The following is a 72,089-nucleotide window of genomic DNA, read 5'->3' as shown; positions in this document are numbered from 1 at the left end:
ATCACACCTTACCTCTAAAAACTTCACTGGCTCTCAATTCAGAAACGCTGCCAGTTCAAGATACTCACTCATGCCCACATGGCACTTAGCAACCAGGGTCCCACCTTCCTCAATCACCATCTACACTTCCACCAACCAACTGGGTACCTCTGCTGTGCATCAGCCTTGGTCACCCACACCCCCGTATTCACAGAAGCAAGGCCTTCTCTTACCTCGCAACCAAATCGTGAAACGACCTGCCCCAGCACATCCGGTCAGCCACGTCACTTATGGATTTCCTCAAGAAACTGAAAACCTGTCTCTTCTCTTGATCCTTCTAGCCTAAGCCGCACCTAATTTGCACCAGGGTACCATAACAGGTAACAAGTTTTGCGCTCTACAAATCCACATTACCTTACCATCTACTGCATGGAATACAAGGGCGCAAAGTTGTTCATCACGTCAACTGAAAAGATGTGTAGGTGCTTTTCAGAGCTTTTTTGGCAAAAACACCACCTCTTTCCCTTCTCTCCTCACTTTCTTTTTCTTTTTTTTCCCCTTTCTTTTCTTTTTTTCCCCTTTTTTCCTTTTTTTAGACACCCTCTGTGAAAATTCCACTATCCCATTTCCCCTACTTATTTTTAATTTTTTTTATTTTTCCATTCCTTTTTTTTTCCTTTTCTTTCTCCCATCTTTTATTTATTCTTATATATATTTTTTTTAACTCCATGTCGTTAAATGTGTTTCTACCATGCTAGACACACGAATGGATACATAGAAGAAAAGTGCCTCCAATAGAGGAGGTAAGACCTAGAATATCTTTTATCTCTGTATCTCCCTAATATTTTATCTGAAGGGTTCCAATATCTAGATGGCTCCCTGTTGATGATCGCTGATAGATGTCAGGAGTTCATCTGCCTCCAGCGAGGAATGAATGTTGTGCATTTTGTTATTATACATAACCCTCAGGAAGGCAGGAAAACTCATCTGGACAGTAGCTCCCAGAGCCCTGAACTTCTCCATTTTCTGACCTAACTCCCATTGTCTATCAAGGGTTGTTTTCGACAAGTCAGACCTAACACCATAGGAGAAATCAGGGGCTTTTAGAGCTGTAGATTTAAGTGCTAAATTCAATATCTTCTCCTTAACGGAATAAGTTAGAAAGTTGACTAGGATCTTTCTCGGTTTTGATCTCCCCTGTTTTAAACGGAACGGGTCTCTATGGGCTCGTTGAATGTCTTTTTCCAGGTCTTCAACAGATTCCTCCAGGTTTAGGGACTCTTTAAGCAAGGAAGCAACACATTTTTTCATTTCTCCCCCCTCTTTTCCTTCTGGAACCTTCAGGATTCTGATATTATTCCTCCGTGAGTAATTCTACAAAGATTCCACTCTTTCTTTTGTTGCATTTCCCTCACGCCTTAAGTAGTATATCTTCTCATGTGCAGAGTCTAATTTGGCTTTTAATTCACCTACTGTGTTTTCGAGGGTTTCTGTCCTTTCCCAGAGAAGGTCTAGTCTCTTATCAAGGGCATCAAACGCCGCTTTTATCTCTTGCTGGTTACGCTTAGATTCAGCGAACCCGCTTTTGATCTCATGTAGTAAATCTTCCATTGAGAGCCTCTCCTGCGTCTCTGGAGTTTCACCCACTAAGGGAGTAGCTTCATTAATGTTTCCTTTGGCATGAAGATCTGAAAGCCCAATCTCCTCCAAGATGTTATGAACAGGAACCCCTGAGTCCGTGTCCGGTACTCCTGAAGAGGCAACCCCGTGGGTATTGTCTATACCGCTCATCTTTCAAATTTCTTCTTGAGGTCTACAGGTAACTTCTAGGACCTGAGGCAGTACCTTAAAGTATGATCTAAGTGAGGGCGTAAGCCTCACAGTGCTACTTTTAGTATTTCTGGATTTTGGTAAAGAGCCTTGCTTTAAATCTTTTGAACCTTTTAAAACGGAGAGCCGAGGAATTGTAGCTGTAGTGGCAGTATTGGCAGAAATGGCAGTGTAATCCCGGTAAAAACAAAAATAGAAGAGCCCTGGGTAGTCTCACTAGGACCGCACTCTAGATCGTTTACTCCCTCCTTTGCTTTGCTAGGACCAAAACCCACTTCGATGGTAGTATCGATAAGGGTATTATCATCATCATCAATAGCTATAGCTGCAGCCCTTATCTCATCACTCCCAGTCACTGATATATTGGTACCCTTAACACCCCCACGCCCCTGCCCGGACACCTTACTTGAGGGTATTGCTTGAACTGTTGTTTTTCCTGCTCCTTCCTCCTCTGCTGCTGCCTTAATCCTGGATTTAGCTTTAAGGCGACAAATCCTCTGATTTTTTTTATCCATGTTGGGAAGGGGTGTACCACCTGATTGCGTTCCTGTGGTAGTGGCTGGGCACTTTTGGGATGATTGAAGGCTGCTGGTATCTCCAAAAACTCAGCGAGCCGCCGCTCTGCGGCTCCTTCGCAGCTCCACGGCTGCCTCTGTCCACCGGGAAAGAGAGGCGGAAGGCGGGACCCTGAAACCACACATCCACCAGGTAGGCGTTCTCTCTCCCTTCGACGCTGAGCTCCCTCGTAGGAACAGGGGCTAGAGCCGCTGGTCCGCTTTCCCCCCCCCCCCAAGCGGGAGTCTGCGAAGACCTCCGCAGCAATCCGAAGACTCTCTGGAGACACCCGGCAATCAGACCAACGGCACGACGGCACGACTGGTACGAGCGGACAGAGCCGCTCGCATCTCACCTCACAACCCCGCGTCCGCTCGTTCAGAACGGCTCCTACCACGCCAGAACAAAGGCAGAATAAGCGCCCAGTAGGGCAGCAACAACCACGGACAAGTCCAGTACAACCGACAAATCACTGCATTTCCAAACGGGTGAGAACGGGTGAGAACCTGCCGTCTATGTTACGCCGTTTGCTGGGCTTACAGGGAGCTCCGTAAGAGAGACGCGACCTGCCCTAGCCGGCGGCCGCCATGTTTCCCCCCCCCGGGAAAAAAAGGGAAAAAAAGGAGGGAAAAGAGGGGAAAAAAAAAAAAAGAATAAAAAAAATATATATTATTATTTTGAGCAATAACTCGGACTGGAAATTTTTGTGATAATTAACCACCTCTAGTATCACTACTCTATACCTTTTTTTCATTCATGACGGTTTCCCCTTAAAAGTATCTATCTTGGTAATGCCGGACTATATTCCATACTAAAAATGCGTAACAGGACTGGGCAAGGGGGGACTCCTTAGAGAGACAAATCTGGCACTAACGGCCAGGTTAACTAAGGGGGGGTTTTCCAGGGAGGGGAGGGGGGAGGGGTAAAACTGTAAAATATCCTTATCGATCAGTCACTGTTCCAAACTCACAAATCCTACCAAACACATCTTTGTTTTGTTTAATCCGCCTTGGGAGATGTCATTTTTATACTTACCTAATGAGTTGGGGTAGGAGTAAGGACATCAGATGATGGGAATAAAATTCTTGTTTTGGAATGTCAATGGCCTGCGTGTTAAGAGTAGGAGGTATAGAATACTACAATATTTGAGGGACTCTCCAGCGCAGGTCATTGTCATTCAGGAAACACATCTGCTTCAACAAGAAGTGAGGGAAATGTTGAGTAAAATTAGATGGGTAGACTGTTTTATTTGTACCAACCATAATGCGAATATTCGGGGTATCCTTATTATTTTCAAAAAGCAAATAAGAGCACAGATTCTTGCCCATGAGGAAGACTTCAGTGGTAGGTGGCTATACGCTAAAGTTAGTCTAGAGGGTAGACCATATAATTTGGTTAGCTATTATGGACCCAATCAGGATGATCCCTCATATTTGAATAAAATCCAGAGCCACCTCCTAACAACTCAAGGTCCAATAATCTGGATGGGAGATTTTAATTTGGTACTCAATCCAAAATTGGACAAATCCCCCAACTCAAGGGCATTAACTTATAAGAAATCCAGGCAGGCGTTGGGGGTTGTTATGTCAACGCTCGGATTGGCGGATCCATGGAGGGAGAGAGCAGGCGATGCACTTGGCGTATCATACCACAATCACAAATATAACCACAAGTCGAGAATTGATTACGCTCTTTTTAGTTACTCATTAAGAGACCCCCTAAAGGATTTAACATACTTGCCCTCGCACTTATCAGATCACTCTGCTATATTTTTCTCTTTACAAATGGCTCAGCAATCCTCTCAGACTCTATGGTCATTTGACCGTACGATTCTCTTAGAGGATGAAGAAACTGACCTTCTCACCCAAGAAACAAAATTTTTCATGGATACCAATACAAACTCTACTCAACTAAATATAGTATGGGAGGCCCATAAAGCATACTTACGAGGCCATATAACTAATAGGGCCTCTTATCGAGGGAAAATACAAAGGGCAAAGATCGCCAATATCGAAAAGGATATTGCATCCCTGGACCAACGTATCGGTTCCAGAAATGGGACTATTATGGAGCAGGAGCAACGTAAAGACTTAAAAGAGAAGCTAGATAATATTCTTCAAGAGAGGGTTGCATTGAGATGGGAAGCAAGTAAGCTCTCCAACTTTGAGTATGGTGAATCCGCGGGTAAGGTCCTCGCATGGAAAATTAAATCTGATCAGACCAAAAAACATATAAAGCACATCATTGTTGAGGGGGAGACACATGAAAGATCTTCCATTAGAGATATTGGAGACGCATTTCTGGAGTTTTTCCAGCAAATCTATAAGGAGGAGACCTCGGAGGACCCGATATCAAAATCTAGATGGTTGGAGAAGATTACTCTTCCCACTCTTACCTCAGAACAAAGTGACCATCTTGATAGGCCTATTTCAGAGGAAGAAGTGAGTGAAACTATTAAAAAGGTGAAGCGGGGTAAGGCAGCAGGCCCCGATGGTCTTACCGGCGAACTATTGAGAGTACTGGCACCCGAAATAGTTTCGGTGCTCACAAGACTCTTTAATGACATCTTAGTAAATGGTGCGACCCCACCTAAATCATGGGGCGAGGCAATTATCACCTTGATCCCGAAACCCGGGAAAGATCCAGCTAAGTGTGGCTCCTATAGGCCAATCTCGCTTTTAAATAGCGACTATAAGCTCTTTGCAGCTGTGTTGGCGAACCGGTTGGGACGTGAGGTTGGCTCAATAATTCACACAGACCAGAAGGGCTTCATAAAGGATAGACAGCTCTCGGACCTTACTTATGACCTAATTGGGGCAGTGGACATAGCCTCAATGTTCTCTCTTCCTATGGCCATTATGACCCTCGACGCTACAAAAGCGTTCGATCGAGTAAATTGGGCATACTTAGCTGAGACCATGAAGAAATTTGCATTCGGTCCAAATTTTCGGAGATCAATTGGACTCCTATATGCAAACCCCAGTGCAAGCATTATGGTCAATGGTTCATGTACCCAGCCCTTTCAGATTACTAGGGGAACAAGACAGGGGTGTCCCCTGTCCCCTTTACTTTTTAACATATACATAGAGCCACTTGCACAATCCTTCAGGAACAACCCAAGAATTTCTTCATTTAAATTCGGCGGATGGGAAAGGAAGGTAGGGCTTTATGCTGATGATATTGTAATTTACACCAGTGATCCAGCAAACGCTTTTCCCATCGTGGTCGAAAAGGCCAAGGAATTCGGAAGCATTTCGGGCTATGACATCAATGCCGAGAAGACTGAGTTTATGACGTTGAATATTGCTAATCCGGGCGTTGGGGTGGCACCCTCAATCCGCTACCTTGGAGTTAAAATAACGCAAGACATTGATGTCTTAGCAAAAGTTAATCTAGATCTGGTCGCCAGAAAATGTAGGGCCCTATTGAGATCCTGGGCGGGCCTTCGATTATCAATTTTCGGGAAAGTCAACATTGTAAAAATGTCTATCCTTCCGAAACTGATTTTTATTTTTAACACAATTCCCCTAGCATTTGACTCTAAGCTACTTCTTAAGTGCCAACAAGAAATAAATTCCTTCATTTGGGGCAATAAAGCCACGAGGTTGGCCTGGAAAAAATTGAGGAGGAGGAGGGAAAAAGGTGGATTGGCCCTCCCAGACTTGCAGTACTACTCTTGGGCATTCCAGCTTTCCCACTCAAGAATGCTCTTGAAGTCACCAGATCTCTCTTCAAATGGGAAATTATTTAAAGCGATGCTGGTAGGGGCAAACCTCCCGTTAGACGGGTTTCTATTTAAGTTTGGAGATCGAAAGTTTGTCAAGAAGGTGAGGCTGAAGACTCTGTTAACACAACTGAAGTCATGGGTACAAATTAAACGTAGAGTGGGGTTGGCATACTATTCTAATTATGCTCGAATTTGGGACTCCCCTGGGCTCCCATTGTGCCTGCAAGATTCTCTGGCAACTCTCCTAATTACAGCTGGGTTCTCAAGATGGGGTGAATTGTTATCTGGAGGCATCTTGATAGGGTGGGAGGAGCTTAGGGAGAAAGTAGGGCCGACACTGTCAAGATTTAAATACACACAAATCAGCAGCTGGGCCAGAGAATTAATCAGGAAAGACCCTAATACCGGGAGACTTAGTCCTCTAGAACAACAGCTAGTCGAAAAACAGATAGGAGGTAAGGAGGTGGCTCTTTGGTATTGGTCCATATTGGATGAGATAGATGGGGATTTTAATCTCCCAACGGAGCTATGGGGTAGAGAAATTGTGGCACTAGATGAGGACTGGTAGATAGAATCCTTTTCCCTTTTGTATAAATTAGTTAAACCCGCCTGGCTCAGACGAAACCATTTGTTTACCTTACACCGGGCATATCTCTCCCCTCTACGTTTATCCAAATATCAAGAGGGGAAATGCTGTAATAAATGCCAACTGTTAGCAGCCTCAGGTACACATATGTTTTGGGATTGCCCCCACATATCCACTTATGGGATGGAGATCAAAGCCACTTTAGATTCAATTATCAAGACCAACATTTCCTTAACTTTACCACTTGTTATTTTCGGCTTTGACCAGAATATCACTGGGGTAGCGTGGTCCTTTTTATTCTATGCTATCGTGTTGGCAAAACGGCAGATATGTATGCATTAGGTGGATACCACCCCCCCCCCCCACTCACTCCGCATGGCTAACCTCACTCTATGAAACTTCCAAGGTTGACTTGAAAAGGACTTGTAGAGTCCAGAACCTCACATTTTGGAAATTTTTGACAGAGTGGAAGTGAAGCTTTCTTTGCCTCCTTGGGTTTTTTTTTTCCCCAAAAAAATCAGATGATTAAGCCCACCTACTCTATGGTTCAGTATTGTGGTCTGCCCCGATTTCGATATTCACATACTGGCTTTACAGGCACGAAGTTGCTTAGAGGATCGTCAACAAGGTGCATTATATCTTCCACCAACTCGTAATAAGTTCTGCCTAGGTGTGTAGCGGCTCAATTTCCAGGGCCTTGCTCCCAATGGCAGTGAGCTGGTTGGGTTGTCTTTTTTGCATCTAAGGGACGTGTGTCGGGCAGATGAGGATTAAAAAATAAATAAATAATAAAAAAAAACACCACCTCAAAAAGAATGTAGATGAATGTTGTAAGCCTTGTTGTATGTCTTGCCTACTAAGCACCTACCTTGTACCAGTTTTTATGGTTTCTCCTTTCTTCCATTATTCTCTCTGTTCAGTCACTGGTACTTTCCTTCCTCCCCTCCGTTCATTTTGTTTTCTCCTTCTTTAACAGTTTGAAATGTTGACGTTCTTTTCCACAGATAATGAGAGCTTGAAGAGCTGAAAAAATCTATTTTTTTGTCTTTTTCGTGTGCCTCGTGTCAAGATAAAGGACTGGTGTGAAGGGGACAGTGCATATCTTCCTTATCTGCTTAGCTCTCTACCTTTCATTAGCAAATTATTTTTGCCTTGCACTGGTAAAACTTATATATGGCTCACATTATATGCACACTAACTCATCACTAGTGTGGATGAGGAATTAGCTGCATTACCATGTAAGCGGTGATTTCTAACCCATTCTTCGTCTGAACAGTCACAGTGCCTCGAACAACTTCCTGTCATTACAAGAACATCCTATTGTGTCATCGTGCGAGAGTGACAGTATGGATCTCAACACCACCTTCTGACAACACCTCTATGGGGCAGATTTACAAGACCCATGCGCTGCCGGTGCATCACGTTGCGTCACGTGCTAAGGGATATTAGCACGTAAAGTCACCCTGCATAACTTAACATGTGCTTGTAAATAACGCCCCTGTTCACGCAGCACTTTGCATGTTAGGGGCGGGACATGGGTGTTGCTGTGGGTGTTCCCACGCAACACCCATGTCCACTGATGCATTTCCAGGTTTACGAGAGATCGTAAACCTGGAAATGTGTCAGTTTGATACGCCACCATAGGAGTGGCGTAGCCAAGCGAAACAAGGGGAAATGTTTTCATTTCTCTTCGTTTTTTCCTCTTTCAATGCGTGTTGCATTCTACAGCAGGCATTGAAAGAGGAAAATGCCTGCAGTGATTGCTTTTGTGCAGGAAGGGTCCCCTTCACAAAAGCAATCTCCCCATGGAGCAGGCATCTTTGCACCATGGTGCAAGGGTGCCTGCGCCGGCGCTTGGCAGCTGTTTCTGCGCCAGCACTGGGGACAGCACAGGAATGTGACATATCATTGTAGATATGACACCTGCTGGCTCCCATAAGGGTACTTCACCGCAAAACACGGGTACTCAAGATATGAAATCCATGTCCTGAGGATGGTCTCTCACACGAAAGAATAGAGACCGAAACGTCGACTGTGGCTTTATCTACCATTGAATATTTAATTAATTTTGTGATAGGTAGAAAAGCTTGAGCAATTGATGTAGCAAGGGCTGTGTTGAATAATGTATTTTCCCTTCTGCGTCATTGTTTTTCATCTTGTACCCAACATTTTAACTTGATTTGCCAAAAGATTAAATACTTTTTTTAAATATACACCTGTCTTTCAATCCCTTTTTGCTCTCTTCTTTTTCTGATCACTCATAAGTGACAGTTTTGAATATATGTAAATCTCTGTTGTTGCATAACCAGCACCAGTGGGTTCAAATCACTAAGCCCACACGATTTCATTCCTTAAGTGATTCTAAAATTCTTGTTTTACTAAAATCCCTTGAAGGTATCTTCACCCTATCACACATTCTGCAGCAGGCATTGAAAGAGGAAAATGCCTGCAGTGATTGCTTTTGTGCAGGAAGGGGCCCCTTCACAAAAGCAATCTCCCCATGGAGCAGGCATCTTTGCACCATGGTGCAAGGGTGCCTGCACCGGCGCATGGTAGCTGTTTCTGCGCCAGCACTGGGGACAGCACAGGAATGTGACATATCATTGTAGATATGTGGCATTCCTGTGCTCTGAAAGTGCCGCAGCGTGGCGCAGCCAAAAGGCTTGCGGTGCCGCCCTGCGGCACTTTGTTGTAGATCTGCCCCTGTGTGTGCTTCTTCTGTGCTCCTCCCACTTCATTAGCTCTCTGCCCTTTCCAAGATAAAGGTGTCTGAAGGAAGAGAGGGCTTTCACCGTCAAGCCATCTGAAAACTGTAAACCTGAAGTTCCCCTTAGTTACGTTCCTTTCTGCTGGTGATCACAAATTTCGTGCTAACGCCATCATGTGCTGATACGCCTTCCAGCCTGAAATGACCATCGAGGAAATCCAAATAGCAGTGTTCGGCAGGATTTCTGATCAGCTTTTAAAGTGATACCATACCCTATTGGGGAACAAGTAATATATTAACCGTACAGCATACAGTGACACGCACACCACAATCTTTCAAACAGTGTGGGAGACCATATATTAATTAATTAATTAATTAATTGCAGGTTTATATAGCGCTAGGATCAACTCCCGGAGGAGTATCTCCGCGCTTCGACCGCTGCGAAACCCTTCCTGGCTTCCCTGAGAGATGGTCCCTTAGTGGGTATCTCCAGGGTGAGACCAGGCATCCCCGGCGGTCTGGTGGGGCCGTTAGTGAAGATGAGGCAAGCTAATGCCCAGAGTTGCCGAGTGTGATCGCTGATCAGAGTGGGCACCGAGGCGAGAGAATTATCGAGTCCGCTGACCCTGGTCCAGAAACCTGCCGCGTCGGGGATCGAACCCTGGTCCCGGGCCGTCCTCTGCTCTCGGGTCTGCCGCCTCTAACCAGTGAGCCACACTACTTCACTGTGGGAGACCATCCTTAAGTGTGCAAAGAATATACCTGACACTGACTTGCACACCCAAAATTGCTCTTTCGATGGTGTGTCACAGTAATTCACCCACCCTATTTCGAAACCTTGCAGCTGTTTGACAATTTCTTTTGATTCAATAGTAAAAATTATTTCTGCATAACAATTTACTATTTACACTACATGCCCCATACATTTAAACAGTATTACATGACACAGTGAGAACCCTACTCTATTTTCTATACTTTCAAGATAGTATTTCTAAACCAATCAATCAAACCTTTTTTTCGACAACTCATGTCATAAAAACAAGGGACACGCAAGAATGTACTAAATAGAAAATGTAAAAAAAGATACATAAAAGCACTTAAAAACACATACAATCAATCAATCATGGAAAACATAAGCATTACAACTTAGGGACTTTTGGTCTTATTTAAATTTCAGTTCCCTCTTGCAGTCATTCAAGAGAGATGCATTTATAGGGCAAGTACAGCAGCAGTTCATGAAGCATGCCATGTGATGCACACAGGATCACTCCAAAGAGTACAACATGGGAGATCATAAGTGTTTGCCAAAAATATGTCCCTCATGCTAAGGCAGCAAAGGTCTCCCAATATTGATGATGGAAGAAACAAAAATAACGTTGGATTTGGACCTACAATTGTACCTTGAAAGAAAGCCCAATTATCTAGATCATTAAAAATAAGAATTCATCATAAAAGACATTATGAATACAATTTATAAAAGTTCAAAATTAATTAAGTGAGCAAGATAAATGAAAAAAACTACGATCAAGATACTACCGTGAGTTGGAGGGGAAATATCGCCAAGTTAAGCTACCCCAATGCTAATTATCAATTAATGACCCTGTGGGCCCCTACAATATAAGGCCACAAGAGTGGTCAGGTCGGCTGATAAAGACAGAAAAGTGCTTATGCGTCACTTCAGCATAAAAGATATTACAATTGGGAGTGAAGCTTATTGCTCATGGACTGTTATGTACTTGGAACCGGCCTACTACAGTCGACAATACTTCTTTTTTTAGCCTTTCTCCTTGTTGCCTACTTAAGGCCTAGTACCTTCGCTACTGCACAAACAAAGGGAGGTCTAGCATCTGATTTGAGGATTCGTAAGGCATCCTGGAAATCCCGTTTACCCAGTTGCTGGCAGATGGATCTTATCCATTTGGATCTATAGTGCGTATAAGCTGGACAAGCAAATAGCACATGGGCAACAGACTCCACTGCTGCTATACATCCTGGGCAGTTGCCGAAGTATGAACCATCACTATGCCCCTTAGCTAATGTCCTGTTAATAGGTAGGTTTCCAAGTCTGAATTGGTTGTAGAGTTTCCTCTCCTGTGGAATCTGTATTAAGTCCAGATAGGGTCCCAATGATTTAATATGTTTATGTGTTCGGAACTCTGCCATATGGTTCTCCCAGTCAGGCCTGGTGGAGTCTCGATGTGCAACCCAATCATGATAGTCATTTTACTGCATCCTTTTGTAGCAGGGGTGAAGCAGGGTAATCCACGCTTCTCGAAGCTCCTATTTCTGAACCTCTTTAGTCGTGTATTATTGGCTAGTAGGCTGGAATTATTGTCTAAGGTATAGATAGTCCACTTTAAAATTTGCAACATTCTCTCAGTATAAGTGACCAATTACACTGCTATTCTAAGAAATGCATCTAAACTTTGTTTGTGACTTTGGTAGTCTCATGGACAGGAGAGGTTACTCTTCAAAATTCCTACCCTCAATTAAGCTATCGAATTATAGAAATTTGTTGAACACACACTCCATTGTATAAAAGAAATGAAATCTATCTCTGAAACGGTGTCAGACAGCAAATTAGAAAAACCTGAACACGAAATTTGTAGAGTAAAAAATGGTACGCCCAATAAGATCTATTTCAACCAGGAAGCAAAAAAAATTCAATTAGTTCAATTATGGAAGCAGTGAGCACCTTGCAAATACTCCTAAATGTCAGTCAGGTAATGCTTAGTGCAGGAAATGCAATAAAAGGGTCCAAAATACAAGAGTATGTAAGGGAAAAGAGATAAAAAAAAGAATTCTAGTGATGTTGATTGTTCAGATGGAAAGCCATTTATTTCTCTTACTCAATAAGGATGAATGTCACACTATCTACCCACAAAGCCTCAATTATCTAGATGGTAGTGTAGTATCTATGGATTCAGATTCACATACCCCATATACACATATCAATAATTGAGATTTAAAAAAATGAATGGTTATGAAAACATAAAGTTAGATACTCACCCAGTGGGTATAAGCAGGGCTACTGGAATTATGCATCTGGGTTAACTATGAGGCATGAAAAAGCAAATTATGCAGCAAATGTTTGAAAGCATTACTACATTATTATGTACTTTTTGCACATTGTAATACTGTCTGGGCAAAGATTTCACCTCTTTAGTACCAGTTTAAGAACCAACTCAAGAAATAAGCAAATAAAAGATGAACAGTTCACTTTTGTGTATAGCCTTCCAATGTGTGTAAATCTATTTTGCCATGTTTGTGGTAACTTATGATCAGTTTGAGCTAGAAACGAATGTTTTTTGCTAAAATCTGAACATTACGCAGCAGATGATGGACTAGGTGGCAAATGCTGCAAATACATAAGTACACAAAGAAAGCAGCATAACTGAATGTTTCTGATGGCCATGTGTATAACAGAGATAATATTCTCTCAGAGGGAGTTGCCAACGTTTGTATTAATTTCAAAGACTGTTCCACCATTGGTAAAGTATATATAGCGACTGTATGGTCGAACTTGTTGACCCAAATGACCCCAATAACAAGGAACATGTCGTTTTAATTGATAGATTGATGGAATAAAAAATATTTGCATGAAAATCCCAGACCTTTTTTCAGATGAACCAGGTATGTTGCATCATTTTCAACATTAAATTATGCTAAAGTATAGAGAAAAACCACATCCTGTTCTGCATCTCATGATGGAACTGTTAGGACAATGCATTTCTAGGTTGACAGAGATGAGAATAATACAATTCATTGAATGCTCTGAGTGGTTGGCACCAATAGACCTAGCCACGAAAGCCAGAGGTAAGGGTCAACGCCTGTGTGTAGATATATGCAGCTCTAATAAGAATAAATGGGTTGAGAGGTAACCCCAACCCCATATAAACAAAATGCTGAGTTCAAGAGGGGTGGCAAGTTGCTTCAGTGTCAATGACCTCTCAATGGCTTTTCACCAAGTGGAACTTCATCCTTAATCTAGAGCTCTCACAGCTTTCATAACACCGATGGGAACCTTCATGTTTCACAGGATACCTTTTGGATTTGGAGTCCCTAGCACCTAATGCTTCAAAGACGACATGTTCACATATAGAAAGGATGATCAAGAAGACAATCAGATATTGAGAGAAGTTTTCAAAAGAGTAACTGATGCAGGTTGTTAAGTTTGTTGGTATACAAAACACAAACACTTCAGGTGTCTTCTCAAGTTGCTTTAATGCAGGAACAAAATAATGACCACCAGCCAGTTCAAGCATCGAGGTCCAACTGACAAGGTTTGAACCTCTGCTTGATGTTGATGAACTGAGCTTTGTGTTGTCACCACTGATCTAGGCATGGTACTAGTTGCCTTGGCTAATACAATTCCAAATTAAATGGCATTGGCATCACTAAGCCAAAACTTGAATAGTAAAACAAAAATAAATTAAGGTTAATAATTAATTACACACAATTGAAATAAGAAAATGTTTTACAAAAAGCAGGTACAATCAATATTTAATCAGTCACCTAATCATTAAGGCAAGCGTGTTTGACCCTTGCTTTCCGACCACCATTGGCATTAGTAGATTTTCCATTCACATTTCCTTATTCCTATCTACAAGCAGATTACCAGAAGTTCTAGATTTGTCATCAGAAAACGTAGTCAACCGCAACATATTCCACACATCACCTGAACCCAACACAATCACATTTTTTCTTCACCTCAGAGATAGAGAAAGGTCCCATGAACTTTGAACACCCTTTCTTCAATAACCCAGGCGTCCTGAGAAACACTTTGTCACTAACCTTCCATATCTTCTCACATGCAGAATTTTTTTAATCAAATTGAGCCTTATACTTTTCCTGGTGTTTCATTCTGTGAAAACTCAGACCTTGCTCAGAATAGAACACTTCTATTCTGGATTGAGTTTACTGTGAGGCTTCCTGCCTCTCTATGCAGCAAATGATGACATCAAAGTAAGACCATGTGGTGTGTTACTATGAGCCCATCATGTTTCTCTTAAAACACTATTCAACTCCTTTCTAGTTCGAATAGCTCTTTGTGCACAACTCTACACAATTGTATTCATAATCTCCTCCATTGGCCTGTGGTGAGTACAAAGCTATCTTGTAGTGTTCCTTTCACAACTCTTTGAGAAACACACTCATTTCCGGTGAAAGTAATTGCACATCATTGTCAGTTATAAAACACTTTAGTAAACCTTCTAGAGAGAATTCCTTAGTAAAGAACTCAGTCACTGTTGTTGTGTTTATGGATGCTACACATTTTGTGACAACCCACTTGAAGTATAATCCACTAACAATAAAACATATTGTTCACTTCCAGTGAAAGGTTCAAAAGGCCTAGTTATTACTAATCTGAGCTTGGTCCAAGACTCTACCAGAATTTCAACAAGAGCTAATGGAACTGTTCTTGTGTTTCTACATTTTTCATTTTCTAGAACACTGCCAACAGTCTTCCACCAACTCCCCCACCTGGCGATCCATCCCGACCACCAATACCCCTTGCATAACCTAGCCTTGGTCAAATTCTTCCCAAGTGTCCTTCATGTGCCAGATGTAATAACTTGTTTTTTTAAGTCACAAGGTGGAACTACTCTGTTGCCCTCAAGATCTTCCCCTCAACCATGAGCAACTCATCTGTCACATTCCATTCCAACAAACGTTATTTCGGTCAATGTAGACCATACAACGTAAATAATACAAACAGTAGCAAAAAGAACACATGACAAAACCAATACATGAAAAATAAAATGCAAACAAAACTTAATTCTAAACAGCTTTAGAATTCATTACAGGGTAGGGTGTTAAAAAAATTCAAAGCTTCTTCTCATCATCTGACATTTACTACATATATCATATTGATTTAGTCAAGCTTCAGTTCATCAATAATATTAGTTTTTGGAATGTAAAAAAAGATAAAGAGTAAGTTAAAAATGGGTTAAAAAAAATTAAAATGATTAAAATAGTTGGACTGTGACAGGATGTACACTGGGAGAGTTTTTTACTTGCAGTGGTGAGTTTAACAACACCCTACGATTATGCCACAAGGAGTTCAAAAAACGGCAGACGGCAAGGACAATGAGTGGGTGAATATCCGTTCTCAATATTCTAAATGCCTCCATGAACTGCCTACACCGCAGATTTCTGCAAAGTGGGACTAGCCATCGCCGTCTGGATGTTTTATAGCCAGGACAAAAGAAAAAGACATGAATAACAGTCTTATCTACACAGTTGCAACCGGGGCATCCAAGGGGGGAGGCTTTTAGCCATTTGTTAGTGAAGGCACGAAACGGCAAGGTCCCTATTCTAAATTGGATTTATAGCTTCCTAGCCAAGGTAGGTTGAATTCTATCCAGAAAGGGTTCGATGTGATACGCAGCTTTAAGATTTAGAAAATCCGCTGTTAGGTGACCATGTTGGGTTTTCCCCTGGATATCAGCTATTTGAGCGATCTATAGACTCTTACTAGTTCTAGGCGTGAAATTGCTGGGCAAACTACCTCTGGGTTACTCCATACGTTTGGAAGACCTATCCTATAGCACACATCCCTTATATGTAAAAACCATGGTAATTTATCCACACCTGGGAGACCAAAAATCTCCTTTAGTTCTGACTGGTAGACTGCTAGTTCCGGGGGGGGGGGGGGGGCAACATCGTTTACAACGCAACCATTACATCGCACTACACTCGCAACGCAGTCATTACATCGCAACATCCTATGCAACCCATGTCACTACATCGCAGGCATTACAACGCACGATACTACATCGCATGACACTACATGGCATGTCACTACGACGCAGGCATTACAACGCATAACATTCCAATGCATATCATTGCAACGCATAGTACCCCTACACTATCCAAAACTTACCCTACTGTTGCACCCCCTGGAGTTAGAATAGTAATTTTTACCCCTACACTATCCAACACTTACCCTACTGTTGCACCCCCTGGAGTTAGAATAGTAATTTTTACCCCTGCACTATCCAACACTTATCCTACTGTTGCACCGCCTGGAGTTAGAATAGTAATTTTTACCCCTATACTATCTAATACTTACCTTAAATGTAATGGTATGCATTGTAACGGTATGCGTTGTAAAGGTATAATGCAATGTAATGGAATGCATTGTAAAGATAGTTCCTAGAAATGCGATGTAGTGTCATGCGATGTAATGAAGTGCGTTGTAAAGGATGTTGCGATGTAAAAACTGCGTTGTAAAGGCATGCGTTGTAAATGTATGCGTTGTAACGTATACATTCATTCCGGGGTCACCCAGAGTCTATGTCAGAAGATCAATGGTCTAAGTCCAGTCTCCTCAGAAATAAGTCTGATTCCTAGGTCCAGGTACCTGGTGTCTCATAAAGTTGATCTCCGTTTTAGACAGTCTGCCAGGGGGACAATAACCTCATACTTCAGCCCCACATTGCTGCGCTCCTGGCTTGCACTTTGCAAATCTCAGCCACCGGGCCAACAATTTCTAGGAGGAATTCCTATATATTTTGATGACTCCCCCTACCGTCTGAGCTAGCTTCAGGCTTGCTTTGGCTCAAACATTTCGGACAGTGTGACACCAAGATGGTCAAAGACAGTCACCCTCTCTAGCAAGGTACCATTTAAAAAAGGGTTTGGGCGGGAATTTGTGGCTGGGTTAAAGATCATAACTGTGGTCTTTAATGTATTAATCTCCAGCCCCCTGTTTTTGCAGAATGTTACAAAACTGTCAAGAACCCTCTGGAGGCCCATGGGCGACACAGATAACAGCAAAGTGTTGTCCGCAAACATCAATGCTGGCACTTTGCTATGCACCAGCTTTGAGGCGTCGTTGTTCTCTACCTCATTTAGTTGGGCAACCAGAGCGTTGATGAAAAGACAAAACAGGGTGAGGCCTGCCCTGCACACACCCCTGCCTTCCTCCTTTGTTAACTGGAAAGCAAGGAGCTAATTCTCCAAATTTCCCATACGTTACTTGGGCAAAGTTGCCCTCATGCAGTCTCATGATCAATGTCAAGAGATAGGGAGTGATTCCCAGTTGTTTAAAAAACTCCCACAATTTTTCTATGGGGACCAAATCAAAGGCCGTTTTCAGGTCGACGAATATCAAAGAGAGGCTGCCACCCTCTATTGACACCGTCTTCCAGTATAGTAATTGGAGCCAAAAAAATTGGTCGATGGTGGAGATGTTTTTCCTGAAACCAGCTTGATAAGGACTCAGGAATTCACACTCCTCCATCCACACATGAATGTGATCAAGGAGGATCCTTGCAAACAGTTTCTGGGTGACATCTATCAAACTGATTGGCCTATAGTTGGTCAGCAAGAAAGGTGAGCCCCTTTTGAAGAGTGGGAAGATTTCAGCCCTTAACCAGGTATCTGGGATCGCCATACCTCTCAAGATAGCATTTTATATTACCCAAAGTTAGGGTCCCCATATTTTTGGTTCTGCCTGAACTAGGTCCAATGGAATCTTGTCTGATCCCAATGCTTTATCAAGAGGAAGCTTCCTGATTGTGTTTAGGACCTCTATTAAGGTAATCCCTTGGGCCTCTTCAAAAACAATCCCTGTGATTGTTAGGGATCTTTCATCTTTTGAGTCTATCTCTTCCTCAGTAGAATATAGAACTTGGAAGTGAGACTTCTATGTAGCTTCAGCGATGTTGGGCTCTAGGGCTGGCTTCCCTGTGTTACTATATGTGCACACTAGTGACCAGAACACCTTCATATCCCTGTTAGATAGAGCTGTTCTAATGGCATCCCATCTATCTATCTCTCAGTTCTTTTTTGCTTGTTTGGTACAGTCTCGATAGAGGGCCCTCATTTGTTTTGTTAAGAGTCCGTCCTTACTTTTGATAGCATCTAAGAGGGCTCTCTTGGCCTTACGACAGGTATCATTGATCCAAGTTTGATTGGCACCCTTTTTCGCCTCAGAGTGTGTCAAAGGATAGAAAATATTAGTCAAGCTAGTTGTTAGTTCTACATGCAGTGCCTCTATTCTAACGATAGTTTGAGGAGAGTCCATTACCCTGACAGCTTCCCTCATTTCCACTAAGAGCAAAATAGAGAAAATAATGCGGCTACCTTGTCTGGTGACTGCTTGACTGCCCCCCATCGAATTGTCCTTCTATTGTTGGCGAGTATTAGGTTACTATCTACAGGGGTACCACTGGCCATGGGATCATGATGATCTGGGAGCTCCAGCTCCAAAGTCAAGGCATTTTGATCGCTGTCCTGTCTTGGCAGCACAGCGAAGTCAGCAACCCACTGCCATAGTCTTGTTTCTACTAAAATATAATCTAGCAGGGAGGATTGTCCAGTTGTATTAAAGTTTAGCTTTCCTGGTCGATCTGACATGGTGCGACCATTGCACGCTGTCAGTGAATGAGTTAGTTTTTGTACATTGATCTGGAGTGCCAATGGGGTCCAGGCCTTTATCGGTTGGATTTGGGGGTCAGGATTTAGCCAATGTCGACCCTCGTCATTAGAGAGGGCATCAGTAGGGGCAGCAAGGGGCTCAAATTAACAATTAAAATCTCACCCATGACTAGCCTTGTGTTGGGGGTGACAGTATTGATACAAGTGTTCAGTTGGTCAAAGGTCTGTGAGTCGTGGGAATTGCTTACAGGGCGGGAGTAGATGTTAATGAAGGCAATTTTAAGGCTAGATGAAAAAATGAGTACAGTACTCTGAATATCTTTGGACAAGGTGTTCAACTGGTCCACTGTACAGTCCAGGTGCGTGTCAAACCCAGTACATAAGCCCCCTGAGTGTCTACCTCTCCCCCGTCATGGCCAACACATTCAAGGTTGCATATCCCATCCTCACAATGTTGTCCCTTGCCCATGTTTCCTGAAACATACACACATCTTATTGACCTACGAATAGCCCCCATTCTGAACAAGGCAGTTTGCTTTTTATTCGGGCTATGTTCCAGGCGAAGACCCTCAGCTTGTGATCAGGGTTAGAGTATCACCAGGGGCATTAAGGCTGTTAAAGTCGGGGATTTTGGTGTCCTCCAGCTGAGCCTTGGGGGCTACTTCCACACCTTCCAAGGGGGGACCACACTTGGATGGACTAGAGATTAAGAGGTCATGAGATGTGGGGACTGGGTTGCAAGACATGTCTGTACAAATCCAGTGAGAATCAAAAGGCTCCCTGCCGGTTTTCGGTTTTGGAGCCCCTGGTTCATCCCCATGGCCACAGTTAGTGTTCTGGCTCAGATGACCACTGTTGGTTTCCCCTAGATCCCTACCAAACCCCTAGGAGCCATATCTAGGGGTTGCAAATCAGTTCACCTCCTCTAAGACCACAAACCTATAAAGAGAGGTCTGGGGTCGTCCCTCTATTGGTTGTTCTGAACACCAGTGGGCTAGGGCACAGATGTTAGGAGTCCTAATTTTGCTACGACTATGAAAGTAAAAATAGTCCAGTGTTTGGGTCCTGACCCCTGTATATGGTACATCGGGACAGGAAATATGGCCTGCTAGAGTGTGAACAGTCTGGGATTGCTAACATGAATAACTATACAGTCCCCTTGCCCACCCAGCCATATGGCAGTGAGGCTGGGGGTAGATTTATGGTCTGTAGAGACACTACTCCATGGCCTCTCTCAATAGCCTCCACAGGGTCTACACCTTCCCTACCTGCCCTAGGCTCAATTCGGGTAGACCTACTTTTGTTTGGATCCTCCATATAGGAGACAGAGTTATGAAACCCCTTCACATTAATAAGGCTCCTGGGGCCAGTAACGGTCCTTAGATCTTGAGCCTGCTGGGTGCCTAGCCTTTCTATGTGGGTCAAAGTGGTTCCCACTGTCTCGGTACTATAAACATCTGCTCTACTAACTCCCATTGGCATGTTTTGGAGTTCTGCCCTGGAGGGCCCATGCTTGCCTGGGGAGGTTCGGACAACACTGTCTGTCTGAGAACTACAGTCTTTCTTCTTCCCTGGAGCTTGTGAAGTAATAATGTGCCTATTACGTCCCTTTAAGTGTCCTGTATCTAGGTGGTTAAGTAGATAAGCAAGCTCTTCCTTTACAATAGCTCTCAACTGGATCTCCAGATCCGCTATCAGGTTCCTCGCTCAAGGTGGACAGTCAGAATCTGTCAGGGGGTTAGGGGAGTTTTCTATCGCTCCCCCTATGCTAGCTAATTAATCTCCACTAGATGTTGTCTCAATATTTTTCTTTCTCTTAGCTCCTACCCCATTTCTAGTTTTGCGCTTCCCGTTCTTAGCTAGACTAGTGGAGGAACCACCTTTGCGAGTAGCTGGCTTCACTGGTAGGTCTTGGGGTAAGGGTGGAAGGGACTCTGTTGGCCTGTGTATGTACTCTACAAGCCTGGATTCAGATACAGGCGTTACGACTTGGGAGGTAGATGGCTCGGGCACACGAAAGAAGATATCTGGAGTTATAGACAGGTGCCTCTCAGTCAACTCTATTTCGGAGGTTACCACCCTAATAGCCCTCTGGAGCATCCTATCAATTAAGGTTGGGGGCATAGGAGAGGAAATGGGCACTTAGGGATGTTTTGCTACCCATTTCTTGATTAACAAAGCTATAATATAGCCTCGCCCCCAGAGTAAGCCGAGTGGGGCTGAGTAGGACTTAGACAAAATACTATAATTGTAACTAGGGAACAAGACACAATCAAATGGGTCAGTTAGGAGGGACACAATAAATTATGAAAAAGGGAAATTAAAAAGTCAATGATCACAGTGGAAATGTCTCAGGTACTGCCCAAGCTATTATAATACAGAAGTAGCTTGGATTCCACCACCAGTTCCTGCTGGTAAGTATGGGAGGATTATTGACTACTGTACAACACAGTAGGGAAATACTGGATGATGAAAAGTCTATTTAATAGTCCAAAAGAGTCTTACCGAGTGGCAGTGCTGGAAGATCAATGCCAAGAGGGTGGACCTGCCCTGCCTCTTCCTGACAATGACAGGCAAGGACGGGACCACCCTTGGCCCGGGGCGCCGCCGCGCACATCCCGCACCAAGGAAAGACTCACGCGCCTTGTAATAAAAGAGCCGCTCTTGTGGTCTTGCACCCTATGATGACCTTCAAACACCACCATTTTAACTGACTTTAGTGCTTTATTTTACCCTAGCCTTAATGTAGGACGGTCCTGCATATGCCTGCTTCTTCTCTGTCCTGTAATCTTGCTGTCTTTCAATGGGAGCTGTTACGGAGTGGAACAGTCTTGCCAGGAGCAGAGGGTGTGGGATGTGCTTTTGTAGGCATGAGAGGGAGAGAGAGGTGTGGAATTACTTTTTGGTCTTGAAGTGCAGTGTTGTGGGAGGTGGTGTACACATGTGCTCGGTGTTGTACATTTGGAGATAAAGTGTGTGATGCTATAAGCAGCTGTGCAGAAATGCGTATTGTATGGTGCATTGGTGAGAATTATTAAGGTCTTACTATTGGCTTTGACATGGCCTCTAGCCATCTTGTTTCCTAACTGTGCCTTTCTTCAATTCTTCAGGGTGCACAGTGGAGCTTGCAAGTTGGATATGAGAATTATATGTTCTTACTATTGGCTTTGACATGACCTCATGCCACCTTCCTTTCTGACTTTACTTTGATTCAAGCTTTTATGAGAATTATAGGTTCTTACTATTGGCTTTGACATGGCTTCATGGCTTCTTATTTTCTGATTTTGTCTTGCTACTGCGTGCACAGCAGTTCTCGCCACTCATTTCTCATACTCAGGTCTTTCTGCTCCTCACTTGTTTTTCGCACCTCACTGACCAGAGTTAAAGAGTGAACTGGATATTATCTGTAGAATGTACAACTCTGCCTCGGTGTCAAAATACGGAGCTTTGGCTAGCCACCATCTTCGCCTTGACGCAGACTGGTAGCAGCCAGCTTGGTTTTTTCCAATCAAGACGGGGCGATGCTTTCTAGAAGTTTCGCTTCACCTCAGTAATGATATTAAAGCTGAGAGCTTTCGTGGGCCAGATGGAAGTTCACCACAGAATAGATGTATTGCTGTTGAAAGGTGACGGAACTTGGGTCCTGACTGAACTCCTTCTTGGGCTGTTGAAAAGGACTTCCCCAGCTAGAGTTGGCAAGGATGTTGCAGAATCAGTTGGTGAGGTGTTCCTAACCACTTCTATTCTATTCTGTTCTTTGCTATTTGTACATACTGCATTTTATTTTGACCGTTTATTTCAATTGTCCTTCTGATATTTGGGAGTCTGCCATGACTGATATATTCAGCCTGACTTTTGAAGTATTGTATTAATAAACTTATGTGTGCTATATTCTATACATTTAGATTTTTTTTTTACCTCGCCTTAAGGGAGTGTTGGGTCTTACTTCGGCTTAAGGGAGAGTTGGGGTTAGGGTGTGTCCTTTTTTGCGAAAAGCACATTCAAAACACACCTTTATATGTGTTTTCCCTCTCCTCCATCCTGGGAGAGTGATGGTTCTTGGTTGATGGAGTCCCCACTGAAGGCAACAAGGCAGAAGCAACAATGTCCCAAAATGTGGCACCCCGCGGGAAGACTCAGGCACCTTTATGCACGTTTTCCCGCTCCTCCCACCTGGGAGAGTGATGGTTCTTGGGGGATGGAGTCCCCACTGCAGGCAACCAGGCGGCAGCAACAACGTCCCATAGTGCGGCGTCCCCCACCATGGGAAGTTTCAGGCGCCTTTATGCGCGTTTTCCCGCTCCTCCCTCCTGGAAGACTCATGGTTCTTGGGGGATGGAGTCCCCACTCCAGGCAACTATGCAGCAGCAACAACGTCCCAAAGTGCAGAATCCCCCCTAATTGCACAACATTGTCAGATATAAAACACTTTAGTAAACCTTCCAGAGAATTCCTTAGTAAGGAACTCAATCACTGTTCTTTTGTTTATGGATGCTACACATTTTGTGACAACCGATTTGGAAGTTTAATCCACTAACAATAAAACATATCTTTCACTTCCAGCAAAAGGTTCAAAAGGCCCAGTTATTACTAATCTGAGATTGGTCCAAGACTCTGCCAGAATTTCAACAGGAGCTAACGGAACTGCTCTTGTGTTTCTACGTGTGTCATTGCTAGAACACTGGCAACAGTCTTCCACCAACTCCTCCACCTGCCGATCCATACCGACCACCAATACCACTTGCATAACCTAGGGTTGGCCAAATTCTTCCCCAAGTGTCCTCTGTTACCCCTCAGGACCTTCCCCTCTACCATGCAACAACTCATCCTTCACATTCACAAAACCTCTCAAAGCTTCTGGTATGTCCTTATTATCGGGCCATCCATTAAAATATTTCCCTTACAGCCACTGACTTTGTATCCTTCAGAGTTGGCATGAAACTACTTGTCATCAACTGCAGGATTATTGTCACAGCAATAATCCTCTTGATTGACTGGCAACTTCGACAAACAGTCTACCACACTGGTCAATCAGACTTGATCACTAAGGATTCCCCCAAAAGTAAAATTTAAAATGAAAAATGTCCCACTGTTTAGCCAATGCCTCATGTTCTATCACTGAGTATCTTTCCTCAGCACCATTCAATGAGCGAGAAGCAAATGCTACCACCTTCAATTCACCATCCACCATTTACAATAAGAAGGCATCCAACCGCTTAATGATAGCATCAGAAGAGACAATGGTTCTCTTGCAAACATTGAAATGTCCCAGTGTAGGTAGTTTTCCAATTCTGTTTTTAATATCACTGAAAGCTGCACCACATTCATCCGTCCACTCAAATCTGGAGTTCTTTGGCAACAACAACCTCAAAGGTTGCGATAAGCTAGCAAAGTTCAGAATAAACTTTCAGCCAACCCCATGAATGAATGCACCTGATTTTTGTTCTGCAGTGTGTGGACTTTCACAATACTGTTAGCCAAATCAAGTTTAGGACATATACCTTCCTCTGATATTGCACATACCAAATAGGTTACAGAAGTCACACAAAGTTGGCAATCCGCTTTCTTCCTGACCATGCCAGCCTCTTGCAACCGTTCCAATACTAGCCACAACCGCTCATCATGCTGTGGTTGATCTATGCTATACATGAAAATATTGTGCTGGAAATTAACTACTTCATGAAATTCTTCTAGAACTTTATTACCCTTTAGAAGCATGCAGCTGCAGACGCTAGTCCAAAAGAACATGCAGATAAACCGATAAGCACATAATGAGGTTAAAAAAGATGTTAAAGGTCTGGACTCGGGATGATTTATGACCTCTTGGTGAGGAGAGCACAAATCCATGACACTGAAAAAATTAGCATCTTCTCTCAGAGACAGCGTTTCCGAGATATAAGGCACAGGTTGCCTGTCCACCTATATGTGCTTGTTCAGCCCATGTAAATTTACACAAATCCTAATCTCCCTTCCACCATCCCTTGGAGCAAAAACAACAGGGACTAGCCATTCTGAGCACTCTATTTCTTCAATCACACCCAGATCCAACAATATCTTCAATTCTCGTTCAACAGAATCCATCATCAAATGTGACACTTTCCTTTCTTTGCTCACAAACGGTAGAGCTCCATCTTTCACAACAATTCAATATTCAATATTTTTTAAACGCCCCAAGTCACTCCCAAAAACCTTGGGAAACTTGGCATACACATCATCTGGCAACCCTACCAAAGATAGAGACAACACCTTCTCCAGTGAATTTGAATTTAAGATTATACCCATGTGTCTCTGATGTCTCCATCCTAAAAGATTGTCACCCACCTCTGGCATCACATACTTTCCCAACTTTCTTCCAGTCTGCAAATTGAATTTTAATGACAGCATACCCTAGGACATCAATTCTCACTCTAGCGTATCTCACAGGGTGGAAATAACTTCATCTGTATCATAATCAAACACCACATCCCTGTTCTTGTCACCTACCATGGTATATGGGGACCTCGAATCAGCCAACACAGATAATCTTCTCCCCCTACTGTGATCTCATATACAGGTATTTCCAATGAGTCTCCATTCACTACATCATCTCTCACACTTGACAAACACTTATTTTCCTCTTCCACACAGGGTGCACTTTGTATCGACATGCTTTGGCCTTCTCAGAGCATTGATTGAAATGCTCAAATGGCTTCCCATGGAGGTACAAAGTATAGTGGTACAAGGACTCATACTATGGTACCTTGACGGAATGCCGCAGGAGTGAGCGGATGATACGGATCTCGCCCCTAGATGACAATCTGAATTAAAAAAAGATCGTCCAATTGATAAGACGACCCTGGCTAGAAGGGATCCTTTTAAAGCCCAAAGAATACCCCATTATTGACTATGACGGGAAGCACCTCATTCAGCTAGTAGATATACAAGTAACCTACTCCTGAAATAATTTTCTACAACCATTTGGGGTCTATCGTATGGAGACCCATAGGCGCTTTACCACTGCCCTTTGTCCTGAAGAAGACCCGCGCTAGACCCTCAACTAAGGCGTCCCACAGGGTCGAAACGTCGACGATATTCAAAAACATTGGATCAGTTGAATACCCAGTTATAATGATAAACCAATTCAATGGATTACTGGGTTAACTACAATTACCAACTTTAACTGGCCCATTAAGTTGTTTCTGCCCCTTTCCCTTCTCTTTCACTCACTTGTACATAAGCACGTTTGAATGTCACCAATTTCACACTATGTCACATTATATTCACCTTTTAATCTGCGCCGTTTGTTGTGAATTGTAAATAAATCATGTATTTACAGGGTTATTTATGAATGAAGAATGAAATTCATAGATTAAAAGTAATTGGTTACCCTGAATTCGTGTGGTATTGGATTTGCGTTGAGAGCGAGCTCCGTGCTTGGAGCACAGTTTTAAGTGATTAAAGGACTATTTTGAATTGTGATGAAATAATGCATACTTTGAAGTAATCAGATTGCATACCCGACAGAACCATTGTTTATATTTAATTGTACTGCCCAGGTTCTGAGGGATACTGGGTCACCCCATGGTGATTTATATGAATGAGCATACGTGGCCCTATGATATAAAATGTACAATGTCTAGGCCCAGAGCGCTTATTTCTCCTGATTGAATAAAAAACGTCTTAATAATGCATTTGATCCCAATCTAACTCCAAAAATCTTCAAGAATGACACTTCATGCTGGAGATGACACCATGACAATGCAGTCTTCTGGCATCTTGTAACCTTCTGTCAACCAGTTCAGTAGGCTTTAGGGGTGTAGTAGAATTATAAATTAAGCAGTAGCTTTCTCTAACACTTTAGCAATTAATTGACAGTGACAGAACCTCCCTGAATAACATAAAAACCTATTGGGCCTTATTTAGAGATCAGCGGACAGGTGCGTTAAACAAACATGAAGGATATTTTGGCCCTCTATTTACAAGTGCAATAGAAGATAAATGTGATGGATATCACGTCCACCTTATTACAACTGCATTATGACAGTCACCTGTCCACCGAACTTTAAATCAGGCCCTATGTCCCTCAAAAAGGTCTCCTCGCTTCCAAGCATCATTCTGAGTTATTGAAAATTTAAATTAAACCTGAATATTGAATATCAGTGAGTGGATCTAACAGCATGGCTTCTTTAGACAGAGTGACCTAAACAGAAGATGTGATAGGCAAGTTGCTTAGCTCCATGAAGCCTGCCAATCACCTCACCGATCCTCTTCCAGCAAAAGCTGTTAAAGACTGGACCCCACTGCTCCTGCCTCTCTGGACCAAAATCATAAACAGTTCACTGCAACAAGGTTGCATCCCGGACAACCTCAAAGTGGGACAGGTCTCTCCCATCCTAAAGAAACCCATAGCAGACCCGACAGACCTAAACAACTATCGCCCTATTTCGAACATTCCTACCTTGGCCAAACTATTGGAAAAATGTGTCCACCTCCAATTGACAAATCACATTGATCGCTTCGACCTGCTTAACAAACACCAATCAGGCTTTCGAGCAGGCCATAGCACGTAATCAGCTATGACACACATAATTGATGATGCGCTACAAATACTTGATCAGAACGGTACTTGCCTGCTCATCCTGGTAGACCTATCCTCAGCCTTTGATATGGTCAAACACGAAAACTTGATAGATCTGCTGAATCACAGAATGGGCTTATCAGGTTCAGTGCTCAACTGGTTCACCTCCTTTCTTCAAAACAGTACCCAAAAATTTAAGGTCAATAACACCCTATCCAAACCTGTTTCAGTAACGTTGGGAGTCCCGCAAGGGTCCTCGCTATCACTGACACTGTTTAATTTATTCATGGAACCACTCACCTAATTGTTGCAAGCATCTAACGTGCAATACCACATGTAAGCAGATGACACCCAACTATACCTTAAGATACATACCCCGGAAGACATAAAACTACTTAATACAACGCTTCGGAAAACACAGACTAGTTGGCAGAGAACCACCTCAAATTGAACGCTAAAAACTGAATTCCTCCTAATAGTCCCACCCACCAGAAATCCCCTTCTTTCAGGACTGGCTCAAACATCTTACGGCATTTAACACTCAGGGGAAACATCACTTACAACGCATTTATTACAACGCACTACCATTACAACGCAACCATTACAACGCAAACCATTACAGCGCATTGCGCTGGGGGCGTTCTAGGATAGGGAATATATTTAATTTACTATCCAACACCTTCCTTACTATCCACTGGGACTGGAGTTGAAATAGTAAATTAAATAATTCACTATCCAGCGCTTAAAAGCACTATGCGTTGTAATGGTATGCGATGTAAAAACCGCGTTGTAACAGCAGGCGTTGTAATAGCCTGCGTTGTAACGTCACCAATCCAACACTCAGCCTACCTTGGTTGACTCAGTGAAATCATTAGGTATAACCCTAGACTGCAATCTCAATATGCAGAAACACATTAGCACTGCAACAAAGGAAGAAAACTTTCAGATAAACACTCTAAGGAAGATGAAACCCTTCCTGCCCCACAATGACTTCAAGTTGGCAGTCCAAGCATTAGTCATCCAGCGGGTGGATTATGGAAATGTCTCTCTCTGTGGCTTGCCTAACGCAACAACAGCACCCCTTAGAGGCTCCATCAATGCTGCAGCGAGACTCATCACGGGCTCAAAAAGAAGGATCCACATTTCCTCAGACCTAAAGTCTCTGAACTGGCTACCATTTGAAGCCAGAATCCACCTAAAAATTGTGTGCATGACGCATAAGGCTTTACATCACAAGGCACCAAAATACCTCTCACCGAAATTCACAATCTCTGGTGGTATAAGATCCACCAGAAGCGCAGAAAATCTACTCCTGAAGCCACAAATATTCAACAAGAAAAAAACATATACACGATCCTTCTCATGAATGGCACCCAGGATTTGGAATACTTTACCTCCGGAAACCAGACGCAATCCCTCCACTGTTTTGATCCTCATGGCTAAATTCACATGAACATAGACTTAAAAATCTCTGATGATCTTGCGTAACTGCACCAGTATTCCTCCTATGACAAATGTCCACTTGACTACCTAGTCATTACATTTTTCCTCCTTAGACATCTGTCCACTCGGCTACCTAGTCATTATAGTTGCCTTGGCCTTGACTCAACAGGACCTTACCCGCTAGCATCTACTTTGCTCTCCTTGCACAAGCTGTTTTGTATACCTGATTGATTTGTTGTATGTATTGTATAACTATCTACTTTTGCACAAATAACCTCACTGTGTTGTAAAGCGCTCTGATATCCGCAAGGGTCTTGTTCGCGCTCTATAAAACTCTCAAAATAAATGAAATAAATAAATAATGTGGAAGACAAATGACTAATTACATATGTCTGCTTTAATCTTGAACCAGTTACGAGTTGTCGGCCCCTTTGGAATTATGAGGTCATCCTATATATTAAGTGCTTAACATCTGATTATTTCAGCTACAGAAAGCAGCAGACATATCAGGCTGAATTATAAGGGAGAATTGAGGAATAACCACAGGACTCCTGGGCAGGATTTGAGATTCCCCTAGTAATTCCTCATTCCTAAACAGAAAATCCGCTCAGAGTCTCTGTTATATTACTCAATTCCCCATGTCTGAAGTTACTTCTGCCCCGATATTGGGAAAGGGAAAGTCAGAGTTACCGAGTCATACTCAGAATGAGGCCCAAAGATTTGTTTCTTGATAAAACATTGCTCAACTATTGAAATGTGCATCCTTATTTATTGTCCGTGACGAAATGGATAAAAAGAAATTGACTAAGAACATGCTTGGTCAATGTAAATAGATTATTTATCTTGAGGAAGTGATCCTGCCTCCAAATTCTGAAACTAGTGTTTTTAAAAATAAACTGTCCCAGAAGTTTGTTGGTGATGGTGGATTCTTAGCATCAGGCATTTTCTCTTTTATACCCAATTTTTAGCATTTGTTTCCTTTTGTACCCGATTTCTAGCATTCGTTTCAAGTTACAAAATGTTTGTTAATAACTTCATTCTCCTTGTTAGCATATACACTGGAATAAAGATGAACAGAAAATGGATTTCTGCATATCAACAGTTTTTGAGAATGCATACTGCCATTCTGCACAAAGGAGAGATATAATTTTTCTTCAATGAATGTAAATGTGAAGTGACAGGATTATGTTACGGAACGCAAAAAAAGGCTTTCCTTTCCTCAATGATATGTGTGCTGCAGAATATCCACCGCGTTCTTCAGCATTTGTGTTTAAAAAGTCTCGGATGTCTGCCAGCTAAGCATCTTGATATAATGACATAATAATTTACTTTCTCTAATACCTTTGGCATTATTTAGGGTTAGGCTGAATAGGAACGCTGCCATAAACTTCGGGACTCCTGCTCCACCTAACTTGAGAGTCCCTTACCTCCAATTAGGGATTTGGGAACTGGTGGGCTTCAAACAGCAGAGCATCCACTTGCTCAATTTAGCGGCAACCCTTGACCCAGCTGCCCTATTTAGGAATGGGCAGGCATCATTGATTTTCATCCTTCTCGGGACTATATAAAGCATGGGGAAAAGTTAAAAATTTCTCTTATGCTTAGGGAAAAAAAAACTACAGCAGAGCGTTGGTTATGAAAAAGCAAAGTAGTTTGCAGATTGAACAGCACTAACATGCCAGGCCTCTTGGCATTCACCTGCAATGAAATTGCATTCGCTGCAGATTTGCTTTATTTCTCTCTATAGACCACGTGGTCCATGGCCTTTGGCGCAGAGATAAGGACTTCTTCTGGCCAGTGGACCGGCGGGCTGCCCACCTGTGTCTAAATGACTTTCGATGTCTGTCCTTTTCTACGGTTGTTCATTCAAATGTACACACAATTTCATCCATAACTAGATTTTTATCATTTGTATAAACAGTCTTCAAAACTCCCAGACACCAATATAATTTGACACATTCTGAGTAGATTGAGAGCTCTCAAAAAAGCTGGCTGGCAAATGGGACATCTATCAAAAATGGTGGATGTACTGTATTAGTGCTTTGGCCACTTCTGAATGAGGCTGAGTAACTGTCATTTTGGTACTAAAGCCCCTGCTTGCTCTGCTGAAGGAACCCCCACTCCCCCCGATTGCTGGCTGAATGGCATTAGAATTCCATCCTTTGAAAAGTGCGCTTTCTGAAAGCATGTTTCAACACCTAGAGCCAGCAAAATCCTGTCCCCATTGACCCCAGAAGCCCCTTATGGCCCCACTCCCCTAACAACTGTGGCCACCCCTGGGAAGGGAGGTCAGGGTGCAGTCACCATCGTCACCAGCAGGGGCAAAACCCTCACTGGTGCAGGTACACAGCAGGAGGAGCAGCGAGGCAGATGACTAATCTTCTGAGGGTTTAAGTGATCTCAAAAGTTCCTAGGATGACATCCATAAAAATGAACTCCTGGAGGGAGAGATACCAGAGTGTGCAGTCTTTACTCTCTGGAGTGGTATATTACGGCTTACGCATATTGTCTGCAGCGGTGACTAGTTTTGCATCTGCTTTTCGTGGAGAAGTACAATCTGCTGCCAGCCCTTTACACAAACATCTCTAGCTGCTAGCTCCATGGAAGTAGAACACTGTTGCTTTTGGAGCCACCCGGGACACTGCCTCACCTGTTGTCAGTAAGCTGTTTCAGTGATCCTTAGGCTGGGTTGGTCATGAGGTCATGAATTTGGAAAAGGTCTATAGCTAAGTTGGAAAACAACAATAAATTAACTAGGTGAGTGACCAATGAACAATAGAGAGAACCCACATAAAAGGGACTGATCACCTAATTGATAGAAAGATTCTTTAATTTTTATTGATCAAAAACGTATTTTATGAATGAATTCTCAGTTAAATTTCGTATACATTACTATTAAGCTGTCAAGGAGAAATCGATTATTTACAAAGCAGCATCTTAAAAAATCCTAAAAACATAACAGACATAGACATGGCATTAGACAAAAAAACGATGGAGGCAATGCGGTAGATAGGGACTACGCGCGTTTCGGCTTCTCGGCCTCATCAGGTAACCGTCTATTGCAAAACAAAAGACAATATAAGAATTTAGGTAAACCAACCAATCTTCGACCATGAATGCTCCAAAAATTTGATAAAGTAAAAGGGACGATGGCAAATGGATAAGATGGAGCAAGTCCTGAAATATGGAAAGGACCACACGAATAACCTCTCAAAGGTACGTAGATAGTCGGAGAATGGGAACACATAAAAAGCGATGAGAAGGAAGTCAGGTAATGGGTAGCAGTAATCTGAACTCCACGACTGAGCACCGCAAAAAAAGAGAATTATAGTTCACACTTTAAGGGATGTCTGCGCATCGCGGCGAAAAGTTTGTAACACTCGAACTTCCGAGCAAGCCCCCAAATAGGGCGTCCGATTCAGATGAAGGGTGCGACCGGTAAGGTCATGAGGTCACCCAGCACGTCACCACCGAGCAATACAATATATGACGTACTAATGTTAGCGTTTGGAGTATTTTGTCTTATACAACTTCTTTCCTCACATTTTTAATATACTCATGGGTAGAAAAAGGACTTAAAGCAACTGATGGCTCATCTTGATTTTCTCATACACCATACAAGCTAAGTCATTTTCTGAGAATCTGCAGTGTGATTCAAATTTTGCAGAATTTAATAAAAACATGAAATGTTAGATTTCCGAGTTGTCACATTATCAAAATAATAATACAATTATTGTGCATTTGGTATTCTGTTTATATGAATTAAATATTTTGAATCACAAAATGAACCACTTTTCAGGAGTTTATTTTTTTACATTTATTTTCATTATTTTTTGGTGGAAAAAATGTATCAATAATAAGATATTCGAATAAGGAGGGACGTTATGTAAACAATGTGTACAAACACTCACAAACAGGAACTTGGCGAGTGAGATTTGGCATCCCCTAGGACGATTTTCGTTCACTGGGAGGGCATCTCGCAAGATTTCTCTAACATGAGCGGTCGCGACTGCTCACGTCCAGAAACCGTCCGCTTGAGCATCAGCAAAATTAACTTAAAATGTTGCACCCTCTGTCACTGCACATGGTGCAATATGCGCTGATTTTGCAGCGCAGAAGGAGCTCCCACCGTTAAATCATAGCATGAGCAGCGCAACATGCCTGTTTCCACCCGTTCAAGGAATTTCAGTAGACTAGAACCTAGTTGCAATTTCAGTCCAACCTGGTCATAAATGTTACATTTGACTTAGTTCATTGATTGTAGCTAAAAATCTTACACCAGGGCAAACCTGAAGCTCTATCCGAGGAAGGTGTATCGAACGCAGACATCTTTGCTACCAGGTCCCCCTGACGGCTCTTGAGGTCTTGGAAAAAGAGTTTCTGGTGCAGCTCCTCTGGGTCACAGGGTCCAAAACTTAAGCCTGCAGAGGCCAAAAGCAACTTCCAGCCCTGATCCAATTGATACTGTAAACAGGCTGGGATTTCTTTTGCCGCAGGCACTTCTCCCCCTACTCCCACCCCACCAGCACTGGTATCAGAGACGGCACTGGAAGATCTTCAAAAAACTGTCTGTGGGGCACGGTAGGGAGACAAAATATCGAAATTTAAATATCGATATACAATAATATCGATGTTTTAATTTCGATGGTATAGAATATCGATGTCCAGAATATCGACAGTCAGAATATCGTTTTTATGGTATGTATTTAACTAATATCGAAATTTAATAATATCGAAATTATGTTTAGTGTTTTGTATTTTATTATGTTGTTTATGTTTGTTAAATATGTTATTAAATGTATGTTTGAAAATTAGTAATTTTGTTTACATTTTGGGTTTTAGTATCAGAGCGGGTTGTGGGTTTATAGGGGAATAGGGTGGGAAGTAATTTAATATTAATTAATTAATTAATACATATTATAAAATATTTATAAATAATAATTAATAGGTAATTAATTAATAATAATTAGTTAATTTAAATAATCAGAGTTAATGTGCTAATATAATTTTTTTTGTTATTGTTAATAATTAATTGGTAATTAATTTATATTAATTAGTTAATTACATTAATTAGAGATAATGTGCAAATAAATAGAATAATTTGTTATTGGTAATTAATAATTAATAGGCAAGTAAGTATTATTGATTAGTTAATTACAATAATTAGAGTTAATGTGCTAATATATGTAAAAAAAATAATTATTAATTATTAATTAATTAGTAATTAAATAATATTAATTATTTAATTAAATACATTATTAATTTTTATTCCTACGCTATCCAACGCTTTCCCTACTGTTGCACCCTCTGGTGTAGGATCAGTAATTTTAACCCCTACGCTATCCAACGCTTTCCCTACTGTTGCACCCTCTGGAGTGGGAATAGTAATTTAAACCCCTACGCTATCCAACGCTTTCCCTACTGTTGCACCCTTTGGAGTGGGAATAGTAATTTAAACCCCTATACTATCCAATGCTTTCCCTACTGTTGCACCCTCTGGAGTGGGAATAGTAATTTATACCCGTACGCTATCCAACGCTTTCCCTACTGTTGCACCCTTTGGAGTGGGAATAGTAATTTAAACCCCAACGCTATCCAACGCTTTCCCTACTGTTGCACCCTCTGGAGTGGGAATAGTAACTTTAACCCCTACGCTATCCAACGCTTTCCCTACTGTTGCACCCTCTGGAGTGGGAATAGTAATTTTTTACCCCTACGCTATCCAACGCTTTCCTTACTGTTGCACCCTCTGGAGTGGGAATAGTAATTTAAACCCCTACGCTATCCAACGCTTTCCCTACTGTTGCACCCTTTGGAGTGGGAATAGTAATTTAAACCCCTACGCTATCCAACGCTTCCCCTACTGTTGCACCCTCTGGAGTGGGAATAGTAATTTAAACCCCTACGCTATCCAACGCTTTCCCTACTGTTGCACCCTCTGGAGTGGGAATAGTTATTTTAACCCCTACGCTATCCAACGCTTTCCCTACTGTTGCACCCTCTGGAGTGGGAATAGTAATTTAAACACCTACGCTATCCAACGCTTTTCCTACTGTTGCAAAATGTGGAGTAAGTATATATATTAATTTATATGTAGACTTTTTAATTTATTTTAAATGTATATGTATTAATTATTATTGTTTAAATATGTTATAATGTTTTTATTTAATATTTGTAAAATTATATGTATTTTTAAATTATTTTTACATTATTATTAATACATTTAAAAAAACGATATTTTTAATTTCGATATTTTTGTACTACGATATTTTTTTTCCGATATTTTTGTACTTACCTTTTTAAAGCTATAACTCCGATATTTTTGTGTCGATATTTTTGTATGTAGATATTTTGTCTGTCGATATTATGTCAGACATTCGTGGGGCACAAGGAAATTGTTGCATGCTGTCTACAGTGTCAGTATATTAACTGGTTTAAGTTATTGCCATCCTGGATGGAATACACTCTGCCCTATCTGCCTTGTAGAGAGATTATCTGTCAGGTAGTGTCTCACCTGCCACCTGTGTTCCTGACACACCTGATCCATTGCAACACATCTCCGTATTTCACTGACCTACCCATTCTACCTGGCCAAACCATCACCAAGCACCATAACTACCCATTCCTAAAAGTGTCACCGTAGAAAATGATCTTATTTTGCACAATGTGATTCTAACCAGTAGTGAAGTGCCTGTTCCCTCCTTAAACATGGTTGAATTGACATACGCATCATTGGTACAATTAACTTGCTTTGATGTCCATAATGTAATTAGGGCCTGGAAGTGAAATGGCCATAATAAACTGCTGCACCTATTGTGCTATTTCCCAAAGTGGAAAAGCAAACATGGCCTCAAGCCGACCATTGTAGCCTGACTATAGCAAAGTAAAAACTAGAATCCATCCTGTCTAAATAAGCCCTTTTGACAGGTTAAAACCTTCCTTTTAAATATTAGTGAGCCACCCTTTTGTAGCCTGCTAGCCCACAAAGCAGGGCGAATGGTATTTAAAAAAGAAGGGTTGCTGTTCCATAGAGAAACGCATTTGGAAGCAATATTAAATATTAATACTGATATCTCTGGAGCCCGTTTCAACTATTCCTGCTACCTTGACCCGCTGAAGATTTTTGACTTGCATTTTTGAGACCAAGGGCCAGATTAAGATCTTGGTAGACGGGTTAACTCTGTCACAACGGTGACAGAAACCCTATCAGCCAAAATATAAATCCCAAAGGATATAATGGGATTTATATTTCGGCAGATGGGATATCTGTCACAGTTGTGAGGGAGTAACCCGTCCGCCAAGATCAAAATTAGGTCTTAAGTCCCAAGCTAAAACCTCTAGGTTCAAAGATGGGTGAGCCACTAGAAGCCTGGGCCAGGCTCAATCTTAAAGCCTGGCTATGGCTGAACTTGAGGCCCATTTGGAATGGCAAGGCCATAACAAGCTGAGCTTTCATATGGCTTCCGCATGCCACCATCGCCACGACATCATGAACAAAGAGGTAAAAACAAAGGGGTAGATTTATCATTCAGTGAGTTGCCTTCACACTATGCAAGGAAGCGCAAGAAGGATGCAACTAGTAAGTCAGATTTATCAAGCCATTCAAGGCCATATTGCATTGCCATGTGTGACTTAATACATCTAGAGTGATGCAACGCAGTGCAAATCGCTGCACTGTTTTACTCTGCCCAGAGAGGGGTTCCATAGGTGGAACCTGGGAATTCCCACACATCTACCCATGGATTTTGGTGCATTCCCAGACATTTCCTTTACTGGTAGACCTGGGACTGTGTCAAAATGCTACCCCTCCCTCTGTGAGGTGTAACAAGGAGAAATATCTTTATTTCTCCTCATTTGTTCTTCTTTCTACATGTGCTGCTTTAGAAGATTTTTATTGTGCAGGATGGTGTCCCTTCCTGAACAAAAGCAATCCTGTCTGAAAAGCAGGCACCCTTGTATCATTGCACAAGGGGGCATGTATTGGTATGATGCAGCATATTCTGTGCCAGTACAGGGAAAGGTGGCTTGCTGTGCTGCGCTGCATGAAATAATTATAAATCTGCCCCTAACCATTAATAACTGAGGTAAAACGGTGACACAAATAGATACCCATGTAGTGGATTGTTTTTACAAAATGAAAACAGAAAACCTGGATTAATCATCGTTTCCCAGTTTAACCCAATTGTGCGACTTTAGGCAAAAATTTACATCGCAAAGGTTTCAGGGCTTGACCCGTGCATGGGCTCCAAGAGCCAAGCCTGACCCTTGGCTTGGCTCGGCTCACCTTGCTAATTTGTTGGCACAAACACCTCTAGAACCTGATTTCTGTATCTGATTGGAGTTCCATTGTAGTTGGCCGCAAATCATGTCTAGATCCTGGCCCACTGCAACCAGTGCACCCACAATAGCACTTAGTGCTTAAACTTTTGAAATTCATATCTCCAGCTCCCCTTATAGGTCTTTGGTCATTTTGGTGTCATTTTATTTATCTAATATCACATTATTTTGCTCTAATTCATTTTGAGATTGTATTGCTCTGTGTTTTAACTTTATTACTGTTTTGGCACAGCATAATTACTTTAAACATTGCCCTAAAATAACCCTGTCTGCATTATTCTACAGCTATCAGGGGCTTGAGCTCAGGTTAATGTAGTGACTTTAAAAATTCACCCTGACAAGGGTTGTGATTATTTCTTGCGGTGAGTGATTAACTTCCCAATGAATAATCCAATTTCTTACACTCACCATATGCCAAAACCCACCATTTCTGTCACCCTCCTTCAACAGAACCAGCTGACAAAACCAAAACACCCCATAAAACCTGAAAACATCCCGACAAAAGTTCCCATAAACCTAAATCCCCCATACCAGTCACAGAACCAGCTGACCAAACTACCCCCAAAACTCCAGAAACTTACCTCTGAGTGTGAATGGTTTTCCTAACCGAAGGGAATGTGGTTCAATAACCTTTGGTCTTTGCATGAAGCTGCTATACAGAAGTTACATCTTTCCCAGGACAAATTAGGATGGTCAAAATGAAAATAAGAAATTGGATGGAGCTAAAGCATGATACTGTCATGAGTGTCTGCCACGGTCAGAGATACTTCTATTATTTATCAGGGACTGCCCAACCTTCAGATTGGGGCCCAACGGGGGAGAGTGGGGGGGGGAGGAAAAAGCACCGACCAGAAACTCAAAATTAGTTGTGATAAAGGCCGCTTTATGGGAAGCAGGTGCAACTTAAACAATGAAAACCCTTGGCCTGCGCCGTACAAAACTATACCTCACTAAATATGCAATTTCCTGACAAAACCCCCCACCCCCTCCCCTAACTGGTTCCCCCAATCCACAAACAGTAAATAATTAGCAGAAACGTCAATTTGCCTCTCCACCTTGCTAAATCCTTTATTATGCTTGACCTATCCCCTGATAATCCAACAACAGATCTCCTACACTTCCCCCATATATTAGGAAGAACCGCCCCAAGGCAGAAAATCACCCCACACCTGCTCCAGCGACACAACCAACCCCACAACCATTGGAAAAAAACTAGAATACCGGCCCCCAAGAAAACTCCTTCCAAAAACCACCGCACACCACCAAAAAACCCCTCCTAAACCCTCAAAAAAGCAATCACCCCTCCCCCTGCCCCCTAGGCCCGTACTTGAAACTCCCCCCGTCAACTTGATTGAAAACCCAGGGAGGGAGGGTGGGAAATTAATTACCTCCGCCACACCCCCGCCCGGCTGCTGTGTGCCTCATGTACTGTAACCTTGCTTTAGCAATTCATTAACTGGTAATGCTCCTGTATCCAGTCTGTTTGTATTGTGAAGTGCTATGACACCTTTGGGTAAAGTAGGCGCCATACAAAATGCATAAATAAATAATAATCCGCATCTGATCAACAGTCTCATGCCTTCCTCCCCAACCCCCGGCGGCCGTCCTGACTCTTCGGGGTGGGAGTGGCGGGGGTGCACCGCCCGCTTCCCCTCGCGCGTCCAAGAATGGTCCCTCGTGGGAGCACGACCGCCCGCACCAGGCAGAGCCGGCCCATCCCCTCGGTCGAGTGGAGCCGCATGCTGTTCTCCCGAGCGCCTAGCTCAGCGTCCCTGCCCAGAACAAGAGGTGTGGTCCAGCATGCTGGGGAATCAAACCCCCCCACTCAAGCCCCTGAAAGGCCCCACCCCCCTGACGAAACCCCCCATCCACTCTCGTCGTGCCTCCAACCCCCTCGCACATGCCCAACCCCCGTTCCCCGCCGGACAACCCACCCCCCCACTCGAAGGCCTCCCCCTCAACCAGGCCCTCCCGCCCCCCCACTCGCCCTGCGCCCCTCCCCTCAACCCCGTCCTCCCCCCGTCGTACACTCGCCGCAGATCAGCTCCCCCGCCAGCCCCACCATCCCTCCCAAGCTCTCAACTCCTGCCCCCCCCGCCCGCGGAGACGGAGACTTGCGAGGGCCCCAACATGCTCACCTCCCCCTCGGGGACGCCACCCTCCCCCACGCCACTCCCCCCCTCATCCGCCCCCACCCGTGTAAATCCAACTACCGAGATTCTCACACGACATGCCTTTTAATAAAACTTCGTCATGAAGCATAAAACCCGAAGTGTCACAAGAGAACTGGTGCCTTGTGAGAGTCTTGTGACTCCGATCTCACTCACTGAACCGGCTATGGGGTATAGGACCTGCGGCGAGGCCGCACAGCGGAAGCAAGCTCCAGAGCCAAGGCACTCCCAGAAGATGGAACCGAGGCCGAGCCCCTAGCATCAAATCCATTCTGCCGCCGCCGACCTGAGCCACCGCATCTTCCGAAAAGGGGGAGGGAAGTACCACCAGAAATACAGACTCCCTCGGAGGCCCCCAATTTGCCGCACACCACGGCCACAAACATCTCCACCCCGTATCCCCCTGCACGAACACAACGCAGAAAGACCCAAACCTCTCATGCGCCCCCGCAAATATGACTCCGCGTTACAAACGGCACCAACAATTAAATGTACTTGCGTAACAATCACGCTTATTGCGCACCCAACGGACAAGAAGAAAATTATCACCGTTGATTGTCACAAGTACACGAACGCACACATCCTCAATAGATGCACAATAATCATGCAGTACCATTACGCCCGAAAATAATTACCAAATTAATTACCTCCGCCACACCCCCACCCGGCTGCTGTGTCACCAGCCACCAAAATGGTGGCCTGTGATTCAAAATGCCCGATTTTACAGGGGGCCAGCCCAAAAGCAGCCCAAAACTAGCCCACCCCAGCCCAAGGCTACCAAGTAGCCCAAAACCAGCCCACGTACAGTGCTGGCTCTACCCCCCCCCCCCCCCAACCCGAACCCCCCGGGGTGGCAGGCCTCCCGCTGGTCGGCTGCCCCCCCAAAGCCCTATTGTAAAGCCTGATTCTGATTTACAAGGTTGCTGGATTGTCTGCCATGAAATTATACAGGGGAATCACCTGATATTAATATCATATCATTTCCATGTGGTTGATGACCATTGTCGCCTATCTTCTGCATTCTATTATGGAAGAGAAGTTAACGTCACCTTGACTCGGTTAGATTGCTCTGGCTCTCGACAATGGGTGAATTTAGCAAGGAGGCAGGTCAAGGAGTTACAGGAGATGATAAGAGGTTGCAAGAAAATATAAATGTCTAGCACTTGGATGTTTACCTCTCAAAATATCTACCTTAAAAAATTGCAGATTTGCAACTTAATCTCAAATTGATTTTTTGGGTCACCCCTCAAGCAATGCATCGATTTCAAACCTGCAATGCGCCCTGTCCACTGTTGTGTACGTATAGAAGCTTGTCCCAGCATTCTGGACTAAAGAAATAATGAGGAAATAGGTCAAATAAATAAATGTGGTGATTTAAAGGCCCGCTATTAGAGCAATCTGACCTCAGCAAACAACCCAAGAGTGTTATCATAGAGAACTGAGCGATTGCGAGCGACAGTTGTCAATCAAATGGGATTGTTTGGCGGTGCAGCAGAATCCAGGAAGTGCAGAAACACTATAGAAACATAACTGACTATCGTGCAGACGGCAACGTGTCTAGAGGATTCCAAAAAGATGAATGCAGAAAGGCATATCTTTCATGGCAAGGAAAAAATAACTAATTTAGCAGGGTGTAAAAAAGAGTTGTATGAAGAAGGGAGTACTGTTGGAAAGCCTATCGCTTAGCAGGTGCCGGGTGAAGGAAACTTTTTGGTGAAATTTATTGCATTGTAGAACCGAAGAAGATTAATAAGCTGGAAAAAGTACAGAAGGCTATGCTAGCTTTACCTCAACAATTATTTCCTAAATTATATTCTGAAACTGGAAATCGAACCACTAAATCAATAATTTTTTCAGGGTGTTAATACGCCATAGATTAGCTATAAACATGTGAACTGGCTATTAAACCTCTACCAGTAAGCAAAGCTTTAGTACTGACACCCGAAAATAATTACCAAATTAATTACCTCTGCCACACCCCCGCCCGGCTGCTGTGTCACCAGCCACCAAAATGGTGGCCTGTGACTCAAAATGTCCGGTTTTACAGGGGGCTAGCCCAAAAGCAGCCCAAAACTAGCCCACCCAGCCCAAGGCTACCAAGTAGCCCAAAACAAGCCCACGTACGGTGCTGGCTCTCCCCCCCTCCCCAAAACCCCCCGGGGGTGGCAGACCTACCGCTGGTCGGCCGTGCCCCCCAAAGCCCTATTGGGGCACAACAGGGGAGGGGGGGGAAGCATCGACCAGAAACTCAAAATTAGGTATGATAAAGGCCGCTTTATTGGAAGCAGGTGCACCTTAAATATGCAATTTACTGACAAAACCCCCCACCCCCTCCCCTAACTTTTCCCCCAATCCACAAACAGTAAACAATTAGCAGAAACGTCAATTTGCCTCTCTACCTGGCTAACTCATTTATTATGCTTGACCTACCCCCGATAATCCAACAACAGATCTCCTACACTTCCCCCATATATTAGGAAGAACCGCCACTCGAAAGCCATGCTAACGGCTTTTGACCCCCCCTAGGACTCCTGCACTTCCGGATATCTGCGCCCCAATGTCCCGCTCCAGTGTCTCCCTCAAGTGTAGCACCTAACTCCATTCCGTACCAACAGGTGAACCCCATCCTCCCTGAAAATCTCCCGCCCCGTACCTCAGCTCCTGGTGCTCCATCCTTTCAACCTTCTATCTCCCCCAAAAACCTTCATTTCTTTGTAAATTTCCTCCTGGCCCTATCTATGGCCGCTGGCCTCTCAGCTCCCCTTCAACCCACCTGGGACCAAAACTCTGACCAAATGACCTGACACCCCGCCTACCCGCGCCGTATCTCTAACAGGTCCCTCTTCACTTGTTTAACCCAATGCTAACCCTTTGCACAGTACCAAGCCCACGTCAGGCACACTCTCCCCTTCACCACTGCACAAAAAGCCTGCAACAACGCATGCCAGCTCATGCCCCTTTTCCTTGCCGCTGACAATGAAACAACCTGTCGTCCGACTCCAACCACTGATTCCGATGCTTGACCCAGTCCCCCTTTCTCCCTGCTTTATAAATGAGTGTTCACCAACATAACTCTTCAGCGCCGCTGCAGTTGGCCCCCACCCTGCACCTGAAAAGACACACATGTGAGAAGCGAGAATTGTACTTCATTTCGTATGTTCACTTCCCACCCCCGCAGCCTGACAGCTGCCTGCTAACAGTCCGACCTCCAGGGCCCGAGGCTTTCCCCAACCTTGACGCGCAGCCTCCGTTGCCGCCCCCACTCAGACGTAATGCCTCCGTAACACCTTCGGGTCCTCACCCATACACCATAGGGCGTGCCGCAGGACCCCTAACACCTGTGCCGCATACACTCTGCCACCTCCTTCTCGACCAAACCCCCTGCCCCACCTTCCCACAGCTACGTCCCCCCATTCCCCCACTGACGGCGAATCGTCACCCCCGAAACCCCCGTCCATCAACTTCAATCTGAACCGCCACACTCGCTCCTGCGGAAGCCGCCTATCCCCCTGCCCCACTGCTCCCGAACGCCGCAATTCCTCACGTGTCCGCTCATATGCACACCATGGAAATGCCCAGAGAACGCCTGTCCGAACCAAATCCCCTTTACTCCCCACCAACAACGTACTTGAGGATGCGGCCGCGTCAAAACCGGACAGCGTCAGACCCAAACGACGACGTTGCCGTCCCCTTGGCCTCCGGCAGGCGTGCTTCCGTGGCCAAGGAGTCGAGCTCTCTACCAAAGAAATGACATCACAGAAATGGGACCGTGCATCTTCTCTGGCGCCCGGGGCTCCCCCAGGTAAGCCACAAGGCCCGTAAAACCGTCCAGCTCTGCTGGCAGTCCGTCGAAACCTGGCTCTCCCACCAGCAAGAAGTCAACCAGATAGTACGTCACCAACCAGAGCCTGTCCGCCAGGAAAAAACCCACTGCAAAATTCACCGAATGGCGCACACAGCGCACACAAAATTGAACATCCCATGGGCAGTGCTGTCGCCCCCCCATGCCAACCTTGCTGCCCCCTCGTCCTCTGGCAGGCGTGCTTCCATGGCCCGGAGTCGAGCTCTATACCAAACAAGGACTGCACCGTACTGGGACCGTACATCTTCTCTGGCGCCCGGGGCGCCCCCAGGCAAACCACGAGGCCCATAAACGGACCAGCAACCGCCGGCAGTCCGCCGAACCAGGCCGTCCCACCAGCAAGAAGTCCTCCAGATCGTGCGTCCGTCTCGGAGCCTGTCCGCCAGAAAAAAGCCCACTGCAACAAAGAACTGAAACGCCCAAACGCGCACACGAAATCGAACCTCCTGTGCTATGTTCCCCCAAAAGTGCCCCCCGGTCCAACCGGGTCCCCACCCTCCGAAAACCACCATGACGCCAACCTACCTCACACTTTGCCCGTAAAACCTTCACCCACCGCCGACGGACTCTTCTGCGCCATGTCCCTGATTGTATACGACATCCCCGAGAGCCCCGCCACCAAAGTCACCGACCGACTTACCAGACCCCGACCGCTGCTGGGACAACCGAGAATGACCAAGCTCCTTCCTGAGCCCCACCCGATAGGGGAAACAATCAAACCCGGCAGCGCGGCTCCAAACAAAAAGAGGTGGGGGGAACCCCATCCCGGCCACCCTCTCCTCCTTACACACCTGCCCCGCGCTGACCCTGTGTGCGCATTGACGGCTCAACTCCTCCACCCTCACTGGCGACAAGCCTATGCCCAGAACCTTGACCCCCTTTCCCACCTCCCCGCACCTCCCTGGCACCCCTTCCATACCGCGCCATTCCCCAGCGCCCCCCCAGGATCCCCGGTATCCGCACCAACCGACAGCCGAGGATTACCCAAACCACTCCCCTACTCTGCCACCATCCTTACCTGGCGTCAATGCCGGCGTCGTCACTGGATCCCGCCGCCTAGCCTGCGGAGGCGGGGGGCCGTCACACTCGGCGCTCCTTGCCGTGGGCATACCTGAAACACACTACCAACACCGTTACTTTGCTCCCCCCCTTTCCGCATCTCCCCCTCCTCCTCCGAATCCTCCACATAGTTCAATTGCCCCATGGCCTCACCCCCTTTCCGCATCTCCCCCTCCTCCTCAGAATCCTCCACATGTTCCAACGGCACTATGGTGTCCTGCACAGCAATGGGCCCATCCTTCCACTCCTCCCCCAATCCCCCCTTCATGGCTCCGTCCTACTCTACCCTGCCACCTGCTGACACAACCACATCAAATCCCCTGATCCGAGTCCTCTCTCCTCTCGCCTCCTCTTCCACTCCTCCTTACTGTCTCCTCCACCGGTGCAATCATGTATGGCCCAGCTGAATCTACCCATCATTGTCGACAGCGCAAAAACCCTGGGGTCCTAATCGTCACACAACACAATCTACCCACCCTATTACTACAATTGCCAAGCCTGCTCGACACCAACTGCACCCTCTTAGTGGGATCCATCGCTTCTTCCCACAGCAACAACAACCCTGGTCCCATAGCTGGTCCTCACCAAGACTGGACTACTGCAATTCTCCTCACCCCTCAAGCCTCCCACTCCTCCTCCCCCGCTATCTAGCTAACAAACTGAAACTCCCTGTGGGCTCTAGCCCTTCACGAAGTGTGGAAAATCTACAGCTTGAACCTCCCACTATCAGAAGGAAAGATCGATGGCCCAATCCTTCTCCGGTGACGGAAGGAGAATCTGGACTGCACCTCCGCCCCAGCTCCGTACCACCAACTCCTCCCCGGCTTTCCAAACTGACCTTAAAGTTCCCCTCCCTCAAGGCCCTTCCAAAGTTAAATCATCCCCTCACTATTACCTGCAGGAAGACCCTTTAATATAAAAAATTCCTTGTCCCTCCAACTATGGAAGTGCCATTCCAGTGGGTACGCGTGGTCTGTGAGACTGCCATTAATGCAGTACTACTCAGCACCCGTTATTGGGACTCTTATTAACATGCACACGTCACGGGTCCAGTGTAACACCCTGTTTGCTACCTCCTACATTTGTTCGTTTCCAATACCTTCACAGGGGCCACCATGCCCACGTAACTCTCGCTCTTGTGTTCGAGTGTCCTCCATTTATACCTCTACTAGCACATCGCTTTTGTAACCCGCACACATGCCACTCTCTGACGCACCGTTTGCTACCTCCTGTATTTTGTTTGCACACGCTTGTCACTATTGCCTCATGTACTGTAACCTTGCTTTAGCAATTCATTCACTGGTAATGCTCCTGTATCCAGTTTGTTCGTATTGTGAACTGCTCTGACACCTTCGGGTAAAGTCCGCGCCATATAAAATGCATAAATAAATAAATAATATTCTGCATCTGATCAACAGTCTCATGCCTTCCTCCCCAACCCCCGGCGGCCGTCCTGACCCTTTGGGGTGGGAGTGGTGGGGGCCCACCGCCCCGCTTCCCCTTGTGCGTCCAAGAATGGTCCCTCGTGGGAGCACGACCGCCCGTACCAGGCAGAGCCGGCCCATCCCCTCGGTCGAATGGAGCCGCATGCTGCTCTCCCGAGCGCCTATCTCAGCGTCCCTGCCCAGAACAAGAGGTGTGATCCAGCATGCCGGGGAATCAAACCCCCCCACTCAAGCCCTGAAAGGCCCCACCCCCTGATGAAACCCCCCTCCACGCTCGTCGTGCCTCCAACCCCCCCTGCACCTGCCCAACCCCCGTTCCCCGCCAGACACCCCACCCCCCCACTCGAAGGCCTCCCCCCCAAACAGGCCCTCCCGCCCCCCCACTTGCCCCGTGCCCCTCCCCTCCACCCCGTCCTCCCCCGTCGTACACTCGCCGCAGAACAGCTCCCCCGCCAGCCCCACCATCCCCCCCAAGCTCTCAACTCCTGCCCCCCGCCCGCAGAGACGTAGACTTGCGAGGGCCCCACCATGCTCACCTCCCCCTCGGGGACGCCACCCCCCCACGGCACTCCCCCCCCACATCCGCCCCCACTCGTGTAAATCCAACTACCGAGATTCTCACACGACATGCGTTTTCAATAAAACTTCGTCACAAAGCATAAAAACCGAAATGTCACAAGAGAACTGGTGCCTCGCGAGAGTCTTGTGACTCCAATCGCACTCACTGAACCGGCTATGGGGTATAGGACCTGCGGCGAGGCCGCACAGCGGAAGCAAGCTCCAGAGCAAAGACACTCCCAGAAGATGGAACCGAGGCCGAGCCCGCAGCATCAAATCCATCCTGCCGCCGCCGACCTGAGCCACCGCATCTTCCGAAAAGGGGGAGGGGGGTCCCACCAGAAAAACAGACTTCCTCTGAGACCCCCAATTTGCCGCACACCACGGCCACAAACATCTCCACCCCGTATCCCCCCGCACGAACACAACGCCGAAAGACCCAAACCTCTCATGCGCCCCCGCAAATATGACTCCGCATTACAAACGGCACAAACAATTAAATGTACTAGCGTATCACCGTTGATTGTCACAAGTACACGAACGCACACATCCTCAATAGATGCACAATAATCATGCAGCACCTTTATGCCCGAAAATAATTACCAAATTAATTACCTCCGCCACACCCCCGCCCGGCTGCTGTGTCACCAGCCACCAAAATGGTGGCCTGTGACTCAAAATGCCCGGTTTTACAGGGGGCCAGCCCAAAAGCAGCCCAAAACTAGCCCACCCCAGCCCAAGGCTACCAAGTAGCCCAAAACCAGCCCACGTACAGTGCTGGCTCTACCCCCCCCCCCCCCCCCCCCCCAACCCGGCCCCAAACCCCCCGGGGGTGGCAGGCCTCCCGCTGGTCGGCCGCCCCCCCCCCCCCCCCTCCCTTGATATTAATATCATGTCATGGCCAGGTGGTTAATGACAAAACACCTTTAATACCGAATTAAGCAACCCTTGTCACCTATCTTCTGCATTCTATTATGGAAGAGAAGTTAACGTCACCTTGACTCGGTCAGATTGCTCTGGCTCTCGACAATGGGTGACTTCAGCAAGGAGGTAGGTCAAGGAGTTACAGGAGAAGATAAGAGGTTGCAAGTTAATATCAATGTCTAGCACTTGGATGTTTACCTCTCAAAATATCTACCTTAAAAAATGGCAGATTTGCAACTTAATCCCAAATTGATTTTTTGGGTCACCCCTCAAGCAATGCATCGATTTCAAACCTGCAATGTGCCCTGTCCACTGTCGTGTAGGTATAGAAGCTTGTCCCAGCAGCCTGGAATAAAGAAATAATGAGGAAATAGGTCAAATAAATAAATGTGGTGATTTAAAGGCCTGCTATTAGAGCAATCTGACCTCAGCAAACAACCCAAGAGTGTTATCATAGAGAACTGAGCGATTGCGAGCGACAGTTGTCAATCAAATGGGATTGTTTGGCGGTGCAGCAGAATCCAGGAAGTGCAGAAACACTATAGAAACATAACTGACTATCGTGCAGACGGCAACGTGTCTAGAGGATTCCAAAAAGATGAATGCAGAAAGGCATATCTTTTATGGCAAAGAACAAATAACTAATTTAGTAGGGTGTAAAAAAGAGTTGTATGAAGAAGGGAGTACTGTTGGAAAGCCTATCACTTAGCAGGTGCCGGGAGAGGAAACTTTGTGGGTAAATGTATTGCATTTTAGAACCGAAGAAGATTAATAAACTGGAAAAAGTACAGAAGGCTATGCTAGCTTTACCTCAGCAATTATTTCCTAAATTGTACTCTGAAACTGGAAATCGAACCACTAAATCTATAATTTTTTCAGGGTGTTAATACACCATAGATTAGCTATAAACATGTGAACTGGATATTAAATCTCTACCAGTAAGCAAAGCTTTAGTACTGAACGGGTTGGTCTCACAGGTATATAAGAAATTGTCTACAAGAGATGAATAACATCCTGATGGATGCAATGATACAAGAAACTGAAATAAAAGGTTTTCCATTTAAAAAAAAAAATAATAATAATTGAAGGTGTTTTCATTGGAATCTTTGAAACCATCTCCAAGTTTTAAAAAAATCCAAAATATTATGAGTGCTCTTCACTGTGATGCCTGCTGAGCTGTCATTGGTCAAATATGGTAAAAGAAGGGTATTCTGACCATAGGAGAGCAAGGCCCGTTTGATTCAAATACAACAATGCAAATAGGGTCCTTGTTACAAGTCAACATTGTTTCAATCCTTTTATGGGATGTGGGAACATCATCAGGACTCTGTCAATGTCAAGTCTGAGGGAGAAGCACACAGATAATTGAACACCACAAGAAAGAGTGGGGAAAGGTACTCCCAGGGTAGGAGAAAGCAGGAAGGGTATGCATGTACTTGATGGAGAGGTATGCATGTAAAGTTGGACAAGAGGGATGTGGAACCTGGAAAAATTAGAAATCACAGAGATAACCCAGTGATGGGTCTTACTGCCAGGGAGCTGGATAATCAAAGTCCCGGGAGAAGAGCGGACCATGCAGCGCTCACAATGGAGCAAAAAGATTCTGGGAAATTTAGAAGCACTTAAAGGTAAAAAAAATGGAAAGATGATATCCCCACAACAGCTGAGTAGAGGAAGGCAGAGATGAGTATACTCATGCAGGGCTCGAGTCGGGGTACCACGCGGGTGGACGGTGTCTCCCCACTTATTTTACCGGTTGGACGCCATCACCCCTGCCAAACAGCTGGACTTCACTCTTGGGCCTCTCTGGGACGAGATCGTAGCTCACAGCATGCTGCTCACGCAGATTTCCTTTCAATCATTTTCAAAGGCAAGCATCTTTCTGTAACGTGAAACCGCGGAGACTTGGCCCCTATCACCGCTGAAGTGCGCTTCAATAAACTCCAGTCATTTCAAAGCAAAATGTTGCATCTGGGGAATTTGCATAAAAAACTGTTTCAGTTCCAATAAGTCAAGGGGGACTTAGAGAGAAACGGGCTCTTTTCATATAGCCTGGCGATGAACAAAGCAAATCTCTTACCCTGGTTCCTAAGAAGAAAATGTGCATATTATTGGAACATTAAAGTGCACATCAGATAGCCTGTGGCTGTTACTTTTTCGTGTCTGTTTTCTTCTTCACATAAACATTCCTTCATGAGAAGGAACGCGCACTTAAGTGGTGATAGGGTCCCGATGGTGCGAGCCACCTTTTGTGACATCACTTCCTGTTGGGACGTCACTTTCGGGGACCGCGTCACCCACTTCTTATTTTAGGACTTGTGCCCTGTACTCATGACTGGGAACGATGCTGTTATGAGGAAGAGATGTGGCGGCGGCTAGGGCGACTGACTCTGGAATCTGAGGATCACGGTTTGATCCCCAGCACCGGTGGCAGATTTCTCCAGCACCATGTGACTCTGGGCAATAGCTTACTTAATCTTCCCAACGGCCCCTTACGGGTGATTGTGCGCTTTACAAATGTGGATGATTATGTAAGGAACGGTATTTCGAATACAATTAGAAACTGGTGGGTGAAATATGTATTTAGTTCGTTTTCTGACTGGTAGAGCAAATTGGCATTCCTGATTAAATGAAATACGGGGTCAGGGTAGAAATCTCCGCCGCCCCATCAATTAGGTCTGAAGGAGGGAAAGGCTTGAAAAAAAAAGTACGAATGTGTCCATTTGAAATGTGTACGGTACTATCCAGAATAACAGGCATGCGATCGAAAGACATTCTGATAATTAGCAAGTGAATTCTTATTCAATTATGTGAGGAGTATATGTATATTAATGTAACTTTTTGTCTCAAATTAAAAAAAGAATACATTTCTTACGCAAAAGTCTAACGGGCTTACTCAGTGTTTTTTATTATGAGTGCCCAAGATTTTTGCACTCCTTTCCTGACTATTTTGCATCAACCTTTTGCATTCATATTTCGAGAAGCAGTAATTCCCCACGTAAAAATGTTATGGACTTGTTTACCTTGTTGCTACCAGCTTCAAAATTCTCTGCAAATATGGATTATTACACTGCGTCTAAAGTGTTGCTGAAGTTTGTTTTTGAAAATGACACAAGAGTCAATAATGTTGCTGCAGTTCAATCTTGTACACCATCTCCCTTTTAATTTCCTGGAGGAGTTTGTCGTGCTCATTTCTCAATGTGTACCAGAAATCCAACTGCGACTGTCAGTTGGAACCCACTCTATGCACTATGAAATTTCTTCTAGGCAAGCAGTTTAGGATCCTGAAAAAAAGCTTTGTCGTATTGTAGATTTTTGACAAATAGAGATGGTTTTTGGGCTTAATTAGGTTTATTTGTACCAGTAAAACTATAATTTTTGAAGATTTAGCCAAATATGTATTCTTATCGAGAGAGGAACAGTAATATATTTGCTTTAAAAGTTACATTATGGAATAACCGTGCAGAAAAATTGAATGCCAAAAGCATTTGCATGTGGTATTCATATTCTAGAGGTGCAATGCTGAGCAGAGCATCTTAATCTTCATATCCACACCTTCCTGTGCCCATTCACAGCTAAGGGCTGCACTGACTTTGTGGAGGACAAAAATGCAAACATGCACTCACATGTCCCTGCAATAGATGTCTCCATTGATGGCCAGGATCACCGGGCCCAGAGGTGCTAGGCTGTGAAACTGCTCCTGTGCACTCATTATGTGGCTGACCCACAATATATGTGTGAGCAGCGGGGGCGCGCCACCAGCTCTGATGTGCGACCTTCGAAGGGCTACTCTGGACAGTGAATAGACATGTACCCCCACATGCATCAAGCACTTTTTCATTCGCAAACGGTGCGATTCCTTAAAATCGGCCGTTTGCGAATGCAAAAGTGCTTTTTGGGATGCATGAAGCAATTTTAGAATTCGCAACATTGTTGCGAGTTCTAAAATTGCGGGTGCTTTTAAGAAGTCGCAGATGTGCGACTTCTTAAAAGCAATGCATCATCACTTTTGACAAGTGAAAATTCGCACTTAGGGTTCCAAATTTACCGAGTGGTTGAACCACTCGGTAAATTTGGAAAAAGTGTTTAAAATGCTTTTAATGTTTTTTTTTCAACATTCATGTTACGGACACACATGTCCTTAGGACATGTGTGTGTGCAACATGATGCGAAAAATACATTTCAGGGGTGCAGGGGGGGGTCCTTTGGACCCCCCCCTGCACCCATGAAATTTTCTAAGTGCCACTCGCAATTTGCATTGACTCCTATGGGCCTTTTGGCCCATAGGAATCAATGGAAATTGCGAAAATTAACTTAAGAATTCGGTATTTCTTTGGGATTCGGTAAAAAATGCGATTTTTACCGAATCACAAAGAAATACCGAAAAAAATGATGCATAGCATTTTGCATTTCCTAAATAGCGATTCCTTAATTTTCGCTATTTCAGAAATGCAAAATCCTACATTGATGCATGTGGGGGTTTGTCACATCCTTAAATTAAGGAAGATATAATAATGTGCTGTCCTGTTTGCTGGAGCAGTGGGGATATAGAGGCCTATGCTGGTTCATAGGATATTTATGTGCCAATTAACTGTACATTTCCCTATAGCAGTTCTGCCAAGTCAGTAACTGACTTATGGGAATGGGGTACTCCCATCCATGGATCTTGTCTCATCCTCCAGCAAGGGAGAGATGCAGCAAGATGTGTATCTAACACAACCCATTGACCCATGTCAGATGCACAGTTTGTGCTGTGGCAAATGCATGAGAACAAACCAGTTTGTGCAAAGGCACCATGCTTTACAATAAGCAAATACAGCTTATGCAGCATCCCGACCCAGCTTCAATTTGTGCAGCAGGTGCAGTGTCACTGGGTCCCACAGAACCCTGATTTATGCTGTATTTTATCATTAAAATAGCAACCAGTGGTGCAATTTCCTTCCTTGCACTTGGACCCTTAACACCCTGGCTATGCTACTAGAAGCAGCACATGCATACGTATATACTTCTCATTATGCACCTCATTATGTGGACTGGAAATATTCTTTGTGAATGTGGAAGGATGTCATGGGACAACCTACACCATCTCTCTCACACTACTGATACCACATTTCCTTCCTTCTTTTAGCAATGCATAAAGGAAAGATCTGGGTGGAAGTATGTGCACCAGACCATCTCTCATGGTCAGGAATGAACAGGAGATACCACCCACTCCTTCTCAGATGGCTGAAAATTTGTCACCACCCTCTCACTTATCAGTATTGGTCTACTTTTCTCTCAGAAACAAATAATTAAATGGGCCAAGTCAAGTCAGACTGTCAATGGCTGAGTGGGCAAGGCAGGACTACCCTGCACCCCTCTCTAGTATCTATCACCCTGATCATGCTCACTCCTTTTTGGATTTGACCAAAAGAGCAAAGGGGGTATGGGACAATGGCGGCTCCTCCACTATGGTAGAAGAGCGTCGCCCCACTGCTTCACAGCAGTGCCAACTTTAGAAACATAAAATGATAATAACTTAGTTATTATCATTTTATGGTTCATGTCTGTCTGCGTTGTGGGCGAATGGGTGTGCGGTGCTGCTCTGCTCTGGGAGCAGGGGGGGAGTGGTTTGCTCACTCCTAAGTGCGCAATGACTGTTTGGTCCGCCCTCTCGGGGTGCCAAAACAGTCATGCACACTTCCCTGTTCTCCATGCAGGCTGCATTACAGCCTGCATGAAGAACATGTCCACCCCTCCAGCCCTTGGCTGAGAGCTGTGTCACAGCACTCAGACCAATCAAAATGCTGTATTGCAGCGTTGTGATTGGCTTAGGGGAAGACGCCTGTCTGCCTGCTTCCTGTACCTGTAGTCGGAGACAGGAGAACAGAAGCAGCGACGCAGTACTGGCCTCAAGGTACTAGCAGCCCACTAGCATCAGAATATGATCTATTAGTGTCCTTGTAGTGCTATATTAAAGAGAAATTCAAACTTTTATTGAGCCACAGCATCAACTCATGAGGTTTTTACCACGTTACCAGGCATTGAGGTAGGTATCATTGGTGGCTAACCCACAGCTTTCCGTAAGTCATTCGAGGGTCAGTTAGACTGTTGTATTCCAGCTCCAGAGAACAAGCATGCTTTTTTATTATATTAATCCATGAATACAAAAATTATATTCGGCAATCCAGAAGGTCACATTTGAGAATTACTTTTGGCCAGGAGACTGATTCTGAGACTATTGAAATATACAAGATTACCTTTGGTTAATGATTGAATAAAGCACATCTATAGGTTGGAATCAATAGGGGAATCGTTTTTAGTGCAGCAGTTGTATAGGGAATTTTTATACTACACAGACGAAATTTGGGCTTCTGAGGCATACATATCTGGGACACAATCTATTGGTCACTTAGTGTATCCGTCCACCTTAATTTTACTATAAATCTAAGCATAGAGAACATTGTCTTCTATATTTTTAAGCTGGCTGGTTTCTGCTATTGTCTTTGCTAATGCTGACGGTTTCGGATTCATGCCTATAGCAAGACACAGGGTCTTAGTCAAGGTTCTCCAACATTTGACCAGATACCAGAATGCAAAACCATGGGTTCCAGATCCAACACCAGTGATAAACTGTTCCCCACTTCTCCATATCCACTGTCAAGAATAGCTGACAGGAAAATCTTGGTTAGCAGCAGACAAGGGGAATGGGATAGGAGAGAAATAGCAGACATTTCTATCACTACTCTGACTCACCAGTCGTCTGAAGAAAGCTAAGGTCTACTGAGCTGTAGGGGATATCTCAAGGCAAGATTGCAGTTGTTAGGACTTGATCTCTACATACATTCATCTAACACTTACTATAAACAATGATATACGTGAGAAAATCTCTGTGCTTCAGATTCTCTGGATTCTTCTTATTCCTCAAATAGCTTAGTATCCAAAGGTAAAAAAATACACACTCTGATACCAAACTTTTACCTATTCATGCTTGTTTTCAAAATACAATATTCAGTTTTCAAACACGCTCCCAAAAAGTAAACTAATCAAACAATGTCCAAGGTTTTAGAAGGCCTGGTAAAAATGTCCTGGCTGAAGCAACATCGTTTCTCATTTGTTTAGCAAGGATGCTCTTGTCCTTGTGGACACATTCTCAGTCTTCAAAATGACCAGTGGCCAATCCAAACATTGTGAGAGTTCTATGGGTTCATGGGAAATGTGGCTTCTGAATGTGTGTTCATCCTCCTCTGCATAGTGCGTCCTCAAGAAAGATGAAGTATCTGGCCAAGCGGCATCAGTTTCTTGATACACTGTGAGCGATTCTTTCCGCAGAGTGATTGAAGCGCTAATGATGCTCGGCAGCCATGCAAACATGGAAGGGTGAGGCTATGACACACTTGACAGGAGGAGGTAATTCTGCATCTTGTAAATACTGATTAGTCATATGCGTAGTATTTACTAGATGTAGTATCACCTCTGCATTCTAAGTTGAGCACATTCAAATGTGGGATAATGTACAAATACTGCAAGATTTTGTCATTCTGAGCTGCAAAACTGAGAATACTGTTGTAATTCCCTGCACAATTTCCTCCAGAATGTATCTGCCAACTTCACTTCCTGCTGGTCCTAAGTCATCTGCTGAATGAAGACCAACTGTTTGAAACTTAACACAGTAAAAACAGAAGTGGGAATTTTAGGCTTGAATACATTTCTATGGAGCTCTATGTGGTGGACAGCAGATCTCGGACAAATACCCTGCTTGGCCAATAAAGCCAAGAACTTGAGTATAGTGGTGCACAACCAACTCTCGACTACCAGCCAAGTCAACACAGTTGCATCCTCCTGTTTCTAAACTCTAAAGATTATTAAAAAATCTTCAAACATCCCCGAATCTGTACACGCAGATTCGTCACAAAGGCACTCATCACCAGCACACTGAAATATGGCAACACTCTCTAATCTAACCTGCCAAAATATGCCCATGGAAAAAGTATGTTTTTTCACACTATCTCAGGGCAGGCGCTTAACACAGGTCCCCATAGCCCCCATGGTGCAGGGGGCCCCAAAGCTCCAGGGGGCCCCCTCAGCACAGTACTCCGGCCAGAGAGCTCCCGATTAAGGCGGGAGGGGGCCCCTCCACGTACCTTGCAGGGGGGGCCTCAAGTTTTGTTACACCACTGCCTGAGGGATGTGAAAAACTGTATATTTTTTGTGAAATTCCATAGAAATTACGCAAGATGACATAAAATTACACTTTGGCAGAGAAATGTGATTTGTCAGTCCCTGATGTGATATTTTTAATACAAGTTCGCACAAAGAAATCTTGCATAATATCATTAGGAGAGTTGTTTGAGGAAAAAAAGGTCTCATTGATAAATTTTCTGTGCAGTCTTCAGCTTATATCTCGTAAGACTTTTTATATTGCAAAGTGCATAATCACTTAAAACAACTGGCAAAATTAACGAAATACAATAAAAAAAATATATTAATGAATTTTGTGCAACGACAAATTCAGGAATTTCACGAATTTCAGCACCGTAAATAACATTTGGCCCTGGCTTAGTTGTAATCCTCATTTGGAGTTTTTTCCATAACGCAAAGACAAACAAATGCTAGGACCATGCACCAAACTAGGTGCCTTCTAAGAAAAGGACAGGCCTTCAATTCAGTCGGCATTGTTATGTTGTTTGCTTCGAGCAGCTACAGGGAAGGAATTCCAAAGCTGGTGGCTTGGAAGGCAAAGGTCTGACTTGAGTGCTCACACTCTTGGATATCAACCACAAATTTAAGAAGCACACAGCAAAGGGCATGGTCAGGTGTATGATGGAGATATCTGAATAAGACGATAATAGGACTGTTGTCATATGATTCTCTGGTCCATTCAGTATACACAAAGCTGTCAGGGTGTACACTTAATGTATTTCAAAAGCAGTCTTGTTGCATTTTAGACACTGACTTATTGTGAAAAGGAGAAGTACAGCAGCAAAACACTGCATAGACATTCTACTTTTGGGACCGAAGTTGTAGAATGCTCTACCTGAATCTCTTAGAGGCTGCACAACCTTATCCACCTTCCGCAAGGAGCTAAAAACCAGGTTATTCTAGCTCCCCCTCAAGGCTGTAGAGCATGCTTCTAAGCACGGGGAAACCCTATGGGTAGCTACACGCTACACAAGAACTCAATGATAATAATAATTTTGCAAGACCATGGCGAATTGTGCATCCTTGTTTGAGGTTGCATTGTCATAAAGCAATGTTTCTGGCAGAAGGATTGGTCCAAAAGGGGGGGATGCAAAAACAAGATTGCACAGTGGAGAGATAGCACAGGAGAAGCAGATTTCAGATTTACTTGATGTCCTTTTAAGAACATCTGGGGATATTTAGCAACTTTCGTGGAAAAAGGATGCTCATGTGCTATATTTAAGACAATAAAATGCATTAATGCCTTTTCCCTGCGCTGGTGCCCATCTGGAAGCCTAGCAACAATGCAGGCACCCTTGCACCCTGGTGCATGGATGCCTGCGTTCCATGCAGGATTGTTTTTGTGCAGGAAGGGACGCCTTCCTGCACAAAAACAATCTTGAAAGGGATATTCCTCTTTTTATGATAGAAAGAGGACGTACCGAGGAGAAACAAAGATATTTCTCATTGTTACTCCTCTCTTAGGTAGGTGTATATTTTTGGCTCATTCCCAGGGTTACCAGTTTTTGTAAAACTGGGAATACGTGAAAAGCCATGGGAGTTGTGTGGGAACTCCCACGCAACACCCATGGAGCGCCTTCCTAGGGCAGAGTAAGGTCATTTAGTGATTTGAGCTAACTTGCCTTACTCTAGATTTGCTGAGCCACTCAGGGCCATGAAGAGTAGCCTTTGATGCTTCATAAATCACATGCAAGGTTTGCATTGCTCTTGCATAACGTTGTGTGGTGCAAAAGTGACGCAAGCCGTAAGCCCAGGACATTTTCAAATCAGGGCTCATATTCAACAAGTCAAGTGCATCTCCTTTTTGAAAGGTTTGGGGCTGCCAGAGATCTGTCACGCAAGATGAAATTCCCTCTGTCTAGGGAATTTCCTTGGACTTAGTTGATGAAAAATGTTAAAAAGCAATGTATAATGATGACACCAAACACCACTGATCGATCCAAAATAATCAGGCTGCCGGTACCACTGCTACCCACGTCCAGTCTCACTTTGTTTACTACAATCATGACAATAGTCATGATAGGTGCGAGGATGTAGTCTCGGCTAGACTGCCGACTTTGGTGCTGGAAACCAGGGTTCGAGCCTCGGGGTCACGTCCACATCCTGTGATTCTGAGCAAATCACTTAATCTCCCTGTGCCTGAATGTGTAACGTAATCAGTAAGTACTCATGTAAAGCGCTCCAATACCTTCAGATCGAGTTCACGCTATATAAAATCTGCAAAAAATGAATAAATAGTCCTGGTACTCATAGGTAATCCTCATGGACGTTTGAATGGTTTTGGTAAAGGACTGAGGCTGCGCTATGACCATTCCCGCAAGTGTTGTCACCGGACAACTGAAAAGTAGGTTAAAAGTTGGAAAGATTATTGAATTTAGCAGTGATTTCTTCAGAAAGCCATCCAATAAGCACGCTCCTGTGCCTGTGGACACTGTCAGAGTAAGGTGAGGAATTGTCTCTTTTAAGAGGAAGGGGGCCAGAATGGTGTCACTTTGGCTGGATATTCTAGCGAGACACAGGAGCAGCTGACCCAGAGCCCAATCTAAGGTTTTCAAGGAATAGTATGGAGAAACTGATTTACCCAATAACATATTTATCAAATGATTTTTTTAAATAATCAGATGATATAATATCACTGAAAATATTCAAATAGTGTGTCATACCACAGTTTTGGTTTCTTCTTATAATTGTGCTCTGCGCTTACAAAGCCAATAAGAATATAATTAAATATGGAGTGTAGTGTGCACAAATCCGCCTTTGTAATTTATGCACACCTAAACAAGCCCCCTCTCAAATGTCTCCTCTCCTGTACTTGTGAAGATACAGCTCCTTCCACATGAACAATAATTTCACGCTCCTGTTACCTCATTTGCTACTTTCTTTCACTCCTGCAAATTATGCATTTGTGGCAATCCACATCCTCCCAACTGTGTGACTGGCTTCCTGGTGGACTGCCAGCTTCCGAGGATCCGGCAGAGAGCCCAGGTGACAAGCTCACTTCCGCCCGACCTTGAGCTCTGGAATGGCTTTTTCAAGTGCTGGAATATTCCTGGAAACTACAACCTAACCTGCCTGCACAGGTCACTGTGCATTTACATGACCCTTAAGTGTATGGTTGTTTCTCCCCAATTCTCTTTCCTTGATACAAATTCCGTTGTTTTGCTCCATTTTGCACGGTCATATTCTGAGAGCTGAACACAAGTTTTTGAAAAGCGACTAAAAGAAAGCTCTAACTGAGTGAATTGACAAAGATTTTTAATGTGCAACATTAGCAAGTAATGGAAAAATCAATGGGCATCTTCCTCTCCGTCACCCCAGTGGGACAGACTTAAGGCGACTAATGGCTTGCATTATCTGCATTTTGCCATCACTGAGCCTTGGCAGGACCCGAAGCCCAAAAAGTCAATTCGATCTCTACGTGTCTTTTTTTATTTCCCTTGTAATCATTTCATTGATTCTGCATTAAATTTGTAAGACAAGCACCAAGCGGGTGCTCGCAGCTCCAACGGTTGTGCGCACAGGTAGGCAGCCCAGCGCTGCTGAGCCGGAGAAGACTGAAAGCCTGCATTTATTTGGCCAATCAGCACTGTAGAGGACACAACTGCTTCACTGGGTTGGAACTGGAGAGGTGCTTGGGCGAACTAGACAGATAAACCTTTCATCTGTCAACGTCTCAGCTGCAGAGTCTGGAGCCAGCCCTGAGTCCTCTACCTCTTGCAGCTGCCTACCTCACCTAATAAAAGAAATACACTCTCCCCACCACCGTTCCATATAAAACATTACAGATTATTGACCTGCATGCATGCAATTAAAACGTGATTTCATATGGAAAGAAGACAATGAATTTGCTCAACCCTAATATCAGAAAGCAGAAATATGATTTGTTTAAATATTGTTTTAAACTTTGCCCATTGCCTATCTTGAGTATTCAATCTATTGATTTGATGTAAGAATCTTCTTCTACAAGGCTAGGACATGGAAAAAGTGAAGCAGGACTCTGGTCGGAGAAGAAAATAGGCAACATAGGACTGGAAGTGATGAAGGATAAAGGGTGATGGGAGATTGGTATAGGATATGGAGTGTTCTGGACAAAGGAGTGGTGTAGGACTGCAATTGGTCCAGTATGGATATTGGTGCATCTCTGTGATTGACACAAGGAATATATGGTCTCTACAAACCAGGAGGTGGTTTGGAAGTGGTGTAGCGTTGCATTATAGTGAGTGGTGCACAGCTCTGGTACAAGTTATTCAGAACCCTCGACAATGTTCTATGTTGCCATTTGAAGGTCCATCAGGAGATAGTGCAGGGTAGGAGTATGTGCAGACATGGAATGACATATGACAGTGGCTGGTTTAGTACACTGGTTGCTGCTGGAGTGATGCAGAATGAGAGTGGCAGAGTACAAGTTTTGCTATAAAATCGTGCAGGGCAGGGTCTAGCAGAGGACTACTGTTAGGCATTTCCAGTGGGTTAATCCCCAGACCCTGTTGTTGGTTTTAGGACTCTGGGCACTTTACCACTGCTGTTCAGTGCTAAAGTGCATATGCTCTCTGTGTAAATTGTAATTATGGATTGGTGTTTCCATGATTGGCTTATTTAACTTACTACTAAGTCTCTAGCACAGTGCACTAGGGACTGTACACAGTGTGTGTGCCCAGGGCATGTAAATCAAATGCTGCTAGTGGACATACAGCACTGATTGTGCCACCCACACAAGAGCCTTGCAAAAGGTTCTCAAACCTGCCACTGCAGTGTCTGTGCACTGTTCTTACTGCAATGTCGACCTGGCAAGTGCACCCACTTGCCAGGCCCTACCCTTCTCTTTTAATGCCTGTAAGTCGCCCAAACGGTAGGCCCAAGGTAACCTTTTGGGCAGCGTGCAGTGTATGTGATAGGTAGGACATGCACTGATGTGTGTGACATGTCCTGATAGTGAAATACGGTGTATTTCGTTATTCACCATTGATTGGCTATCTGTTCTATAGGATAGAACTTCCCATTGGGACAAGATAGAAAGATGGAGTTTAATGTGCCCGAACTCAGAATATTAAAATGCATCTTGTAGTAAAGTTTTTTTTTTATATTGTTGGTTTGAAAATACCACTTTTAGAAAGTGGGCATTTTCTTGCCTCTGCTGGTTTTTGGGTTGACTGTCTGGCTTTGGAGTGACAGGGGCTGGGGATGTGCATTCTCTTCAGACAGCCCCTGGGGGGGGGGGGAAGGTTGAGGTGTGTCATGCCTTTCCTGGATGAGTCAGGGTTGGGCTGAATAGACCTGGGATCAATTAGAGAAGGGGGAGGAGATTTCCTTGCACCTGAATGGGCCTGGTCTGCCTAACACAAAGCTGTCTCCACCTCCTGCCGGAAAGCTGGACCAGAGAGGACAGAACTGGTTTTGACTGAGCACAGAGCATCTATGCCTCCAGAGAACAAAGGAAAATGCTGTATAAATATTGGATCCCAGATCCCAGAACTTTAGAATACTTCTGAATTCGAGAGGAATATCTGCCAAGAAGAAGAGCTGGGAAAATTGAAGGAGAACTACTGCCCCTTTGCAGTGCGCTGTTTGGGAGTGGCCTGCAGTGGCTGATTCTGCCAAGGAGAGGACAAAGACTTTGCTGTGTTATTTGCATTCTGCTTGAAGAAGATCTCCAAGGGTGTGGTATAGAGCTTGCCTTCTTTTCTGAAGTATCAGGGACACAAATACTTAATTTCCTTTGTACTCCTGCATCTCAAATTGCTCTTTCAGCTACCACAGAGGGAAATTGCAACACCGACATTGGCGAGTGGCGCTGCAACCTTCAATGAAGCCATGGGCACCGCTTGTGAACAGCATGACACAACGCCCTGACATGCACTGCAACCCTGACCTCATTGACGCCGGTGCTTCATCATAGAGGACGTGGCTGACTTCCTGAACCCATCTACACCACACATTCGTAAGGAACAGATGCCTCACCACCACCACAACATCACCTCACTGACAACAGTAAGGAACAGACGCCTCACCTCCCGGACAACAGTAAGAAACCAACACAAACAATATTCTTCCTGAAAGAGCACACTAAAGACAAGAGGCCTGATTTACAAAGGAAAAATTACGCTTTTGCGTAAGTGTATAATTGTTTGCTATTTACAAAGATATTTTACTAGTAGCATGTTAACTGCTGCTGGGGCTCTGCACAGAAAAAGATAGGACAGTCCTGAAGTTGTCTGTCGAACAGTTCCTGACAATATTAAAGGATGCTCCTTAGGCTCAAGGACATCTCTAGATTTGGAGGAATGGATGTCCTTCAGGGCGATGGAGTGATTAACTCAGTCATTCTGAGGGTCATTACTCTGTCTTACAAACTCTAAATCAGACCCTAAGAGACCTGTTAATGCTAAAGAAAGATCTTTGGTTTGTAAAAGTGTTGAAAACGACAAAGTAAACATTAGTAATCACTGATTTGTGGTTACAGAATGCATAAGCACATGTGCATAGATACAAGAGGGTCTTTTTAAGACTGCACAGCATTGGCAAACAGCATTGGAAAAGCCAATAGGCCCAAAAGTGGAAACAATTGGCTTTACCAATGCTTGTTGAAAATAGCACCCTAGATGGAACGCTCAGAACTATCCAGGCAATCAGAATGCTCCATTTCTGGACTATAACTACTGTAAAGGCTGTTACATCTACAAGGCTATGTTACATCCTGGATTTGAGTAAAACCCTGATTCCATTTTTACCCCGATTCAGGTAATGGTGTGGCACTCTTGGGTGCTCCCCAGGCTGAGCCACTGGCAAGACCAAGCCCACTAATATCACTAACGTTAAATGAGTGTGCTCAATCATCTAACCCACAGGGTGCAAAAGCTTTTTTACTCTAGCACAGAAGTCTCATTCAGGAAGAGCTTTAGGGGGCCCTACAATATGGCTTAGTATTAGGATAGGGTGTCTGGTGAGACCATTAAGCATTTGCAACTTGGGCCATGGAATGACAAGAATCTCTTTTTGTATAATGTGTACAAAAGAAAACCCCCTTGAGGTTCCGTGACGATCGTAAGTGATGTTTTCGACTCGCACGAATATGGTCGAGTCTGGTATCTATGAACCGCAAATGACGAGTTTAGTGGGTGTACGCAGTTTCGCTGTGCTAACCTAAACCGTTCGTTTGTTTCGTGGGTTTCTTCATCCGAGCCCACGGGTTCCATCTTAGATACGGCATCCATTTTGTCTCTTGCCCTCAAGTAGCCAGCGAACGGATGCTGTCCGCTTCGCGACCCTGGGATTCCCAAACTCTTGCGGAAGACACGTCTCCTTAGAAAGTGTCTTTATGATGAGGGGGATGATACTGTAAGGCAGATGGCCCCGCTCGAGGCTCATCTTGCCGTGTCGGTCTATTGTCTTAGCCGTGCATCTCACTAGGCACGTCCCTTTGATGCCTGCAGCTCGTGTTTCACGATACCACCCCTTTTACACCCTTTCCGATCTCCCCACTGTTTCTGCCTTCCTCTGCACCTGTTTCTGTTCCTTCTTCGATCCGTTTATTACTGATTGGAATGTACTAATGGTGGGAAGATGGGTTTTTACAGTTGGGAACCACCAAATGTTTCCGTACTTATGTTCCGGACCTTGAATGTATCAAAGCAACCCCTCTTGGAGATAATGATGGGAACCAAGTTGTAAACCTTTGTGTACCATGTTAATCTATGAGAGAGATGTGTATAAAAGGAGCGACCCACAGTAGCAATTTGAAGCAGACTCCACGAACATACAGACGCTGTACTTCTTGTGACTTCTGTGTTTCCCTGCAGTAATAAACCTCGAATCTTTGACGCCGAAGGAAGTGTCCCGTGTCTCTGTCATTTGTACGCCGGAACCGGTTACCCACGAAGGTTTCAGGTGTTGTCCCCTGGCACCACTGGGTCTTAGAATAACCCAGTCCTTCAGTTGGCGCCCAACGTAGGGCTGCATCAGTGGTACCGGTCCAAGCCCGACGATCGTGAGGAACTTCGTGTGAAATCTCCGAGGGAAGGTGCACCCCGCTTCATCGATCCTGTTGTCGAAATAAGTGGCCCGACGACTTTTCCCGCGAAGATTCCCGCCTCCTGACGGCTGCGACGGACTGCTGCCCTGACTGTAGACCTGTTTTGGCGCCTGGCGTAGACCTTGGTACAGCGAGACGATTGACGGGCCTTCCTGGTGACGCCATCGATCTTTGAGTTAAGTATTTGTGGGTCGCTCCCAGAGTCCTTAGTTGTGGTTGCTTAGTTGTTGCATGTTTCCATTGCATTTGTGGTTCTTAGTACTTGGTTCTTTGTTGTAATATTTGACGCCTGCAGACGCCAAAAACCGAGGGTTTTTGCTCTTTGCTGGGACTTGGTAAATCCCGTAACCCTTGAAGTTTGTGAAACTCAGCTAGTGTGCAAGATGCCTGGCTGTAGTACTTTGTTCAGTTGTTTTCATCGTTGTGGTACGGATTCCCGATTGGAGGACTCGTGTCCGATACCTCCGGTTGGAACTCCAACATATGAGCTCTACAGCAAGCACGGACTAGGTCCGATTACTTTTAATGAATATTGGATCCGATATACTAAGAAAGACGGTGTCCTTAGTTGGCCACCCCATGGTAGTTTCGAAACACCGATTTTAGATAACCTCGAGGCTAAATTGTTTGATTGCCGGCCATGTTTGATGCTTTTCGGTTGTGGCGTAAAGAAGCCAGACAGAGAGAGATCAGACTGTTAAAACGTAATCAGAGAGATGGAGTTGCTACCATAGTAAAGAAAGCAGAGCAGTTTCAGCGAGATAAGGAGGTAAAGGAAAAGGAAGTCTTCGATAGATTGCAACGTATATCTGTAGATAAGTGCTATCCCCCTTTACCGGCGGATACAGACAAAAGGGAGGAAGGTACCGAGGACCCCTTAATGTCTTATCTCATGAAGTCACCACCTCCGTATGTACAGGGTACCATCGCTCCTGTGGTTCCCCCTGCTCCTGCTCCCCAACCAGCTCCTGTCCCTGTACTACCAGCTTTCCCCGCTCCTCTACCTGCTTCTGTCCCTACTGCTCCTCCACTTGTACTTCCTCATACTCCTGCTCCCGCTGCATCTACTGTTCTGGTTTCTCCTGCTGTTCCCTCTGTTTCTGGTACTTCTCTTGTTACCCCTTTGGGTTATTCTTTGTCTCCGTCTGTTCAACGTCGTACCCCCTCTGTAGCCGCTAACTTCTTTAATTCTCTTGGACCTATTCTTGAGTCCGCTGGTTCGGACGGTCCTCAAAGACGAAGTCAGCTACCTGGTGGTAGGGAACGTGACTCATTGTATAATATGGTTACGGGTTGGATGAAATGACCCGTTAGGAATCCTCCCCGTTCGGTATTGAATACATTCGATCAATTCAATATACCGACACAAAGATATGTTTTTGAAGAAATGTGCAAGGTTTTACGTGACCTAATATCGGCTGACGCATCTGGCGATGTAATGACTGCCTTGACTAATCTACAGCTTCAGTTTTCGAGTGGAATGATAGTAGGTAGCAGTGTTCGACGTGCAGTCGAGCAATTACTGTCCTTTCGTCCTTCTATAATGCCTCGAGCATTGTTTGTAGAAGACATTGAAGGACCGTTAGGAGCACTTGGTCAGTATCCTATGCGTGAGGTTCCTCCAGTGTGGATGCCAGGTAACGTTAACGCTGCTCCGCCGATCTTGCCGCACTTTCAGAGAGTGTGGATCCATCTTCCATGGAAACGATCAGAAGTTTTACAGGTAAAGCAATCTTTGCCTGACCCTCGCAAAAATCCTGCAGGGTATTATAAAGAATTATCGCAGCTCGTAGATGCTACGATAATGAATCTTGCCGATATCGATATGCTGTTTGGCAATGTCGTGCCGCAACCGGTATGGACAAAGATTCGTCAGGAGAATCATGCGAACGAATTAGGTGGTGATTGGGCTGCGCTTGTAGCAGCCGATGATTTACAAGTTGGTGGTGCTAAACCTGAACAATTAATCGCTAATCTCCCTCAGAGAATAATAACTCCAATGAAAACGCTTATGCCAGCCATGAAGGTAAATTGGGACAAACTGTCCGCTTGCAAACAAAAGAAGGATGAGAGCGTCTCTGATTTCTTTACGAGATTTGAGGAGGCTTTCATTGACCACAGTGGTCAAGATATGGGTACCGAAGGTGGTCAGAGGTTGTTTGTGGACAAATTTGTTTCAAATTTACTGCCTGACTTAAGCAACGAGTTGAAAAATTCTGAAAGTGCATGGGCTGTTTCTACTTCCGCTCAAATATTGGCTACGGCTCAATATTATGAGAACAGAGAGAAAGAGGAGAACGATCGCGCTGATAAGAAGACGAAAGAACTCAAAACGAAAGTATTGTTGCAACAGGCGTATCCTCCGCGTTCGAATCAAAATGATTCGCAACAACGTAATCGATCGCAGTCTCAGTCAAATAGGTCACAATCACGGAATGATTCCTCTTCACAAAGATCATCGTTAGGGTACAATCAGTGTGCCTATTGTAGACAGGAGGGTCATTTGAAATTTGATTGTCCAGTCCTCAATGAACGTAATAGTGGTAATTCGTCTAGAGGAGGTCGTGGTGGTTCTCAACAGACATCACGTGGTAGAGGTCGCGGTGCTCAGAATGATCGTTCCACTAACACTTCTGACTCCAATAATTGTTTTGATCAGCGTGGATCGTCGCAAGGGCGATCTGCTCAGTACAATGTAGATGATTATTACGTCGATCAGGATGCTGACGACGGTAATTACTAGGACAGCCATAGACAAGGAGAGGGAGTGGTATCAGTTCCGGTTGATCAGAGAGGGCCTTACGTCGCAGTTGCCACCTCGGGCGTCGTTGAGCCTTTTCTGTTGGACACTGGTGCAGCGAAAAGTTCCATTATGCATTCGAAACTCCCTGGCGCACCTTTGTCTGGCTTAACAAATGTTTCCGTTGGATTCTCTGGCGCCCCTGTTAGCAATCCGGTTTCACGCCCTTTGCCTCTTACAATTGGGCCACGTGAGCTCGAAGCTCTGTTGATTTTGACCACTGGGTGTGGTGAAAATCTCTTGGGCCTGGATTTGCTAAAACGTTTACATGCGACTTTGTATTGTTCTCCTGCGGGAGTGAAGCTTACTTTGGGTGAGAGAGTTATCTCTCCAATGTACTTGTCTCTCGATAAGCTTCCACCGGAATTGAGTTCTCTTCCTGCATCTTTGTGGGCAACAGGTCCTAACGACGTGGGCCTGCTTGACATCTCCCCTTATGTTGTTCATTTGAAATCTAATGTACGGCTGCCACGTATTCCCCAGTATCGTATCTCCCTTGATGGTGAACGAGCATTGTTAGCCATTATCTATGACCTGATTGAGAAAGACGTTATTGAGGAGACTCGGGGAAACGTGTGCAACAGTCCTGTGTTGCCCATTCTGAAACGTACTGATCCTTCAAAACCACCTGTTTATCGTTTTGTTATCGATTTACGGGAGGTAAATAAAATTGTGATTCCTCAGTTCCCTGTTGCGCCCGACATCACGGCGCTACTGACTCTGATTCCAGCCTCGGCATCTTGGTTTTCAGTGATCGATCTGAAGAATGCGTTCTTCAGCATACCGATTGCTGAAGAGAGTAGAGATCTTTTCGGTTTCTCTCTTGGTGGCCGCAGCTTCCGGTTTAAACGTGCTCCCCAGGGCTACTGTGAAAGTCCATCGATATACAGTCAAGCCTTGAAGGGCCAACTAGATGCGTTCGTGTTGCCGGCTGGTGCAGCCTTGATCCAATATGTTGACGACTTATTGGTGGCTGCAGATACCCAAGACATTTGCAAAATTGCCACGGTATCGTTGTTGCAACATCTCTGTGACTTACATCACAAGGTGTCTCCTTCTAAACTTCAATATTGTTGTCAAGAAGTAACCTACCTAGGTCACTTATTGTCAAAGGAGGGAAGAAGGTTGACCCCAGAGAGAATTGCAGCGATTGCCCGAATGACTGTGCCAAAAACTCAGAGAGATGTGCGTGCCTTTTTAGGTATCACGTCATACTGCAGACAATGGATCCCAAATTTTTCATTGCTAGCGAAACCATTGGTGGCTCTTACGTGCAAGGATGTTCCAACTCCTTTACCATGGACGGAAGAATGTCAGAAAAGTTTTTCTGAATTACGTGACGCGTTGTGTTCGGCTCCTGTGTTAGGTACCCCTGACTACAGTAAGCCGTTTACACTATACGTGCACAAGAGAGAAGGTTGTGCGTTGAGTGTTTTGACGCAACCTTTTGGTGGTAAGCAGCGTCCATGTGCATATTTTTCCTCGACCTTGGACCCAGTAGCGAGAGCATTGCCGAGTTGTTTGAGAGCAACAGCGGCAGCTGCGGCGTCCATCCGACAATCAGCAGGATTGGTCATGGATAATATGCTTACGGTGATGGTTCCGCATGCAGTTGACACTCTCTTAAATCGTACGAAAACTCAGCACTTGAGTGCAAGGTTGTCTGGGTACGAGTTGACGCTCTTGGCAAGTCATATTCAGATAAAACGTTGTAATGTCCTGAACCCGGCGACTTTGTTACCTATTACTATGGAATCAGACGAAGTAACCCCTCACGACTGCTATTTGCGGACTGAGGAGGAAACAAAAGGTCGTGTGGACCTTAAAAACACTCCTTTGGATGATCCCGATGGGACTTTGTATGTGGATGGTTCGTGTTTTAAATTGCCAAATGGTGATGTCACGACTGCGTATGCTGTGGTAACTTTGAATACTGTTGTGGAAGCTGCGAGATTGAATCAGAACTCTGCCCAAGCTGCGGAACTGATCGCTTTGACTAGAGCGTGTGTGTTGTCGAAAGGAAAACGGGTGAATGTGTTTACTGATAGTCAATACGCTTTTGGCGTTGCGCATAGCTTTGGACGATTGTGGCGAGAGAGAGGTTTTATGACGTCGCATGGCACTAAGATTCAGCATGGACAACTTGTGAATGATCTTTTGGATGCACTCACTTTGCCTAAGCAGGTGGCGATTGTTAAATGTAGTGCGCATCGGAAGGTGACGGATGATGTTGGCCGTGGTAATGCGTTTGCGGATGAGACTGCTAAGGAGACTGCCCGGAACCTTAGCACCAGAATGTATGTGACGAGTTCGGTTAGGTGGCCTACAGAAACGAGTATGTGTGAGGATACCATTGAGAGTGTGAAAACGATATGGAATGAGGCCACCGAGACTGAAAAGACGAAATGGAAAGAGAGTACGGTAAAATTGGATGCGAATGGTTGTTGGATTGATTTGTCAGAGCATAAAAGATGGATGTTGCCAGATGCGTATGTGTTAGCTGTTGTGACGATGGCACATGGGTTAGCACATGTTAGCGTGAAAGGTATTTGTAAGTTGTTGTCTCCGGTGTGGAAGAATGATGGTATCACGAAGTGTGCTGAGAGATTGGTGAAGAATTGCATGATATGCATGATGTACAATCCTGGTAAGGGAACCCCTACGCCTGCTGGTCATTTTGCTCCCCCTTCATGCCCGTTTGAAGTGATCCAACTAGACTTCATCCATATGGAGCGATGCAATAACCTGAAATACGTTCTAGTTGTGGTTTGCGCATTCTCCCGATGGATTGAAGCCTACCCTCTCAAAGACAATACTGCCCTGTCCACTGTGAAAATTCTACTGAAGGAATATTTTCCTCGGTATGGAATGCCACGGATTGTATGGTCTTATAACGGAAGTGAGTTTGTAGGGAGTGTAATGAAGAGTGTGTGTAAGGGCCTTGGAATTACTCAAAAATTCCCCAGAACTGTTAGAGTACAGAAAAGGTCTACAAGAATTGCTGAACCTTGACTCTTTTAATTCCATTCAGTGGTTTGTACACATTAAAAAATGGTTTACTCTCCTGGGCCTGTACTCATTGTGGGAAAATCCTGATAATCTACCGGCCTCTTCTAAATTAATAGTAAAACGAGCCTTTTGGTCTCACATGAGTGACAAGCTCGTACATAGAAGTAGAGTTGGGTCTGCAATTCAAGATTTTCTATCCTTTAAGGATGAATTTCGCTTCGAATCATTCTTGGATGAAATAGAGCCACCTATTGCAAAATCCCTTTATTTGAAGTTTAGATATGGGATCCTCATGCTGAACTATAATACTGAACGATGGTCAGAGAAAAGACTGGGAGAATTGAATGTCAAAAGCGGGTGTTGTCCCATGTGCCTAAACCCCTGTATGGAGAATGAGGTTCATATGCTGTTCATATGCAGTGCCTACATGAAGGCTTGAAAGAAATGGTTAAAACCCATGTGTACCCTTTTAGGAACTAGATCCTGTTCTATAGCATATAGGATCATCAAAAGCAATACAACCCAGTTTATTGTATTTAGTATAAGCAGGTTCCTCTACTCTGTTTACATTACTCGCAGGAAACATGGTCAGATACTCTGAGTAGGACCTCTGTATATGTTTACAAGAATTTACAGCCAAAATGTAATGTGTTTTAAACTGAGGTGGTAAAAATTATTTCTTGCACCATATTTTAAACTTACTGATTGAAAATGTTGTTGTATGTATGTTGCTATGATCCTCTGCATTTTAACGTGTATATGTGTCTTTTATGGCCAAAATTGGCCGAAATAAAGAAATAAATAAAAAAAAAAAAAAAAAAAATTCCATAATGCCAATCATCCCCAGTCAGCAGGTTTGGTTGAAGGGTATAATGGCACCCTTAAACTCAAACTAGCGAAGATTCAGGCTACGACTGGTCTCTCGTGGCCTGACGCCTTGCCCTTAGCTCTGTTGTCAACAAGGGCGACCGTACACTCCCGAGTAGGGCTCAGTGCCTATGAAATAGTGTTCGGCCGTCCTGCGAATGTTTGGGGGGTCCCTAGACCAAGTGTGTTTTCTGATCTTGAGTACCCAATGTTGATTGATTATCTTCATGATCTGACTGCTGAACTGAGGTTAATTCACCAACAGGTCTATGAAGCACTGCCGACGCAGACGGAGGGTCCAGGCCACCAGCTCCAGCCCGGAGACTGGGTGGTAACGCGAAACTTCGCTCGCAAAAGAAATCTTGAGCCCCGTTTCACCGGACCCTTCCAAGTCCTCCTTGCCACGAGAACTGCTGTCCGTTTGGAATGTCGTAAGAATTGGGTGCATGCCACCCATACGAAGAAGGTTCCTATACCTTTGCCGGTGGACTCGTGGGTGAGGAAGGGCATTGCTTCATCTGAAACTGAGAGATTGCAGACCTTCGTACCTTTTAGCGACGCCGAATGTGTTGGAGAATCCTCAGTGCAGCAGAAAGACATTGTTGAACATTTGTCATCACAAGACTCAAGATCTGAACATTTGACTGATCAGCAGAACTCTGTTCCATCATCGGATCCCTTGTTTGATGAACAGACACGCCTTGGAAAGAAACAATACTTTTTGCGATCCAATCCCAAAGACTAATAAATTTTCGTTTATGTCCCTCGACACCTACATTATCCCATTTGCTACGATCAGCTTAAATACCCGTATAATTGTGATTATTTTGTAAATATTGAGTTTTTTCCACATATGTGTTTTTGCTTCCACAGCTGAGAGACTTTTGTACATACTTGTATATAAAATACCTTACATCCAGGTGTACCGTAGGGCCGCGCGTGTACTTCCTTCTGGTTAGTAGGTCTTGACAATAGGTCAAAAGACCGTCGGTGCCTGGGAACTCCTAGGGATTGACTATTGCTACACAGAACGAAGTGCGTCAAGAAACGTTGCGGACGGTCTTAGGGGATGGCGTTTTCAAAGCTGATGGATTTGGAAGAAGCTCAGGCGAAAAGATTCAAGCTCCAACGAATTACACGGACCAAATGTTTTATGTTTCAGGTGTTCTTTCTGTTTCTGATTGTTTCCTCGTTATTGGCGGGGGGGTGTATTATATGATACCGTACTTCCTACCTTCTGCCATACCTACTCCTACTTCTGAACCTAAACCTACCTCCACTGTATCCCCTCATTCCTTCCATATCTTACCCGAACACGAACAGGCTAGATGTGCGGAATTCAGAAATAATTCCTTTATTCAGCTCCTTCATCAGTACCAGTTAGTGGTTAACACTACTAACTGTTGGGTGTGTGGGTTAATGCCACATACCACGGATAAGGGAATTCCATATCTGGTCCTTCCTTATAGTTCCCAGGGTTCAGCTCGAGCATTTCAAACAATGTTTCGAAGTGCACTAGATTCCTACCCCAATCGAGAGCCACATCCTTCCCACTTTGGCCCTGGTTCGTATCACAAGCCTTTGGCTATAGCGATCGCTGATTTAGATAGGGATATCTATGAGCCGTCGCTCATCCCAGAGGAGGAGGTGCGAGCCTATAGGGTCCTGAGTAAGGTTGAGTACAGTGCGCTCGTGGGTGAAAGACAGCTTAGAAGCTCGTCTCCGATATGGATCGTACCCCACCTCGGTAATTTCTGTCTACTAGGTCGTGGCCGAAGATCGAGAGCCCGTCTTGGAGAGAGCGCTTGCTCCGAGACTTATATCTTACCGATGCTCTCTTCCCCTGTGTTTCTGGCTGCCAAGGGTACATACTTCGTCTACCATGATCGTGCGTATACATGGTTGCCCTCTGACTTTGTGGGCTCATGTTATATCGCAAATCTGTTGCCTCCGACGTTCACTGTTGAAGCAGATTATCACAAGACTAGAGTTGTGAGAGGCGTGATTAGCGGAGAGGACACTGCCGGTCAAGAGGCAGGAGACTTTTTCAAGGGTTTCCTTCCGTTTTGGGGGCCT

The sequence above is a fragment of the Lissotriton vulgaris genome, chromosome 5, assembly GCF_964263255.1.
Source record: "Lissotriton vulgaris chromosome 5, aLisVul1.2, whole genome shotgun sequence".
Lineage (NCBI taxonomy): Eukaryota > Metazoa > Chordata > Amphibia > Caudata > Salamandridae > Lissotriton > Lissotriton vulgaris.
Note: the sequence above shows the minus strand (reverse complement) of the source record.